Below are 60,948 nucleotides of genomic sequence, written 5' to 3'. Positions count from 1 at the left end.
TTCTCTAAAATCTCACATTTCTTTAAGCCTTTATTATTGGTATAGATATGGACCCCAACCTCTGGCTGTTTACACTCCCCCATTCAGAGCGCACTGCACCTGCTCAGTGGTATCCTTGACCCTAGCACCAGGAAGGTACTATCCCAGCTTGGAGTCACACCCGCTGCAGCTGCAGAAACACCTCTGCTCCCCTAAATTAGAGAATCCTCAATCACTGCTGCCTATCCCATCCTTCCTCCTGGTCTCCTGTACAGCTGAGCCAGCTGTGGTGATTTCCAGAGGAACATTCACGCTCATCAGTATTCAGAACTGGCTGGAGAGTGAGATGCACTCAGGGATCTCCTTCCTACCTGCCTGCTCCTCACAGTGGGTAAATAGTCCCTCCTCTGCCTGCATTTCTTTAAGCTGTGGGGTGATCACATCCAGAAATGGGCTATCCCCATTGGCTCCCAGCTTCACGGATGCAGCGCAGCCACACCAGCTGCTCCAGTGCGTGGAGCTTCAGCTCCTGCAGCTGGCGATGCTTCCTGCACATGTGGTTGTCCAGGATACAAGATGTGCCCTGGAGCATATGGAACGAGTGAAACACTTGAAAAGATCACTGCTCCCTTTGAATGTAAACACTTTCCTTTTCCAGCACTGTTTGTGAGGTACAAACAGTAAAGGCTGATTTACAAGTAAACATATCCAAGTAATAGTTAATTGTGCACAGAAAAAGTGTTTGTAAATGTAGATGGAGAAAAGAATCAGAAACTGACTGATCATATGGTTAATCTGAAACAAAGGCGTATATATTTTCTGCTGATAGTGATTAATTAACACTGCAGTCTGATATCATGCATTGTCATTTATTTGTTTGTTATTTAAGAACACGAGCTGTCTCTTCCGTTAAAAGAGATAAAACATACCGGTCTTAATATGAGGTCACGGCTCAGTGTGAAATAGTGAATAATAATTCATTCTAGTGTTGGATAACGTCACGGCACTCCTGTTGATTTATGGCACTGCTTTGAATAACAGCAGTGGTAAGGTTGGCAAGGCCAGTGACTCTCGGCATGTGTCTAAAGTTCCATTGGCAAGTATTGATTTGCACAGAACACAATGCTATGTATTTGCCACTTACGCTAAAACCCTTCAGTTTAGTTTTTGAAACCAGTAATTTATTGGTGCTTCAACATAGAGTAGCAAAGATTGAGGGCAAAGTGTCACACTCTCCGTATGTTGAATTCTTGAAGCCGCTGTGTTTCCCAGAGGAGTGATTAGAAAACAGTCACCTCCAGATACACTCAAGCATCTCCTTGTATAACATTAATGGGGGCAGGCAAACCAATTTCCTGATAATGCCTTCTGCCAGGAAATGAAGGATGGCACAGGAGGTTCTAAGGAAAGAGAGAGGGAGAACACTGGGAAGGAAAGAAAAGTAATGATGTGGTATGTAATAATTTAATGGTCTATTGTCATCTGTGGCTCAGTTGGTAGCACTCATAACTCAGAGACAGAAAGCTGTGGGTCCAATTTCAGAACTCGCACACAAAACATCAAGGCTGACATTCAACTGCAGTACACAGGGGAAAGTTGCATTGTTGGTAGATACCATCTTCCAAATGAGATATTAAACCCTATTTGTCCCCTCCAAAGAATCCCGACAGTGCAGAAGGAGACCATTTGGCCCATCAAGTCTGCACTGACTCTCTGAAAGAGCATTTTACCCAGCTCTTCCTCCCACGCCATCCCTACAACCCCATGTATTTAGCATAGCCAATCCACCTCACCTGCATCTTTGGACTGCGGGAGGAAACCGGAGCATCCGGAGGAACCCCACGTCGACACAGGGAGAACATGCAAACGGAGTCACCTGAGGCCGGAATTGAACCCGGATCCCTGGCACTGTGAGGCAGCAGTGCAAATCACTGTGCCACTGAGGTGAAAGTAAAGGTCCAATGGCATCCAAAGGTGAGTTATCTGCTGTGCCCCAGCAAATCTTTATCCCTCAGTCAAAACAGATTATCTGTTCATTGTCACATTGTGGTGTGGGGGTTTACTGTTTACAAATTGGCTGACACAGTTCCTTACAGTACACCTCAGAAAAAGCATATAATTGATTGTCAGGTTCTTTGTGCCGTCCTCTGAGATTGAAAGGCTCTATATAAATGCAAATCTTTCTTTTAAAAATTAGATTATTTATGTTTTACTACTGTGCTTTCAAACTCAACATTCTGATTGAACTCTGTATTGTGCATTGTCGCTGCCATTCTGGATGGCTAGTGCATGAGGTATCAAAAGGAGGCTGCTTAAATTACAAAGGTGATTTATTGAACAGACGCGAGTAAAACTGTCTACAGGCACAACAACTACAACACAGATCTTCTTCACTCTTGACTCCCGAGCTCAAATTGAGGGTCCCTCGCACCCTCGGACCCTGACGCACTTTCTCCCCATTGGCCAAGATTGACATATTTCAGTGTAGTAGGCCCCAGGCAAGCCATGTTACCCATGAACAACTGCTCCTTAAAGGGGCCATGTTACCATATCCTCCCCCCCCCCCCCCCCACACCCCTCCCCCAAGTCCTTCAATATTCTGTATGTAACAGGATAATAACAGATAATTCTTTATAACAAGGGCTGAGGGGGGTGTGATATGGTACAGTCTTTTATAAAGTCAGTCCATCAGGTGACTTCTGAGGCCTGGTGGATGCCTCAGTTCTCTGACAGGTTCTTCCATTAGTGGGGAAGTGGTGACATTAGCATAAGATAGTTGTTCAGAAAGAATGTTCCCGATGGGGTGGGGGGAGGGGGAGGGGGTGGTGGTGTCCAGAACTAGGGGTTATAGTTTGAGGATAAGGGGTAAACCTTTTAGAACTGAGGCGAGGAGAAATTTCTTCACCCAGAAAGTGAGAAAGAATTCACTACCACAGGAAATAGTTGAGGCCAAAACATTGTGTGATTTCAAGAAGAAATTAGATACAGCTCTTGGGGCTAAAGGGATCAAGGGATATGGGGGAAAGTGGGATCAGGATATTGAATTTGATGATCAGCCATGATCATAATGAATGTCAGAGCAGGCTCAAAGGGCCGAATGGCCTGCTCCTACTTCTAGTTTCTATGTTTAGAAATCTCAGAAGGTTTGTTGGTGCAGACAAGTTCTCCAGCTTCCTCTGAGGTAGCTCGAGGGGCCTCTTCTAAAACAATCAGTTCCCTCAATTCAGTCGCTGATGAAGAAACAATAGAAGTAATCACTGATCCTCTTGTTTTGCTGTCGGGGCTGCAGCTTCTCCCCTTCCTATGTGGACCACGTGCTTCTCTCCCTCGCAGGTCCACCAAATAAGATACAGGCCCAGATCTCACTACGATTCTCCCAGGCAACCACAGTGGTCAAACCTGAAATTCCTGACATAAACTAGATGGTCTCCTTTGAAAGATCCGTCAGCTTTGGTTGAGTCATGAGATTTATTTTGCGTAGTTTGCCTCACCCCCACTCTCCGCACCAAATAGCTGGTTTAAAAAAAACAGGCGCCAAAAATGTTTTTTTGATGTGGCCAGTCGGTTCACTTCGAAAGAACAGAATCTTTCTCATCCCCTCATTAAAACTCCTGTGTGTTGAAAGGCTATTAGGACAGATATTAGTTTGGATTGAAAGAAATTCAAATGAATCACAGAAACAGGTGAATGACAAAATAAGTCAGAACTAGGATGTAACCCTGCATTAACTCTTGTACCTGTCTATTTTCCATTTACAGGCAGCTATCTAATCTATTAGCCTCAGCCATTCCTTGCACCCAGTATGGTCCACATTCTAAGCTGGGGCGTAACCAGGTTCTAACGTTAGGCAGAGCAGAGAACAGAGCAGAGAATGATTCATGCAGGGCAGAGCAGAGAAACACACTGAGCAGACTGCCAACTTTAGAACCTGGCTAAGGCAAGCAAGACTATTTTCAGGGGATTATAGACACACCCTTGAACTTGATAACAAACCTCCAGTGTGGAGTGAAAAGATCAGTAGATCCAACCCAAATTTCCAGGGACCAGATGAAAACATTCAGACTGATAAATATTTTGACCGTATAGATAGTGCGCAGGACAGCTCAGAATTTTATTTTTCTTTCCTAGTCAGGCATGGATAAAAAATGAAGTTGGAAAAATATCAATGCATCCATGTCATATTTGCTAAATTATGAGCCACATTCCAACATTTTTTTGGAATTCTGGACTAAGCCTGTGCCATCTTGGATACTTGAACGTGGGAGCAGAATAGGCCATTCAGCCCATCGAGATTTGTTCCGCCAATCAATACGATCTGGCTGATTGGACACTTTTTACACGCGCTTTCCCAATAACCCGCTACATTATTGTTAAGGTGATCTCTGGTTACAACAGATGTGTTATCTGGTAGTACGATAGAGATGTAGGCACCCAGAAAACTGAAGAGGTTTACCAGAATGCTGCCTGGATTAGAGGGTATGAACTATAAGGAGAGGTTGGACAAACTAGGGTTATTTTCTCTGGTGCGGCGGAAGCTGAGGGGAGACGTGATAGAAGTCTATAAAATTATGAGAGGCATAGATAGGGTTGACGGTCCTTTTCCCAGAGTTAAATGTCAAATACTAGGGGGCCTGAACTTAAGGTGAGAGGGGGAAAGTTCAAAGGAGATGTGAGGGCAAGTTTTTTTACACAGAGAGTGGTAGGTGTCTGGAACACGCTGCCAGGGATGGTGATGCAGGCAGATGCGATAGGGGCATTTAAATAAGCACATGAATATGCAAGGTATAGAAAGATATAGACCAAGGGCAGGCAGATGGGATTTGTTTAATTTGGTGTCATGTTCAGCACAACATGATGGGCTGAAGGGCCTGTTCCTGTGTTGTACTGTTCTATGTCCATGTTCTAAGACAGCTCTCAACTGACATAAGATTGATTGTTAGGTGATAATCCAATCCAATCATCAGGTGAAACGAGATCAGACCAGAGTTCTTCACTCTGGGGTAAATGCACTGGGTAGCGTTGTATGGAATTGTCTATGGTTAATTCCGACCTATAATCATATGGGTGAGTTACCAAGCAGTGAAGATTTTGTTTTTTCACTCTCCTCTTGGAGACAGAGTGCACAGCTGCCATGCAACTTAGGCAAGGTCAGAGAGCAATCAATCCAAACTGTAGACGGTAGATTGGAATGACAGAGTGCCCTGAGAGCCGAACTCAACCATCTGGTTAGAAGCAGCTGTCTTGCTGGCTAACTTGTAAGCAACATGATTCGGAGTTATGTTTGTACTATTGCGATAGTGAGGTGATATAGAACTCCATTAACCATCTTTGGTTATACAAGATATATAATTTTCAACTCTAGCAGATAATACTATGAGGAGATGGTTAGTCAGATGGAACAGCAATTGATAGCTCTCTAATTTCTTTATGTTAACTGTATCCAGTAACTTTTCCATCGTAGCTGATCTCAGCAGCAGTTCGTCATTTTGATGTAAGCTGGTCTTGTGACTAACTAGTAATAGGTCCTTCAGAGTGAGCGCTGAGAATATGTGTCTGAACAACATGGCATTTTATAGGTTATTTGTCTTTCAGACTCAAAGGGACACAGGAGATTTGTGACATTTTTATGGTAGTGAAATGTGGGTAGTAGGAGAAAGTTATATTGATCAGACATGAAGAGCTGCACATAAAGGCAACCTTGGAAGGTTATATCTGTCAAAGGGATACAGACCAGGGTGATGAAAAGTAGCAGCTTTACAAAGGCTAGAAGTTCCCCAATTTCTGTAACTGTCCTCAATCTAAAGATTTGACTACTAAATCAATTAGGATGTGTGAAACTGAAGTTGTTGGTAAAGGATATGAAGGAAGTGTTGTTGAAATAAAATATGTAAAAGAGTAGATGCTCCAAATACATTCCAGTCTTGATAATCCACAGGCTCAAATCATAGAATCCCTACAGTGCAGAAAGAGGCCATTCAGCCCATCAAGTTTCACTGACCACAATCCCACCCAGGCCCTATCCCCATAACCCCATGCATTTACCCTAGCGAGTCTCCCTGACACTAAGGGGCAATTTAGCATGGCCAATCCACCTAACCCGCTCATCTTTGGATACTAAGGGGAAATTTTAGCATGGCCAATCAACCTAACCTGCACATCTTTGGACTGTGGGAGGAAACCCATGCAGACAAGAGAACATACAAACTCCACACACACTGACCCAAGGCCAGAATCGAACCTGGGTCCCTGGCTTTGTGAGGCAGCAGTGCTAACCACTGTGCTACCATGCCACCCTGTGTTTATAGGTGTTACTTCTCTGGTGTACTTGCAGGGTTTTGCCTACATGTATCTATCCCTACCTTTAATTATTGCCAATAATAGTCATATGCTTAATTGATTTGAAAATCTACTTGTAATGGTGTGAACCCTATTATTGTAAGGAGTAACTTATTAGAACATCCTTCATCTAACACTAATGCAGTTTGGGAAAATTGCAGCAAATGCATACGACATAGATTTCTGATATCAATTCTGTGCTCCCAGTTGTTGCTCCAAGACTTTGCTGTTGAATTTGATTCAGAACTTCTACCCTGGATGTAGGTGATGCTAACATATATAATACTCATGTAAAAACTTAATTTTTGTGGCCAATTTTTCAGACTAAAAAGTATGTATTTTGCCCAGGTAATGATTTTGAGGCGTTGACACGCATGCTTGATTTGGGCCAAATGAAATCCAAAAAAGACCATTGCAATGGCATAAAAGTAAAAAGAAGAAATAATTAACATGAATTATCTAACATTATTTATCCAGTGTATTACAATATATACATAATGAATTAACTATAAAACTTCATATTGCAATCCTTTGAGCTCACTCTAATCACTATCTGAATTATTGAACAATTCATCCCAATAGCCTGGTTGTATAACATCACCACATGGATCTTCCTCATCTACTGTGCTATTATTAGTCTGCTCTTAGTGAATGCTACAACTTTTATTTTAAATTGAACTGCGTACTTATTCTTTTTTGAAAGCACCATTATAGATCACGCAGTACACATCAGTCTTGTTAATTGGCTGGAGGATTGCCACTAGAATTGACAGAAGGAAAATCTAAAGGTTCCCGTTGTGCCTTTAAATTAGTGAACCGTACTAATTACTGGTAAGTAATTAATAATCACAACACGGTTCAATCCCTGAAAAACTAAGGTTAACTTTTAATCAAAGTATATGAAATGATGTGGGTTTTGTTAGACTAAAGGTTGTGAGGTTGACTTCTACACAAATATATATGGAGTGTTAAATAGACTAAATCCGCTTTACCTCAGTATTGCACTTTCCATAATCTGCTTATATGAAACATCCACCTCTAGCTCTTCATTTTAATTTTCATGTTGTTATAAACTGCACATTCAAAAGCCCTGCCATAGCGTAATATCGCCTTGTGTGGCTTTGTTGGATAATACTTCTGGGAAGCATCTTGGGAGGTTTTATACTGTGTTAAAGGTGTTATGTAAAAGCAAGTTGTGGTTTTGAGCTATAAAGCTAACTCTGATTTGTGATCTATATTCAAATATCTGATCTCACCCAGAGAGATGTGGATGGCAAAGAAAAAGAGATCTCTCACTCACCTGACGAAGGAGCAGCGCTCTGAAAGATAGTGGCGTTTGCTACCAAATAAACCTGTTGGACTTTAACCTGGTGTTGTTGGACACCTTACAAAGAAAGAGAAAGCAGATCTAAAAATTCTTCAAACTCTGGCCCTAGGCTAAATGAAAATCAGTCTTTAGTTGAAAACTGAATCATTATTCAATGACTATTCCACTTTACCCTATTGTGTCATTGAACCATTCTGATTACGTATGGAGTGCAATGACTCTTATCCTGCTGTTAATGAAGGGCTGATTCAGCATCGACTCAATGGCATCTATAGAAAAGTATCTGAGCCTTTTAGAAACAATAGCATTGTTTTAGTTTATGCGTGAACAACTTTTAAAGTAACATTTAAAACAAATAAAAAGCTACAATGTTACTCAAGAGGTGCCAACATAAATTGATGCGAGACCGCTCTATAATACACTATGCCAGAAATAGAGCAGTGGAACAACTGATTCCATGAGCCTGAATCAGAAAGCTAGTCATCCAAGGCGTCTATTGCGTGCAACCATTTATACAGGAAGCCCAAAGATGTCATTCAGGGATGGAATATGTTAGTTAAAATGATTAGCTTCTGCAAACAACTTAGTTAAGTAAATCATAATTTACACCATCCAGAGGGCCAGGATTATCGTATTTCCCCAGACCAAAGGTGAATGAAGGTGGGTTGGGGAACATGAGAGAATGAAGGAGTAAGGGGAGCAGAGGCAATGGTAGGGGTTGACTTGTACAGTCCTCCTTGCTCAATACCAGATTTCTTGATCAGAGTGCCTGACTACAAGGGATCCTCTGGGAGGCCACTGGCAAGCTGGGTGGCCTTCTGAGGACATGAGAAAGCTATGCTGCCTGCATTTAATCCCTGAACCACCATCAAATTGTGTTGGTCTCTGGGATAATGGGTGTCAAATGGCTCATTAATGAGCCTAATTAACATGCTGCCTGTGATCGATATTCCTATTTCAGCCCCTTCCACCCACTGACTTAATTGGGGGAGGTTTTGCCACTGCCAAGAGACTGAAGTGGTACTTCTCCCATGATGTTCTAGCCACCATGTTCGCCACCATGATGGCCCACATTAAATCTAGCCCAGGGTTTTCAGAACTCAATGTTTAAAGACTCCCTTGATGTTGCAGTTTCTGGGTTCCTGTAGTGCATTTGTTATTTGATGATTTTCTTTTTGGGAGGTGCTATAATACACACCAAAACAAATGAGAAATGGATATAAGCCACAAGTTTTAATTTAGGGTTTTAATTCTCTACACCTAAGAAACGGGAGCACATGATTAATCCTTCCATTTGCCAAAGCTATTAGGCAGGCTGAATCCAAGATGTTCCAGAGAAATGAGCAGCTCTAATCTTCCTTAACCTTGTTGTCCCTCCAAATGCGGTAGTTAAGAGCAGAAGCCAAAGTCAACCAGGCGATGTAAGGAACCATTAGATAAGCAGCTGTTCTGTTGATGGGATACCAGATCACAGTCGTAGCTACTGCTGTGCCATAAATGCAGAGTATATCAGCAAAAGCCTGCAACAACAACAAAATGGTCAAGAAAGTGGCTGTAGCAATATAATGCATTGCTTTGAGACCAAACTATTCTTTGTAACTTAGTTCCAGATGTAAAATTACATGGGATGATATAACACAACAAGGACAAACAGTTCACAAGTGCCACACACTGTTCTGTTGAACTATCTTGTCTGCTGTCAAGTTCCACGAAACTATTCCACCATCTCCAATCTACCAAGTGGATATACCATCCATTCGGAGTAGCGACGGAAAACATGAGAGAGACAGAGGATTTTAATGAAGTGTCTTGACACAAAGCCTGCAATCCAATATTATCACTGGTCCACTTTCAAAGTTGAGAACATCAAGAACAATAGTTTTTTTTTAAAGGAGTAGATGAACTGGCCACCATTATTTAAGCACATTTGTTTTATTCTTAGACTGCCAATAACGCTTTCTAACAAGGTTTTATTATTTTTAAAAATCTGTGTGCATCCTTGTACCTCAGGAAACAAAGCAGTTTTTTTCAAATCTGAAGAAAATTTCATGAAAACAGTTTGTTAATATTACGATCGTTAGGTGTACAGGGACAGTATTTTGTGCAGCTTGAACCTTGGTACTTGCAGCATGTATGTTTTCCATCTCTCTCAGAATGTGTAGTTGAAAAGCTGAAGCCAGTAATGGTGGTACAGGCCTCTGTTCTGACAGGCACTTGTTCTAACAGTGGATTCACTATAACATTATACCCAGTTATCCATGTGCGTCTCCGTCTGACAATTAGCTGAGTTCAGGTAAACTACTTTGGTTTTTAACTCTTGTTCAATTTGGTGGGAGGGTTGATGGTGAGGGCTATGACAATTTGACAGTTCTAATTTGTGATTAAAACAATACAACAACATAGACTGCCCTTAATTTTAATTGCCTCATAGTCAATGTGCCTACAATTTTAAAAATGGTGGTGACTTGCAAGCTACCCTTGATAGGGGCAGAGGTGTGAGGATGAAAGACCAGCCACCAATTCAATGCAAGCTTCTGAGTAAGTAAAATATGGAGGAGCATCTCAGAATTTATCTGATAGTAGCTCAATCACACAGACTAGGAAGATTCTCTAATCTCTGCTGTTAATTGATGAGAGTAGTGGGTGCTCCAATCACCCTCAGTTAAACCCAAACTAGTTCATCTTAGGGACACAATGATGCTCCCAGCTATCAAATATCCTACCAACACTGACAAAGCTCTGCAATACATTCAGATCTGAGCAAGGTATCAGTGTTGGAAAAGTGTCTGTGGTGTTAAGAAAAAAAAGGTAGTTTTAAGGAATTTATATTTGTATTGTGAACATTAGAAATAAGGTATAGTTTTAAGTGTGTTTAATTTGTTTCCATGGAAGGAAGGGTAAAACCTGTAGTTAGATTCATGCTGGACAAAGGCGTTTGTATGTGTGTGTGTTGGCTAAGTTCCAACTATGTTTCTATTGTGCTTAGGAGAAGGTTACGATATGAAGAGTAAATAAGTGAGAAGAAGTAGGAGGGCATTGTTTAGCAAATGGAGGCCCTTTAAAGGTAGGAAGGATTTTTGCTCTTGGTTTAGCCGAATTTGCTGGCAATTTAAGAAGGACACCAGGGAGTGAACATCTCTCAACTCAAGAAGAAAGACTGACCAGGGTGAGAGCTGCAAAGAGGCAGGCTTCCCAAAGAACCAGTTATAGTTCAGATAACCAGGGAAATTGAGACAGACAGAATGTCTTAACATGACTGAAGTTAAGAGAATAGAGAACAGGTTATTGTTCAGAACAATTCAAGGACAAGTAAACAAAATATTTTGAGTTAGAGATTATTGCAATAATCAGATTTAAAGTAGGAAAACAGACTTCAGAGGTAAATCAAAGTTTGATACCATTTTAATATAGAGTCTGGGAATCAAGAGTTCAAGCAAATGTGAGCAGTTTGTATTGCAGTCAAGACAAAGAAATCCTATTAATCACTGTTAAAGGTGGAACAGAAGCTTTGTTTAAAAGAATCATGTGGAAAAACTGGACTAGATTTCAGAATGCAAATTGCTAATGGAAAGCATTATTGTGAAAGAAGATTTTAAAAGGTGTTTTTCAGAATGGTGTTTGGAAACTCTCATGAGACAATCATCTGGGGGATTCTGAGGAGAAATGCATAGATGTTCACCTGAGGTTCAGAGTGGAGAGTGTATTTGACTACAGCTATTTTGTGTGTTTAAAAGGGATTTTGTGTTATTGAGACCATTGTAACTTAAGATATTGAGTGTCTTTAAGACAGAGATAGGTTCCTGATTAATAAGGGGATCAGGGATTGTGGGGAAAAGGCAGGCGAATGGGAATGAGAAAAATATCAGCCATGATTGAATGGTGGAGCAGACTTGCTGGGCCGAGTGGCCTAATTCTGCTCCTATGTCTTATGGTCTTAATCTCAGTAATCTGTGTGTAATTGTTAAGCTAAGGGGGGAGTAAAGGAGCATTGTGTTATATTCCAATTTTTTCATGCTTAATAAATGTTTTTTTCCTTGTTGTTAAAACTAATTAGGTGCTGTGAGACTGTTCCTTCACGTTTTATGAAAATGTAAAAGCTGCGGTCTTTTGAGCCTTGTTCCATTCTGGAATCTTCCTGTCAGTTAACACATCAACTGAGATTGTAACACTGGGTTAACCCTGGCAGGAAGTCAATACCTTCCGAAAAGGAAGAAAGCTAACAAGGAAAACTGGTTAAATAGTTGCTAGTATTACAGTGCTCACTAAGCAATCACTTCTTCCTTACAGCATCTATATACATACCAATCCCATTTTGTGTGCCCCAAAGAAAATAGGAGTCCATGTCCAGTTGAGAATAAGTTGTGTTCCGTATAAACCAAGCGGGATCAATGCTTTATCAGTGAATCCACCCAATTCCTTCCACACCAGGTAAGAGCCATAGCTGAGAACAATAGAACACAATAAAATTGGTCCAAAATAAGAGTGGTGGTACATGACAATGATCAGGATCATGAATGATTTTGAACAATTAGGTTGTCATCTGCTCGGTTACAACATAATGCGCCACATTACAACCCAGTTAGAAACTGCAGAAATGAGGGCCATGATTCTCCCAAAAAAAAAGTCAAATTCGTGGGAAACCTGTTGTAAATCTCGCTGTTTTTTTTCAGTGTGACTTCAGATAAGAATCTCCCACATTCTGTACGCTGCACTGGTCACAATTGTGAATATCATTAAAAGCTCGGGGGGGCGGGACCTATTCAAGCCGGAGTCTGATAATTCCGGAACTCTGCACATGCGCAATGCCCCTGAACTGTCAGCTTGGAGTTTGCTGGCCAGCTCAATCGCTCGCCAGCCCAGGACCCTCGCAGTGCTGCTCCTCCACCCACCACCCCCCCCTCCCCCGCCTGGGAGGCAGATCTGCCTTCCCCTCCCCCCAGCCCACTCTGATTGTCGACTTCCCTCCAGATCACATTGATCGCAATGGCAGAGAGGCAGTGGGACCTCCCACCCCCACCGATCACCCCCAGGCCCCGCCCTATGGGCAGTGCCAAGGTGCGGCATGGGCACTTTGCACCTTGGGCAGTGCCCATGCCCACGGGGCATCACCCTCCCACCGCCCAACCCCCTGGGGGGCCCCGATTGCCCCCCTTCACTCCAGCAGGATTGTCCTGCTAGTTCCCCAAATGTGGGGAGCTAGTCTGAACCCCGCTGGAGTGAAATACTGCTGTCGGGTTGGGAGATCCTAGTGGGCCTGAAGAATTCAGTCCCGGGCCCACTAATCACATTAAAATAAGATCAAAAACAGGTTCAAAATAGTTACTTGGTGTTCCCGCCAGTTTCCAGAGCGGCTCAGATGCGCACTATATCCAGCGCTGGAAGATGTGCGCGCGGCGGGAACACATGCGCAAATTCCGTGAATCGGCCGACGTGCGATTCTCCCTGTCTGCAGTGCTAAAAAATTAGCACAACGGGCTGGGAGAATTGCCCCCGAGGAGTGGGGGGGGAAGAGGAGGATAATGTCCATTAGACAGGTCTGCCAAACAGCATGTTAGCTGTGCCTCGTGTTGATTGGATTGTCATGCAGTCCAATATTATTTTCCCCAAGGAAAAAGGGCCTATGATTGAATCATTCTACTGTCAGTCAGGACTCCCTGTATCCAATCTGGTGGAACAGCCTTCAAAAGGATGGATACATTCGCCTTGAGGTCGGAGTCAAAGGGGAAGGGGTTTCATTAGTGTGCATCATTTAACTGACAATTCAGTGGCAGCGTATTGCCTTATTGTTAAGACGCTCTTTGGTCTGCCCAAAACCTGTTGGTCTTCCAGTACAAAGAGTTGTTCTGACCGAATGTTGCAGACTGGCCCATTAAATAAGCCCCAGACTACGTGCTGAGGGACGCACTAAAGTTTGGGGTAGCTGCTGCAGAAGTGCAAATGGAAAAGGTCGCTGTCTAAAGCCTTTCAACCACAGTGAACCGAGGGGAGCAGAACACCCTTAGGCTGAATGACTCACTGAATGGATACAGTGAATATTATCTATATCTCAGTTGTACGGCAGCACCTCGGAGTGCAACTTGTTCTATGTAGACAACCTTTAAATACCTTTGCATCATTTGTAAGAACCATTTTGAAATATTTGTGACGTGTCTTTGACTGGATTGATGCACCTCAGAGTACAACATGATGTATGTAAAGGACTTGACTGTTACTGCAATGTGTGTGATGACCTTTTTGGAATGTTGTGTAATGTTCTTTCAGATAGTCTATGAATAAAATCTATTTTTTGCAAAAATCAAATTGAAAGAAACACTGTACAATTCTGTGAAGATTACTGGTAGGTCAGAAGACTGGTCAGATTTTAAGAACCAGCAAAGAATAACGAAAAAATTAAGAGGGAGAAATCAAGAGTATGAGAAAAAGGAGTTTTTACAAGCATAAGTGAAAAAGTAACTGAAATGAGCGATCCTTTAGACAGTGAGTCTGGAGAATTAATAATGGAAAACAAAGAGATGACAAAGTGTTAAACAGGTATCCTGGGCAGGAATGTTACGGACTCGCTTGTTGCAAAACTGTAAAATCCCACCCGAGGTCAACGGATCTTCCCATTGTCCGCCCCTCACCTGCTCTGATTCCAGTGATGGGCAGGGCGGTAAAATTCCAGTATTTATGTCTGTCTGCACTGTAGAAGACTTAGCAAACTTTCCGAAGATACTTGAAAATGAAGAGGAGAAAGGAAGGAAGGAACTTAAGACAATCATTATGACCAGAGTAAAGGTGCTGAGGAAACTATTAGACCAAAAGGCTCATGAGTCCCCAGGATCAGATGACCTGCATCCTAGAATCTTACAAGAAGTGGCTACAGAGAAAGCAGAGGTATCAGTAACAATATTTCAAAATTCCTTAGATTCTGGAAGGATCTCAGCAGATTGGAAAATGGCAAAAGTAATATCTTTATTCAAGAAAGGAGGGAGAAAGAAAGCAGGAGACAATAAACTAGTTAATCTAACAGATGTCATTGGGAAATTGCTAGAATCTATTATCAAAAGAGGTTATAGCAGAATACATAGAAAATCATATTTGAATCAGGCAGAGTCAACATTGTTTTATGAAAACCTTTAACTAATTTATTACAGTTTGTTAAGGAAGTAACAAACAAGGTGGGTTAAGGGACATACCTGAAGATATGCTGTGCTTGGATTTCCAAAAGGCCTTTAATAAGGTATCACATCAAAGGCTCTTATACAGAATAAGAGCACATGGTGTAGGGGAAAACACATTAGCACAGATAAAAGACTGCTAAAAGGAATCTGAAATTAGGGATAAATTGGTCTTTTTCAGGTTGGCAAAATGTACCTGGTGAAGTGACACAAGGATCAGTGGTGGAGCTGCAACTATTCATGATCTGTATCAATGACATGGATGAAGGGAAGTACGGCAGCTAAATTTGCCAATAATCATAGAATCATAGAAACCCTACAGTGCAGAAAGAGGCCATTTGGCCCATCGAGTCTGCACCGACCACAATCCCACCCAGGCCCTACCATATCCCTACATATTTTACCTGCTAATCCCTCTAATCTACGCATCTCAGGACACTAATGGCCAATCAACCTAACCCGCACATCTTTGGACTGTGGGAGGAAACCAGAGTACCCGGAGGAAATCCACGCAGACACGAGGAGAATGTGCAAACTCCAGACAGACAGTGACCCGAGCCGGGAATCGAACCCAGGTCCCTGGAGCTGTGAAGCAGCAGTGTTAACCACTGTGCTACTGTGCCGCCCAAGATAGGTAGGAAATTAAGTTGTCAAGAGGAGGTATGGAGTCTCTAAAGGGATATCGATAGGTTAAGTGAGTAAAATTTGGCAGATAGAGTATAAAGTGGGAAAATATAAACGTGACCACTTTAATAGGAAGAATAGAAAAGGAGCATAGTATTTAAATGGAGAGAGATTGGTGGCAGAGAGGGATCTGGGTGTCCTGGTGCATGAATCACAAGAGTCAGTATGCAGGTATGGAAGGCAAATGGAATTTTGGTGTTTATTGCAATAAAAGTATATGAATATAAAAGGAGGCAAGTTTTACTGTAGCTGTACAGGGCATTGGTGAGTAATGTGTACCGTTTTGGTCTCCTTAATTTGAAAAAGGATATCATTGCAGTTCATAGAAAGTTCACCTGACTCATTCCTGGGATAAAAGGTTGTACAGGTTAGGTGTAATTACCCACTGGAGTTAAGAAGAATGAAAGGTAATCTTACTGAAACATACAAGGTCCTGAGGGGACTTGGCAGGGTGTTTCCTCTTGTGGAGGAGATGAGAAATAGGGGACATGCTTTAAAAATAAGAGACACCCTCTCAAGATGGAAATTAGGACAATTTTTTTCTGAGGGTCATAAGTCTGTGGAAATTTCCTCTCCTGAAAACACTGAAGGCTGGGTCATGGGATTTAATCATGGCTGAGATAGACAGATTTTCGTTGGGCAAAGGGGTCAAAGGGTGTAGGGGTGGGGGGGAAGACAGAAAAGTGAAATTCAGACCATGATCAGATCAGCCATGACCTCTGAATAGCAGAGTAGACCCAAAGCGCTAAATAACCAACTCCTGTTCCTATTTCCTTTCAATGAATGCTCACCAATTGTACAACTTCTCAGATCAATATTACTAAGAAATGAAAAATGTTCCAAGGACTTCCCATCCATGTATACAATACTGAAACCAATACAATTACAGGACTTGTAGGGTTTAACTGACTGGTGCAAACCAATGCAAGATTCAGTGCTAACCTAAAAATTCAATACATCAAAACAATTTCATGTATATTGATAACTTTACAGCCAGACACTTTTGCTGATCCTCAGAGTACATGTTTAGTGTTAGAATTTGAAATTGAAGTATCCTTCAAGTATATAATTCTACCATTGCTAATGGATTAGTCATTTTACATAGCAGAATGGAAAAAATACATCTCTTCTTCGGTGCTTATTTGTTTCCACGTATTCCTCCGTTCCCAGGAACAAGATGACTTGGGCCTCAGAATTGGACATAATGTAGGCTGCAATTAAATGCTGTGAAGCAAGTGACCTAAGCAATTTTAGCATTTCCTCATCTCCATGGGCCATAAAATCTGCTTCTCTAAAATACTCTATCTGCCAACCTGTGTGAGCGTCAAGGAGCCAACACTCTTAAAAATGAATAATCTGGGAAATGGTACAGGATCATCATTGTCTGAAATAGAAAGCAGTTTCTGACTCTTTCAGAAAGGAAGAAAGAATTTGGATTTTTATAGGGCCTTTGACAACTTCAGGATATCCCAAAGCATTTCACAGATAGTGAAGTCCTTTGGAATTGCAATCAAGTTGTTCTGCAAGGAAATGTTAAAGATTCTAATCCTTTTCTTTTAAACCTTTCTATGGCCTCACCCCTCTATTTCTGTAACCTCTACCAGCCCCTACAACCCTTCCAGGATACCTGCACTCCTCCAATTCTGGCTTCTTGCTCAATTCTGATTTTAACCACTTTGCCCTAACCTCTGTAATTCCTTTCTTAAACCTCTTCACCTCTCTCCCTTCCATTAAAGATGCTCCTCAAGACCTACCTCTTTGATCAATCTTGAAGTTTCATCTGCCCTAATATCTCATGTGGCTCAGTGTCACATTTTGACTGATCATACCCCTGTGGAGCTCCTTGGGATGTTTTATTATTTTAAAGGTTCTACAGAAATGTGCTACAGACACTGCACACAACAAAGCCCCACAAGCAGCAATGTGACAATGACCAGATAATCTGGTGTTAGGTGTTCACCAAGGGTGAATATTGGCCAGCAAACCCAGAGTACTCCACTGTGCTTCTTTGAAATAGTGCCTTGAAATCTCTTGCGTCCTCCTGAGAGAGAAGACTCATACAAAAGATGGAAAGAGTTTAAAAGGCTATGGTGAATGGGCAGGTAAGTGGAGTCGAGGCCAAGATTAGATCAGCCGTGATTGCATCGAATGGCGGAGCAGGCTCGAGGGGCTGAATTGCCTACTCCTGCTCCTAGTTCTGGATGATCTGCTCAAGTCTCTGAAGAGGAGCTTGAACCCATAACTTTGTGACTGAGGCGCAAGGATATTACCATTTAGCTAAGGCAGCTAAGGGTTCTTTTCACAAATCAATTAGATTGGGAAGAAGAATCACGTGTTTGGACTGTTTCATAATATTTCCTAGTTTGCATGTGTGCGTATGATGTGCACAATGTGAGAGATTGTGGTCAGAGATCACCAACAAGAATGCAATCTTGTAAGTTTGACTCTGAACTGTACCGAAAGGTCAGTAGTTTAAAGTTAGTGTCCTGGAGTTCCCTCAGTGAGTGCAATCTGTAAATTAGACACCAGGTGGCCTCCTATTTTGCTAATGAAAGTTAAATTCAAGTACTCCCACAATCTCATTAGAATATGTCTGCACTTAAAGCAGGACCATAATTCAGCCTCTCGAGCCTGCTCTGCCATTCATTACAATCATGGCTGGTCTCATCTCGGCCTCAACTCCACTTTCCTGACCGTTTATCATAACTCTTCAATCCTTTACCAGTTAAAAATCTGCCCTCCTCTTCCTTAAATTTACTCAAAGCCCCGGCAGCCACAACACTCTGGGATAGTGAATTCCACAGATATATCAGCATTAACACACCATACATTTTCATACTACAATAAGAAACTGGGGTGGCACAGTGACAAGCACTGCTGCCTCGCAGCTGGGTTCTATTCCCGGCTTGGGTGACTGTGCGGAGTTGGCACGTTCTCTCCGTGCCTGCTTGGGTTTCCTCCTGTTTACTCTCAAAGATGTGCAGGTTAGGTTGATTGGCCATGCTAAATTGCCCCTTGGTGTCCCAGGATGCATAGGTTAGAGGGATTAGCGGGGTAAATATGTGGAGTGACAGGGATAGAGCCTGGGTGGGATTGTTGTCGATGCAGACTCGATGGGCTGAATGGCCTCCCTCTGCATTGTAGGGTTTCTATGAAATGCGAGTTTCAACTCAGTTAACTATCATTCATGAACATCAGATGCAGCAACAGGCAATAGGAGAAACTTCTCAATTTTTAAACAGAACTTATTTTATAAAAGAGTATTGGAAGCAACAGTAGATACAATACAGAATTGAATAGTTACCTACCCCATACCTGTGTATAACGTTGTCCACACAGGACCAAACATCCAGTTAGGTGGGCACCAAGACGGCTTTTTGAGAGTTGCATACCAGCCAGTGATTTCTTTCTGGGTTGTACGATGAGCAAAAATTCCTCCTGCATTTGGCAATAGAGTGAAACCAAACGCGTATACCCAAGTTGATGGCATATTGCTAGTTTAAACGGGACAAACGTATTCACAGGTGATATCCTTGACAGACGAGACATAAAGGCAAGATTAAACATCAGATGAATTAACATTAATGCTTAATCAAAATTATTTTGTTAATATTTTGCACCCATAGTCTTCTATTCTTAAGGGAAGAATCTGATTATTGGTATGTGCTTTGCCTATTGTCCCAATTTAGCAAATGGAATGACGTTTAAATGCAGAATTTAAATGCGAGGTTATTACATCCAATGATACCTTCCACAGGATTCAGAACATCACGAATATATTTTGTAACTATGTTCCATTTTAATAATCCAATATTATTTGCAACAATATAGCACATTTTCATTGAAAAAAGAACTAGCTGAAAGGTCAGTTTCTGAATATTTTCACCAATTATTATTACTTGGAAAAGCAATAATGTTGATTTTCTTCCACTTATGCTCATATATCACAACTGTTGAATTGATGTTGTTGCTAATACAAATATACGTCCATTATCTAGCTATGGTTCACATAGCAAAGAGCCCACAACAATAATCTAACCACATGTATTAAAACAGTTCAAAGGGTGCCTTCCAATAACTTTGTTGATAAATGTTCCTTCTGTGAGGAACTGAGCCACACGTACAAGGAAGACACCAATTTTGATCTCTGTTCCATCTTTAGTTAACCGATCTCAAAAGTGGAAACTGAAGTTCTCCAGTTGTCCTCTCTGCTTGGCTAAAGGAAATATGGGAAAATAAATCCAGTTGCCTAGTAGCCAAGGTTGAAGGCATATCAGTCTGCAGTAGGGCAAGGGAAGGGATGCACAAGAGGCCAGAGTTGGAGGAATGCAAGAGTTTTCAGTAGCTTGAAGAGCTGGTGAAGATTACAGAGTAAGAAGTTTAACAACATCAGGTTAAAGTCCAACAGGTTTATTTGGTAGCAAAAGCCACACAAGCTTTCGGATGTAAATTGAGTCTGTGTCTTTATATGCCTTGTTTGTGAACAGAATTCCCACTCACCTGAAGAAGGGGCTTGGAGCTCCAAAAGCTTGTGTGGCTTTTGCTACCAAATAAACCTGCTGGACTTTAACCTGGTGTTGTTAAACTTCTTACTGTGTTTACCCCAGTCCAACGCCGGCATCTCCACATGAAGATTAGAGTCAGGAGGGGTGAGGGTGCAAAGAGATTTAAATGCAAAGATGGGCTTTGGAGAACCAGAGGCCACTGTAAGTCAGCAAGGACTGGGTGATGGGTGAATAGGACTTGGTGTGGATGGACAGCAAAGTTTTGGATAGACTGTACACAATACTTTAGGTGAGGTCTCACCAAGGTTCTAAATAATTGCAGCAAGATATCTTTACTCTTGTAACCAAACCCTCTCGGGATGAAGGCCAACCTGCCATTTGTCTTTCTAATTACTTGCTGCACTGCATGCTAACTCTTAATGACTCGAGAACAAGGATACCCAGGTCCCTTTAGATACCCACACTTCCCAACCCCTCACCATTCAAGAAATGTTATGTGGTGAATTTTCCCATTCTGCCCGCCACGGGAATTGTAGTGGGAGACAGGCGGACCATGGAAAGATCCATTGACCTCAGGCAGGATTTTCCAGTTTCGGGGTGAGTGCAGCCAGAAAATCCCACCCTATGCCTTTCTGTTTTTTTCTACCCAAGTGAATAACTTCACACTTATTCACATTGCACGCAAGAAACAATATTTTTCACTGTATGCTAATACATGTGACAATAATAAATCAAATCAAAATGTTCTAGCCCATTCACTAAGCCTGTCCAAGTTCTCTTGAAGCCTCCTTCCATCTTCCTCAAAACTTACATTGGTGTCAAGACCAAATTTGAAAAGATTGCGATTGGTCCCCAATTCGAATCACTGATATAGATTGTGGACAGTTGTGGACCTAGCACTGATCCTTGCGGTATAATCTGAAGAACCTTCATATTGGAACTGACCTTTAGCAAGGTGCTGAAGTCTTCAGAAGAGAAGAATACTGTTTAGCAAAGGAAATAAGTACAGTCTTTACCTTGGCAAATACAGCTATAATAGTAAGTCACAACAGTATGACTGATACATATATTTACTCTTAATAGGACTCAAAACTATTAAGAGCCTTTGTCATTTCTAGAAGTCTTAGAGTCATAGAGGTTTACACTTGGAAACAGGCCCTTCAGTCCATCTTGTCCATGCCTCCCTTTTTAAAAAAACTATTAAGCTAGTCCCAATTGCCTGCGTTTGGCCCATATCCCTCTATACCCATTTTACCCATGTAACTGTCTAAATGCTTTTTAAAAAACAAAATTGTACCCGCCTCTACTACTACCTCTGGCAGCTTGTTTCAGACACTCACCACCCTCTGCGTGAAAAAATTGCCCCTCTGATCACTTTTGTATCTTTCCCCTCTCACCTTAAACTTATGCCCTCTAGTTTTAGTCTTCCCTACCTTTGGGAAAAGATGTTGACTATCTACCTTATCTATGCCCCTCACTATTTTATAGACCTCTATAAAGTCACCCCTAAGCCTCCTACGCTCCAGGGATAAAAGTCCCAGTCTATCCAGCCTCTCCTTATAACTCAAACCATCAAGTCACAGTAGCACCCTAGTAAGTCTTTTCTGCACTCTTTCTAGTTTAATAATGTCCTTGAAAGTTGACACAACTTTCAATGGGAAATGTTCACATTACTCTGACATTGCGAGGCCAGGGAATTGCTAACTAACCTCTCCGCTATAGGTCCCTGTAGAAGGGAATTTCAATCAGCTCATTGGATTCACAGGCAAAATATAGTTTTCTAGGAGACAGGATAGCGAAAAGGGGTTAAATAATTCTTTATATCAAGTTAGTATGAACAGTTTGCTCATATGCGAATGTAGTAACAGTATTAAAACAAATGAATATGATTTTAAAGTATATATATCAAAGTATTGAATGTATTTTAATATATTGTTCACTTTGGCCAGGAACAAGACACCACAATGTGTAATGGTTTAGGTCAGAAGGTTAGAACCATGGGGTGAATATCCCTTAGGTAGCAGAAAAAGGAATTAGAAATATTGCATATGTGGAACAAACGTTGTAACTTTATGAATAGTGGCATTCATTGTCTAGGGATAGAATGGATACGTACCTAGAGCCCAAGGTTTACGCATCTATTCATCTGGCAATGTGCTGGTGGGAAAGTTAATGTTGGCTTATGGAGAGCGTCTGTGGGTGCCTAGCAACCAGGAAGTTAAATTTGCCAAAATAGAGGGCGATATCCGTATTAAACGGACGAGTAAAAAGCATTATGCCGAGTGGCAAATTGTGAATGGCCAGAGGAATTGAGAAGGTGTGTATTGATGTATGATTGCTAAACTGAAAATCAATTCTAAGCTAATGAGAGGTGTAATTTACAGGTAAGAAAAAACTATAATCATTCTGTATTTTAGCTGAGTGCCTCAGATCTTTGGAGAGGTTTTTACAACTCTGAAGCTGAGCTGCTTAACCCTTTGATGGTCTCTGGAACGGCCGTACGTTTATGTTTTGTTTGTCCTGTATGATTTTTGTGTTTTTAAATACATTTTGTTACATCTTTTGAACAGAGACTTTGCCTCTTGTGAGTTTTTGAATAGAATCTAAGCTTTTAGACATAAATTGGCCACTTTTGAAAGGTCCCCACAACACTCAAATCACTGATATAGATTGTGGACAGTTATGGACCTAGCACTGACCCTTCCGGTATAATCTGAGAAACCTTCATATCAGAACCGACCTTTAGCAAGGTGCTGAAATCTTCAGAAGAGAAGAATACTGTTGAGAAGGGAAAGAAATAGTCTTTACCTTAGGAAATACAGCTATAATAGTAAGTCACAACAGTATGAGTGATATGTATATATTTACTCTTAATAGGACTCAAAACTATCAAGTGCCTTTGTCATTTCTAAAAGTTGATACATGTGAAATGTTCACGTTGCTCTGATATTGCGAGGCAGGGATTTGCTAACTTACCTCTCCAATATAGGTCCCTATTCAGTGGCTAAAGTGCTGCTCGTTGAATGCTGTGGCCCAGGCTACACACACTTATCAGTGTGATAGAGAAGGGTAAAGAATATATCTAGCCAAACCAATCAAACTGAATCAGTTAAATAGTATTTTGAATTGATTACTTAAGTTAGAGCAAACAGCAGAAGTTGCAATTAAACTATGTTACCCAAACAGGGAACGTGCAGCTCATGATGACCAATCACATCACTCTGTAAAAAGCGATGTAACATCATAAATTGCACAATTTTCAGTCAATACATAACTGAGTTAGTGCGAATTAAATGAACATTTTAAGCCATTGATACAATGACACACAGAGGAATTCCCAGTAACAGGTATAGTATTTTAAATGTGTTAATCTAAGTGAAAAAGTATCATGCACATCTTTAATCGAAACCTTTTAGAGAACAGGAGGCCACGATTTGCTGAAAGAGCTATTAACTCAATCACACTCCCCAGCTCTTCACCCATGGTCCTGCAATTTTTCTCACTTCAAGTATTTATCCAATTCTCTTTTGAAAGTCCCTCTTGAATCTGCTTTTGCCACCTTTTCAAGCAATATATTCCAGATCCGAACTCGCTCAGAAAACAATAACCCTCTGATGCTTTTGCCGATTACCTTAAACCTGTGTTCAACTCTTCTGCTATTGGAAGCAATTTCTGCCAAACCCTGCATATGTAATTAATTCCATTTTTTGAATGAGCGCATTATGTGATACATTATCAGCCACCTTTTGAAAGCTCATTTACGCAGCATCAACCACCCCACTCTGATCACCCTTCTCCATCAATCAGCTGAGTCAAACAAAAACAGAAAATTCTGGAAAATCTCAGCAGGTCTGACAGCATCTGTGGCGAGGGAATAGAGCCAATGTTTCCAATCTGGATGTCCAGGCTCTGACAAAGGGTCATCCAGACTCGAAACATTGACTCTATTCTCTCTCCACAGATGCTGTCAGACCTGCTGAGATTTTCCAGCAGTTTCTGTTTTTGTTTCATATTCCAGCTTCCGCAGTTTTTTGCCTTTATCATAAAGTCAAACATGATTTGCTTTTAACAAATTTGTGCTTGCTTTCATTTATTAACCCAGTTATTTTTGTTGCACATTAATGTCTCTAAATGTTGCCCACTGTCAGAGTTAGGCCAACAGGCCTGTAGCTGCCAGGTTTACCCCGCTCCCCTTTTCTGAACATGGGTGTAACATTTGCAAACCTTTCGTCCTCTGAGGATGTTTGGAAGATAGTGGCCAGAACCTCAGCAATTTCCACCTTTACTTCCCTCAGCAACCAGGTGACTTTTCTACAAACATTGTGGTTTCTTGAATTCAAAAACAAACGTCTGTAATTGTTTGTTATGCTTTCAATAAAGCTGCAGTATTTGCTTGAATAGCTAATTACACAGGCTTCAATCTTTGTGATTTCAGCAGGGGGACATGAAGCATGGTTTGGATTCATCCTTCCAGCGCACACACTGTCGTTGTGATCTTCCTTCTTACATCTGTCACTCAAATTAATCCTGCGTTATGCCACCAAACAGAATTGTTGCAGTTCAGTCACAGATCATTCAGAGAAACATTATGCAACTTTGTGACTTGCACAATTTTCTGAATTTTCAGTTAATTATGTAACTGAGTTACTGTGCAGTGGGTCTCCTGCCCCTCACTGAAAGCCTTCTTGTTATCCCTGATGGAAGGCAAATAAAATGATACCCAGCATGAGTGCAGTAAGCCATGGAGGTAGGTAATGTCTTGGTTCTATGTCCACTGGTGAGATCATTATACATGGTACAAGTCATTCAGCTCAACAGGTCTGTGCTGGTGTTTATTTTGTGTGTGTAAACATAGGGAGGATCTGATTCAGATTTCTTTTTAAATTACAAAGGTTAAATGATAAGAGTGAATAAACTATTTCTAACGACGGATCTGGTATAACTAGGGGAATCCATTAAAATGAGCAAGGAATAGTTACAATAAGACATGGAACATATGTTAAAAACCTGTCCCTTGTGTAATTTTTAAAATTTCTTTAAGGAATTAGGGAAGGTGACACACTTCCAGGACAGGTATTCCAGCTTCCAGAACAGGTGTTCCAGCTGTGAAATCCTGTACTAGAAATGTATTCAATAGCAGAATTAGAAATGTTACCAAAACCACTCAGCCTGAAATAATTCACACTGTTATAACACTGATTTCTGACTTATTCCACCAAACCACAGAAGTATTCCCAAACATGTAAGTTCTCTGTCCCACAGGTGGAAGTGGCTCCAGTTCAGACAGTGCAGGGGACTTTCCTTGTGTAAGTTATAGGAGTCCAAACAAATCTCTTATGAAACAGCCCATGTTGACCAATCACAGTTCACTCTGAGAAAAGTTATGCAATTTCAACAATTGGGCAAAGGTCCAAAATGCCCAACTGATCCAAAAGATCAATTAATTCCCCACATAGCGCGAATTAGGGAACATTTTGACCCTCTGTTACTCACTGGGGAAGTGGGGGGAACTCTGTGGTCCACTTACACAAACTGATTAAATTACTAAGAGTAGAATAAGACGTGATGTGTTGAAGCAGGTGAATAAAGGGCTAAAAGCAGGATTTGTGTCAGCGCTCTTACCGGAGATGTGAAACACTCCACCTTCCTGTCCTGCACCCTGCTGCTAAGATCTTCCTCCTGTCTCCGCAACTCCAGTTGTGGGCTCTTATCCCGCACCGAGTCCCTGCCTCACAGCAGCTGTCAATCACCCTGGTAAGCCCCGCCCCATCCAGCTGTCAATCAACCTATCCCCGCTCCGCCCCATCCAGCTGTCAATCACCATGGTCAGCTCCGCCCCATCCAGCTGTCAGTCACCATGGTCAGCTCCGCCCCCTCCAGCTGTCAGTCACCCTGGTAAGCTCCGCCCCGTCCAGCTGTCAATCACCATGACCCCATCCCGCCCCCTCCAGCTGTCAATCACCATGGTCAGCTCCGCCCCCTCCATCGATCAAGCACCCTTGCTCCGAATGGAGCGGTTTCCAGGATCCACTTCCTCCGGAAGTGAGGACGCAAAGTGTTACAATTAACATTGTCCCCAGTGCCAAAGGCAGCCTCACTGCTGGGAGGGAAGGGGAAAGCAATCTTATTCAGTGCTTTTTTGTTTGGTAAAAGTTGTCGATGTTAAAAGTTTGCTTATGTGTGTTTATTCAGTTCCTGTTTTTATGGAATCTGATTAAACGTTAAAATAATTGGTGATGAAAGGAAAAATTAGAATTGTTAACCAGTAATCTGGAAAATACAAAGACATGTCTATTTGGTTAGATACTGAGTGTATTCTGTCCATTACTCAATTGGTGAGAAAGGTGTAATGGAGCAAATTTTAAAAATAACAGATGAATAAAAACTGTACAACAGTTATTTTGGGAGACTTTAATGATCTAAAATAAAACTGGGTTAGTAATCGTGTAAAAGCTAGAGAGAGGAAGAAGAGTTTTTGAATTGTGTTCAGAAGAAATTTCTAGATCAGCGAGGAAGGAGGGACATTACTGGATCTGGCTCTGGGTCAAATGGATCAAGTATCAGGGAATATTGAGAGAACTTTGATCATGGTATAAGGTTTAGCGTAGTTGTGGACAAGGAACAATGCCGAGTAAAAATACTTAATTAGGAAAGATCAACTTCAGTGAGGTGAGAATGGATTTGTTCCAGGTAAATTGGAGCCAAAGTATGGCAGTGACAAAAGAAATAAGAGAAGCGGCGAGAGAGTATGAGAAGAGACTGAAAGCTGACACAAAATATGGAAAGGTTGGGGTGGGTTCTGGGGATAGAGTGGGGTGAGGGGGTGGGGGAGTACAGGAATGGAGTATGGAAAGCTGGGGGGTGTGGGGATGGAGTATGGAATGGTGGTAGTAGTACACTGATAAGGTTACTGGACCAGTAATCCAGAGGCCTGGATTAATGCTCTGGAGACAGGAATTCAAATCCCACCATGACAGCTGGGGGAATTTAAAATTCCATCAAATAGTAAGTTATTCAAAACGACCATGAAACTAGTTGTTTTTTTGTAAACATCCATCTGGCTCACTAATGCCTTTCAGGGGAGGAAATATGCCATCCTCACCTGGTGTGGCCTACACTCGATGTCAGGGCTACAGGGGTGTCTCTGAGCTGCTCTCTGAAATTGTGTGGCAAGCACTCAGTTATATCAAACCACTACAGGAAATGCGGGTGTCCCTGCTGGACTGCTGAAGGTCCACTACACCTTCCTAAGGGCAATTAAAATGGGAAATAAATACTGACCCAGCCAGCAACTCGCATCTCAAGAAAGAAAAATATATCTATTATAAAAGAAGGGGCTGATTAGGGATTTAAAAAAGGGAATTCATACATGGTGGTAGAGACCCCATATGAGTACTTTATATCTGTCTTTACGAAAAGAAGATGCCCCAAAATCATAGTGAAGGAGGTGGTGGTTGAGATACTGGATGAGCTAAAATTAATAAGGAGGCATTAGAAAGGCTGGCTATACTTCACGTTGATAAGTTACCAGGAACGGATGAACATCCGAGCATGTTGAGGGATGCAAGATTGAAAATTGCAGAGTAACTGACCAGTCTTCCAATCATCCTTACATACAAGAATGGTACCATAGGACTGGACAATGGCAAATGATACACCCCTGTTCAAAAGTGTAAGGATAAACAACAACAAATTAATCTCAGTGGTGGGGTGTGAAGTAATAATAAATAATAGTAATTAAAATAGTAATTATTAATTGTGTGCAATAAGAAAAAAAACCTTATTATTTCCAATTCTTTGATAATTGGTTCTCAATGGTGAAAACCGCTGGAAAATATTTATTTATAGGAGGGGTCTACATGAAATTTGGCATTTTCATGAAAGGGGTTGGCGGGATGTTAACGTTTGGGAACTTCTGCAAGTCTTGAAATGTTTTGAGAACTGTGTGTGTCTAGGAACTGAGTTGCAGCGACCTTGGCTTTCCTGTGTGCTCAGGAGTGTGACACTGCTGGTTAGTTACGGGCAGAAACGTGTTGTTGGTGTGTCTGTGTGAACAGATGTGTTTGTCTGGGGGCAGTCTGTCTGTCTGACAGACTGTCTGCTTGAGAATTGAGGACAAGGACAGGGTCTGCAGGATCCTCACCTCCTCCCCCAGTCTCTGCTGAGAGAGGGGGCTCCCTGTCCCCGGGTGTGGGTGCAGAGAGGAGGCTCCCTGTGCCCGGGTGTGGGTGCAGAGAGGGGGCTCCCTGTCCCCGGGCGTGGGTGCAGAGAGGAGGCTCCCTGTGCCCGGGTGTGGGTGCAGAGAGGAGGCTCCCTGTCCCCGGGTGTGGGTGCAGAGAGGGGGCTCCCTGTCCCCGGGTGTGGGTGCAGAGAGGGGGCTGCCTGTCCCCGGGTGTGGGTGCAGAGAGGGGGCTCCCTGTCCCCGGGTGTGGGTGCAGAGAGGGGGCTCCCTGTCCCCGGGTGTGGGTGCAGAGAGGGGGCTCCCTGTCCCCGGGTGTGGGTGCAGAGAGGGGGCTCCCTGTCCCCGGGTGTGGGTGCAGAGAGGGGGCTCCCTGTCCCCGGGTGTGGGTGCAGAGAGGGGGCTCCCTGTCCCCGGGTGTGGGTGCAGAGAGGGGGCTCCCTGTCCCCGGGTGTGGGTGCAGAGAGGGGGCTCCCTGTCCCGGTGTGGGTGCAGAGAGGGGGCTCCCTGTCCCCCCGGCACCATGAACCTGGCTGTGCCGGGCTGCAGGCTGACACACTGGCTCCAAGCCCGGGCTCTGAAGGCCGCTGGCTGCAAGCAGCTTTCCGCCCTGCGCTGCCGGCACACACCCCCCGGCCCTGCCCCGGACATCGGGCAGCTCTTAGCGGAGAGCAGTGAAGCTCCCCGGGTGCGAGAGCCGAGCAGGAGGAGGCCTCCCCGGGACAGCTCCCTGCTCCTGTTCCCCGGCCAGGGCAGCCAGTTTGTGGGGATGGGCAAAGGCCTCCAGAAATACCACAAGGCCAGGCAGATCTTCGCAGCAGCCCAGCAGGTCCTGGGCTATGACCTGCTGTCTCTGTGTGTGAATGGGCCGCAGGAAGAGTTAAATAAAACTATTCACTGCCAGCCGGCAGTCTTTGTCATGTCCTTGGCTGCAGTGGAAAGGCTCCAACATCAAAACCCTGAAGTAAGTACAACCTGTGTTAGTCTTTTTCAAATCCCTGTTCTGCTTTGCCCTAAACTACTACTTGCACCTTTCAAACAAACCAGGATTTTCACAGTAACTTCGTTGCAGTGTTAATGTAAGCCTCCTTGTGACATTAATAAATAAACATTAACCAATAAGAACATAAGAAATAGAAGTAGGAGTAGGCCATCTAGCCCCTCGAGCCTGCCCCGCCATTCAATCAGATCATGACTGATCTGAAGTGGATCAGTTCCACTTACCCGCCTGATCCCCATAACCCCTAATTCCCTTACCGATCAGGAATCCATCTATCCGTGATTTAAACATATTCAACGAGGTAGCCTCCACCACTTCAGTGGGCAGAGAATTCCAGAGATTCACCACCCTCTGAGAGAAGAAGTTCCTCCTCAACTCTGTCCTAAATTGACCCCCCTTTATTTTGAGGCTGTGCCCTCTAGTTCTAGTTTCCTTTCTAAGTGGAAAGAATCTCTCCATCTCTACCCTATCCAGCCCCTTCATTATCTTATAGGTCTCTATAAGATCCCCCCTCAGCCTTCTAAATTCCAATGAGTACAAACCCAATCTGCTCAGTCTCTCCTCATAATCAACACCCCTCATCTCTGGTATCAACCTGGTGAAACTTCTCTGCACTCCCTCCAAGGCCAATATATCCTTCCGCAAATAAGGGGACCAATACTGCACACAGTATTCCAGCTGCGGCCTCACCAATGCACCAATAACACACTTATTTCTAATCCAGAGAAACACAGCACCCTTGTTTTCCACTCTCAATGTAACATTTGCAGGAAGGCATCCACCAGAAACTGAACTGGACCAGACATATAAATACAAGAGCAGGTCAGAGGCTGGGAATTTCTGCAGAGTAACTCGACTCCTGACTCCCCAAAACCTCTCCACCATCTACAAGGCACAAGTCAGGAGTGTGCTGGAATACTCCCCACTTGCCTGGATGTGTGCAGTTCCAACCACATCAAGAAACACAAACATTCCCTCTCTCCACTACTGATACACAGCAACGGCAGTGTGCACAATTCACAAGATGCACTGCAGCAACTCACCAAGCCTTTGAAAGCACCTTCCTAAACCTCTAACACGTAGAAGGACAAGAGTAGCTGATGCATGGGAACACTTCCACTTGTAAATTTCCCTCCAAACCATCCTGACTTGGGACTATATCGCCGTTACTTGATTATTACTTAGTCCTAACAACATGTATGTACACCACGTAGAAGAGCAGTAGTTCACAAAAGCTTTTTCAAGAACAATTGGAGCAACAAATGCTGGCCTTGCCGGTGACACTCACAGCCCATGTATAAATTTAAGGTAGTAATCATGTTATAGTGGGTGATCTCAGCACTGCCTCTCTCAACCCCCTCCACTGTCTGATCTGTTACGCTGTTTTTTCTGACTTCAAGTTTTGGATGAGCAGAAATAGCCTCCAGTTAAATGTTAGGAAGACTGAAGCCATTATCTTTGGTGCCCACCACAAGCTCTATTTCCAAGCAATCAACTTCATCCCTTTCCCTGCCCACTGTCTGAGGCTGAACCACATCATTTACAAATGCCAATCTGCTTAATCTGGAGCCAAACCTCTGATTTGCTCCATCACCAAGGTTGTCTGCTTCAACCTCTGTATTAACCTAGAAAATTCTAGTTTCCAGGCTAGTTTACGTGATGCACTGAATGGTAAAGGTAGTTTTCATTAGCCTTGCTACATACATGTATGATCAATAATCCAAACTGCATTCTAATGCTGCCCATCAGAAAGCACTAGCTGCTCATTGAGACTAAACCCCTTGATCAATCTCCAGTGTGTCTTTGATGCTCTGCCCACTGGGTTTATTACCTTTAGTTGCTGTGAGCTTTTTTGGCCATTTGATTCAGGTTGCGCCCTGTGATCAATGGGGAATACTCCCATATCTTGTTCTAACTCGGAGCTGGTGACCAGACACCGGGTCCCATTGCTTTCATTCAGCTTAAATCCACCCACTCTTGCGGGTCAACAGGCTACCCAGAAATTTTCCAGAGTATCTTCCCTTCCCACAGGCGTTGGATGATAAACCTCAAGGGATCTGCAGCTCAGTCATTCCCGGGGCTCTGAGGACTTGTCCGGCTCCTCACCTGAAGTGTTTTGGCTGCATGTATGTTACTTCTGGACACAGCAACTCCTCCCCATTCCAAAGCTCTCGACTATCCAGTCACAGATTCCCGCTCTCCTGTCCTCACTGCTCCTCCAGTCACAGATTCTCTCTGTCTCACACTTGCTGCTTCTCCAGATTCCCTCTCTCTCACACTTGCTGCTTCTCCAGATTCCCTCTCTCTCACACTTGCTGCTTCTCCAGATTCTCTCTGTCTCACACTTGCTGCTTCTCCAGACACAGCTGCACTTTTCCCTCTGCTCTTTTGTTCTTTTGCAGTTTGCATTTGCTGCTGAACCTTGTCCTTCAGTTGAGTTTGCTGTTATTTGCAGCCTGCTTATTTCAACACATTCCAGATAGCTGTGCAGCCACACACCTCAGTGTGTTTTACTACATAAAGGTACAATATAAATAAAAGTTGTTATGGATGTACAGTAATAGGATTCAGGTCAGGAGCAGGCATATTACATGCAGAATATGCGAGATTGTGGTCTTCTTCCTTCCTCCCCAATTGGGATATATTTTCCTATGGTGGTGTGAATATGTGCATGGGTGACATTGGGATTTTAAAAATGCCACTCAGTATTCAGTCTATCCCTCTTCCTACATTATGTTATTCTGGCTGAGATCAGCAGCTCACTGTCTTCAGATGAAGAGGAATGTTTGGCCTCCCCTGGTCCTAGCTGCAGCTCTCTGATTTGTTGCCCAGGCAGCCAGCAGAGTCCCTACCTGGTATAATCCCACATGCTTCCTCAAGTGTTTGGTTGAAGTGGCTGTTCTTCATGTACGAGTCTAGATTGTGAGTACCACCCAGGCTACTTGATTGTGACGAATATCAGAGCTAAGCCTGACCAGCCACACTCATGCCACAAGTTTGCCTTTCAGCAAAGATTATTGGAGATCCATCAAAAGCATGAACTCCAGCTCATAGTCTGAATCACTATGGCCAGTTGTAATATTTCAATCTTCACTGAGATTGTTAATCAAGCACAGAACTGGAGATTAATCCTGGGTCATTGATGATCCGTCCATATGACTCAGTGCTACTTAAACAAGCAGAGAATAGTTTGGGTTGAGTTCTGACTGTGGAGGGAGGGATTGTTTCTGGTTAATTTTAGTGATGGTGTGCCTGAGATCTTCCACGTCTGGTGGACATTGGAGGGACAGGAGTGCATCAAAATATTAATTTACTTTTATTTATTTCCTTTCGTTTTGCTGTAATTTACAGTTTATTGCTAAAAAAAAGAGACATGACAAAGCTTTTCATCTTGCATTCATCAGGACATTTTGCAAGAATATTGATAAAAGGGGTAAAGTGACAGCTATTTGGTGGTTCATTCCCCAGAGCATTGCCTCGAGCATTCAGGGTCAAACTGCCTGGTGTAAATTTCAAACGGTGCTTGGCAGTTATCTGTCAGTCACCATCAACTGGTGCATTCTCCATGGCAGCCCCTCTACCAATCTTGCCAATCAATCAGCATTATCTTATCGTAAAGTATGAATTGTTGTTTTCCCCTTATACTGGCATTCTTGCAAGATGCCCTGATGAGTGCAAGGCAGAAAGCTTCGACATGTGGCACACTGGTTACCACTGCTGCCTCACAACACCAGGGACCCGAGTTCAATTCCAGCCTTGGGTGACAGTGGAGTTTGCACATTCTCTCCATGTCTGCTCCGGTTTCCTCCCACAGTCCAAAGATGTGCAGGTTAGATGGATTAGCCATGGTAAATATGCGGGGTTACAGGGATAGGGCAAGGCATAGGACCTGGGTCAGATACATCTATCTGAGATTGGCCAAATGGCCTCCTTTTGCACTGTAGGGATTCTATGGTTCTATGTCTCTTTTTGAGCAATACTCAAAGTTCTGTCCTACCAAACGATTATTTCTATTTTATTATTTGTGCCCTTATTTAAAGCAAATACTTGTTAACTTTTGCCACTGACAGCGATTGCCATCCTGCTTTGCAATATGTAAGAAATAGTCATTAATTTTGGACTGTGTAGCTATCCAGCTCGCACTAAACCATCTACTGTGGAGGCTTGTTTTTAATGTTGCTAAGTGATTCCCACTCTCTTGCTTTGTGTGTGTGTAGGCCATCGAGAAGTGTGTTGGAGCTGCGGGATTCAGTGTGGGAGAGTTTGCTGCCCTGGTCTTTGCAGGAGCAATGGACTTTGTTGAAGGTGAGGATAAGAAAGATAGAATGAAAACTCTCCTCGTGGTGCATTTCTAAAGAGAGGGTCTGCCACACGATTCTTCTCGGTATGTTTTATAAATACGATCTAATACAGCAAACATTGTAAATATATATGAAAATGGATAAGTTGGAGACACATAGCAGGCCCTTCAACACCAGCACAAGGGATAATTCAGAGGTGTGTTGGGGGGGTGGTGAGGATTCTGTGTGCCTGATCTTTGCCTACATCTTTTATATAGTGCCTTATCAAAGTTTCTGAAAACTTACATAAACCACAACAATTACATTTTAAATCATAGAAATCATAGAAACCCTACAGTGCAGAAGGAGGCCATTCGGCCCATCGAGTCTGCACCGACCACAATCCCACGCAGGCCCTACCCCCACATATTTACCTGCTAATTCCTCTAACCTACGCATCTCAGGACTCGAAGGGGCAATTTTTTTTAACCTGGCCAATCAACCTAACCCGCACATCTTTGGACTGTGGGAGGAAACCGGAGCACCCGGAGGAAACCCACGCAGACGCAAGGAGAATGTGCAAACTCCACACAGACAGTGACCCAAACCGGGAATCGAACCCAGGTCCCTGGAGCTGTGAAGCAGCAGTGCTAACCACTGTGCTACCGTGCCACCCTTTTTGTTTATTAACTCTAAATTTTGTTTATTAACTCTAAATTTCTTCAAAGATTTCTAAGGTTGGTGAAACTAAACCCGTTTTTTCAGAAGTCTGCACTAACTAGCTCTGTTCAGCTCTCATTTCTACAAGTGGCCAGTAATTTTATTCTATGTTATAGACTCTAGTGGTTTACTGAATTACCCTATGATAATGGGCAGAATTCTCTATTTTTGAGACTAAGTGCGGCGATGGGTGGATCTGGCGGTGCCTTTCCCGCTGGCCAGAGTTGAAGGATCCCACACCGGATTCTGCCCTTGTAACCTCATTAATAATGCACAAGTGAGTTCCTGCCTGATCTCCTGGCAGGCCAGCAGCTGATTTGTTCATCCCCCCTCAGCTGGTAGGTTTGAAGGTCTTGGCATCATATTCAAACACCAGTCCAGCGCATTCATATCACCCTCCCTAGCCCACCTGTCTCCACCAGACTGTGCAGGATGTCAGCAACCCAGAGGCAAAAGGCTAGCAGCCTCAAGAAGAAGGTGTATACATTGATTCTGCCACTCTCTCCGAGCACATCACCTGCAATGTGCCAATGCCACACTTGGACCTCTACCCACTGCATCTGGAATCCTTGTGTATCCCCTTCCAGTAAATGATGCAGTATCCCTTGGACCCCCTTGTTTGTGAGCGTCTCATGCAGCCTTGTCGGGGTCCAGCTTCCTGCCCCTCAGTCTTCCCTTTGTCTTCCATTGTCTGTCATCTTCATCCACCTCTTTGCCCCTCTGCCTGCCATTGTGCCCTCTCGCCCTTCCACCCCCTACCCTTGCACAGCCCCCCCTTTCACATTGTCCCCATCAGCTCTCTGCCACCCACTTCATCCCCCACCCCCAGGCCAAACTGCGGATCATTGGAGTGAAGGGTCCATGGGTCCCACAGCACAGTGCTGTCCATAAAGACCAGCTTGGCATGGAGCCAAGTGGAGCTGGTGGGCACGAACTGGTCTGCCTCAGCAGAGTGGTGTTCAGTGCAACAGGAGTGGCGTAACGCAATGGCAGGTGGTCTGTGTTGCACTCACTTCGAAGTCTCGAGTGAACTGAGCTCCACCCTGTGCACATTGCTCTTTTTCATACAGGTTTGACACTGACGTGAGTTCCTGTTGGCGTGACGCAAGATTGCAAGGTCTGACAAGGGTTAGACAATCAGCTGTTTTAATGAACGTTCGTGAAATGCAAATGAATACAAATGGTGTTCAGGCCACAGGCAGCGGGAGAACTGGATTGGCACAGTGGCACAATAGTTAGCACTGCTGCCTCGCAGCAACAGGGACCCGGGTTTGATTCCTGGCTTGGGTCACTGTCTGTGTGGAGTTTGCACATTCTCCCCGTGTGGGTTTCCTCCGGGTGCTCTGGTTTCCTCCCACAGACTGAAAGATGTGCTGGTTAGGTGCATTGGCCATGCTAAATTCTCCCTCAGTGTACCTGAACAGGCGCTGGAGTGTGGCGACTAGAGGATTTTCACAGCAACTTCATTGCAATGTTAATGTAAGCCGACTTGTGACACTAATAAATAAACTTTAAAAGCTTTTAAACTTTAAACCTACCAGCCATTAACTGCCATTGGGAGAATTGCAAACTTTTTTTTGCCAGCGGTGTTTCTGACTTTTCAGCTTCTGCTGGATTCTCCACTACCGCCCAGCACTGGGCGGGATGGGAAAATTGTCAGCCATGCCTCAGTTGGTAACACTCTCAATTCTAAGTCAGAAGGTTGTGGTGTAAGTCTTTCCAGCACCAAAATCAAAGCCTCCACTCCAGTGCTGTACTGAGGGAGTGCTGCACTGTCAGAGGTGTCTTCTTTTAGCATGAGACCCTAACCTGTCTGCCCTCTCAGTTAAATTAAAAGATCCCATAACACTATTGCAAAGATGAGCAGAGAATTATTCCTTAATCAATATCACAAAAGTAGATTATCATCAATTGTTGTTTGTGGGAGCTTGCTGTGCGCCAAATTGGCTGCTGCATTTCCGACATTATGACAGTGACTGCACTTCAAAAAGCACCTCATTGGCTGTATACTGCTTTGCGCCTTCCTGTTCTTGTTAAAGGTGCTCTATAAATGCAAGTCATTTTATTTCCGATCTTATTGTTGTCATTTTATTTTGAAGAGACAAATTAGATTTGCCACATATAGTCCAATGTTTTGGCTTCATGGTAGCGTGTTCACCTCTGAGGTTGTCAGCTCAAGGCCTGCCTCAGCAATTGAGCAAACAATCCAGGCTGACCCCTCCCAATGCAGTACTGGGATAATGGTTTAACCGCAGAGGTGCCACCTTCCCTTTCAGATGGGTGTGAATAAATTCTATTACACTAATCAAGGATGAAGGGGCTCTGGCAGTGTTTTAGCTAATATTTGTCCCTCCAGCAATGTTTTAATTCTGCAATTATATAATTGCTGTTTCGGAGACCTTTTTGTGCAGAAATTGGCTCTTGCATTTCCCAACATTGCAGCAGTAACTACACCATACCAAGTCCTTCACAACTGTGATATGCTCTGTGGGTCCGGAGTTCATGAGAGACACTATGTAGACTCAAGGTTAGAATTTTGGAGCATAATTGTTAGATCACGCACCATTGTTCGCCGAGGTACATCAGGATCTTTGGTACAAACTATTATCTCCATGTGATTTGGCAACATTTGGTTTGAGTAATCTTAATATGACCAGTTCTCTTTCAGTAATAGTCTCCACAACTTGTTTTACACCCATTTCTGATGGTTCAGCTCCTTTAAAATCTGAGCCAATGATTTATTTAATATCCTGCAAAATAGCCTTGCTTGGATTTTGACTGTTGTCATGACTAGTACAGGCACATCATATTATGAACTTCCAGTTTAAAAATTGGACACAAGCAAGCCGTTAAGATGGCTTTTGGATCATGACTGTATCAAGTCTACCCTCCATGTGAGGATAACTCACAGCCATCTGTAGAATTCACACTTCCTGTTGTTTAAGAATGGGCCATCCACTAAACACTGTGGAGTTTCCAGATTGCCTGTCTCCATGTTTCATACCACAGAAAAGGAAAGATGGAAACTCAGTGGCCACTATCAACTTTCCATTGTATCACAATGACCCCCTCCCCCATCCAAACTGGACTGGTGAGCCTCAGAAGTGTTAACTCAGTGGTCATGTGTTTTAAACTGGTTTCAGGACTGCACCCATATTAGTGCAGGACCCAGCAGATCCATCTGAACTGTCAGTCATTATCAAGTCTGAGAACCAGACTCTGAAACTATCTGCAAATCATCAAGTAGACAAAGTAGTGAAACTGTCCCTGTTTCCAAGTTCACCCAAAAACCAGCCTCCTAAATATTTAAGTACAAGGAATCTCACAACTTGGGCCGGCACGGTGGCACAGTGGTTAGCATTGCTGCCTCGTAGCGCCAGAGACCCGGGTTCAATTCCCGACTTGGGTCACTGTCTGTGCGGAGTCTGCATGTTCTCCCCGTGTCTGCGTGGGCTTCCTGAGGGTGCTCCGGTTTCCTTCCACAGTCCGAAAGAAGTGCTGGTTAGGTGCTTTGGTCATGCTAAATTCTCCCTCAGTGTACCCAAATAGGCGCTGGAAGTGGAGACTAGAGGATTTTCACAGTAATTTCATTGCAGTGTTAATGTCAGCCTACTTGTGACACTAATAAATAAACTTTAAGATGTATAGGATAGGGGGATTAGTGGGGTAAATAAGTGGGGTGATGGGGATCGGGTCTGGATGAGATGCTCTGTTAGAGAGTCGGTGCAGACTCGATGGGCCGAGTGGCCTGCTTCTGCACTGTAGGGATTCGATGATACCTGCTTTGACCCCTTTGCTTTACAAGGCTGTCATTTCAACTTTAAATCATCAAGAAAGCCCAAGCCTGCACTTGGGAGATTGGAAATTTTAAATCCAAGACTGAATTAACTGTAATCTGTAAAAGGACACTATCTTTATCTGTATCCAATCTTTGCATGTGTGCATGCATGAAACTGAGTGCGTCATGCTGCATTAATTTGGGATAAGCGTGTGAGAATAAATAACCTTTGTCTTTAAATTCACGGCAACTTGCTGCTGAATTGTGTAATTGGAATATAGACTCCAGGGTTAAAAAAAGCCACACTCCTTTGCGTGTAAAACATACTGATTATAGGCAATAAAAGAGTACATAAATCCTGTCCGTGACACTATTTTAAGATTATAATAATGGCATTTCTCACTGGCACTCCCTTTTAATCTTTCCAATCTCCCTTTTTCTATCTTCATTTATTTGGGGTCCTCACTTCCATTTTTGTATTTTTTTGCTGCTCCTTTCGATAGTTGAAATACCTCTTCTACGACTCCTGATGCGTTTAGATCCACTTTACAAAGGTCTTCTGTGTTCAAGATTGATTAAATGTAGTTTTGAAATCAGCCAGATAACATCCTTGAAATGAAAATGAAAGATTACAGAGATTAAACAGTATTCACCGATGCTATTTTCCACAACAGCTCTGTATGCAGTGAAAGTTCGTGCAGAGGCAATGCAGGAGGCATCAGAATCCATTCCCAGCGGCATGTTATCTGTGGTGGGGAAGGCAGAATCCAGATTCAAGCATGCTTGCCTGGAAGCTCAAGAACATTGCAAGTCATTGGGACTGGAGAACCCTGTGTGTGAAATGGCTAACTATCTCTTTCCCAATGGGCGTGTGATTGCCGGACATTTACAGGTGAGCCATAGAAAGATGGGAAATTCTTTCTTGTTGAGGAATCTCATGGAAATTAAATTGATTCGATACTGAATCCATGCCCCAAAAGGCCCTTTCTCTTCCAATGCCAGTGTAGGTTTAAGACTAAACATTTATCAGTTACACTCCATGAATGGTGCAAGGGCGGGACACTTCCTGCTTACTGAGTGGACCAGCGTTACTAATCTAGCAGAGGAACAATGACCGTCCCAATCAGGGAGGCAGTAGGCCTGGACATGAGTTCAAACCCCATCACGGCAGCTGGGCAAAACTAAAATTTAATTAATTAATAACAATTGTTGCAAAAACTCATCTGGTTCACTAATGCCCTTCCATCAGAGAAGGAAATCTGCCAATCTTAACTGGCCTGGCCTTTACATGACTCCCAAGTTCACAGCAATGTGGTTGATTCTTAACTACCCTCTAAAATGACCAAAACAAGAACTCATTTGTATCAAACTGCCACAGGAAACGGCACTGGGCGTGTACCTACAGTGAGTGGGTGTCCACCACATGGACTAAAGCAGTTCATGAAAGTAGCTCACTGCCCATCCCCAACTGAGAAGGTGGTAATGTGTACTGGCCTTGCCAGTAAAGCCACATCCACAAATTAAAGTAAACAAGTGCAACCACATGTTTATCCGGCAATAAGGACACTCCAGTAGCAAGCAATAAAAGAACTAACTTCCCAGAATAAATCAAAGTAAAGGTTTAATAAAGAAACTTCATTGCACCACCACTTGGGCCACACCCTGGGCCACAAAAGCTCCCCCCAATCACCATCTGCTTTCTATTTATACCGGGTTAGCTGACCCTCGCATCATGTTACCATTGGTTATATTATAACACACATGGGAGCAAAATTATTTCATACCCTCCAAGGAAATGCAAAAATGGTGTTAGTCAAGGCACCATTGTTTGTAAAAGCATTATCATAGAAACCCTACAGTGCAGAAGGAGGCCATTCGGCCCATCGAGTCTGCACCGACCACAATCCCACCCAGGCCCTACCCCCACATATTTACCTGCTAATCCCTCTAACCTACGCATCTCTAAGGGGCAATTTTTAACCTGGCCAATCAACCTAACCCGCACATCTTTGGACTGCGGGAGGAAACTGGAGCACCCGGAGGAAACCCACGCAGACATGAGGAGAATGTGCAAACTCCACACAGACAGTTTATCGTACAAATTTCCACTGTGATGACCATAAAAAGATAAATTTAAAAATACGTTGGCAAAATCAAAAAGGCTTAATAATGTTTTGTTCTTGTCAAGTGTATTAGTCTTGTTCAAAGGGAGGCCTAGATTTTCATGGAATTGAACTGAGTCGAGACCTGATTCTGGGATTCCCACCCTCCCCCATTCCTGTTTCTGGTAAATTCTTGCTGGCGTGGGATAAGGATGCGGGCAGTTAGCCTGCATGCAGAATGCCCACCCTTACTGGCTTCATTGCATGGGTGGGCAGCTTAAAACCCTCTCAATTTTTGTGAGTCGGCCCCCCATCCTTGAAAACGCACGGTGAACCACAGGGAAATTTAGTCTGAAGAGGAGAACCAAAAAATAGTCACCTGAATTCTTTCATTGATGGGCTTTGAAATAAAAAAACTTTGTTCTTTCAGTTTTAATAGTTAGATACTGTATTATATGTTCCATGTGTTTTTACTGCAGTGATTGCTTAGAGAGCTATGTCCTGCAAAAGTATGTTGATTATTGTATTGACCTGCATTGTGTAGATGTTGAGATATGTGAGAACACTTTTCCCATCGTGCATTCAAAACTGAAGAAAACATTGCTTGGGAACTTTACTGTTATGATTTGAAGTGTGTTAAATGTCCACAGCCCTTTAAACTTCAAAACTAAAATCTGCTCCAGGACTACAGTGATTGGCGTGCCATCTGGTTTAGCTTAAAAAATAGCAACCTGCTTTTGCATTTTTACTAGTGTTAATTATTTCCATTTAGAAAGGTTTCGGACAGCTGTGGTCATTATGAATGCTTCGCTGAGTTTCAAAGCTACAGAAAACTTATATCAACAGAGACTGCACAGATAGTTTGACTGTTAAAAGGTTATCAAGGGGACTGGAGGAGGTTACAGTGATGGAGGAGGATTGCAAGGGTTGGAGGAAGTTACAGAGATGGGGAGAGTTGTCGGGGCTGGAGGAAGTTACAGAGACATGGAGGAGTGTAGGGGCTGGGCAGGGTAAGGAAATGTGGGGGGGATTATTTGAAAACTTTGAAAATTTAAAATGGAGAGGTTGTTAAATTGGAAGCCAACATTATAAGCTAACATTAAGAAGGGAATTCCAAAGGATGAATGCATTCTGCTCTGCGGAATTCTTTTCCTTCCTGTTTCCTGGCCTTCTACTCTAATTCTGGTGCACCCTGGGAATGCTGGGGAGCAGAGGGAGGAGAGCAAAGTCTCAGTCTTGGCACATTGCGATTTGTATTGTCGCAGATTGCAGAATCATGGTTGCACTTATCTATTCAAAGCATAGGGCTCTGTTACACACAGCTTGACAGAGCAACAACAATAGTTGCACTTGGAAAGTTCCTCATTTACTGCTCTGGGATGACCTGAGGCCATGACGGGCGCTAGGGAAATGCACATTTCTCCTTTATATAGCCAAGCAGGACACCTGCCACATTGCAAAGAAACCCAGGGAGAAGTCAAGAACATAAGAAATAGGAGCAGGAGTAGGCCATCTAGCCCCTCGAGCCTGCCCCGCCATTCAATAAGATCATGGCTGATCTGATAGTGGTTCAGTTCCACTTATCCGCCCGCTCCCCATAACCCTTAATTCCCTTATTGATCAGAAATCTATCTACCTGTGACTTAAACATATTTAACGAGGTAGCCTCCACTGCTTCAATGGGCAGAGAATTCCAGAGATTCACTACCCTCTGAGAGAAGAAGTTCCTCCTCAACTCTGTTCTAAACTGACTGCCCCTTATTTTGAGACTGTGTCCTCTAGTTCTTGTTTCCTTTCTAAGTGGAAAGAATCTCTCTGCCTCTACCCTGTCTAGCCCCTTCATTATCTTATATGCCTCTATAAGATCTCCCCTCAGCCTTCTAAACTCCAATCTCTCCTCATAAGCTAACCCCCTCATCTCCAGTATCAACCTGGTGAACCTTCTCTGTACTCCCCCCAAGGCCAATATATCCTTCCGCAAATAAGGGGACCAAAATTGCACACACTACTCTAGTTGCGGCCTCACCAGTACCTTGTACAATTGCAGCAAGACCTCCCTGCTTTTATACTCCATCCCCTTCACGATAAAGGCCAACATTCCATTTGCCTTCTTGATCACCTGCAAACTGAGTTTTTGTGATTCATGCACAAGGACCCCCAGGTCCCTCTGCACAGTAGCATGTTGTAATTTTTCAACATTTAAATAATAGTCCATTTTACTATTATTCCTTCCAAAGTGGATAACCTCACACTTGTCAACGTTATACTCCATCTGCCAGATCCTCGCCCACTCACTTAGCCTATCCAAATCTCTCTGCAGACTTTCCACATCCTCCACGCAATTCGCTTTCCCACTCATCTTTGTGTCATCCGAAACTTTGTTACCCTACACTCGGTCCCAAGTCAACAAACGCTGTTGCCTCTGATTGAAGAGCGGGTTTGACATTTTGTGAATGGATTCTTAGAATGAGTATGTTTTTTCAGTGTAAAGTGTGTTTGAGTGAACGTCTATTAGGTTATTAGAAGTTTCAGACAGGCCAGGAGTGATCAGGTAGGCAGTGTGAATTGCATTTTAGGAGTCACTCTGCCTTCAAACCCACTGGCTGGGGAGCTTAAAATGTGGCCCACTCAGGACCTAGAGAGGACCATACCATTTTAGCCCTCTGTTTCTAAGTGTAGAATAATTGTTCCTGTATTTTACCAGGATGACCAGATATCTTCAGAGTCAAAATCAGTAGTTCCTTTCCTGATGCTACTGCTCTTCATCTGTTCAGTTTCATTGTTCACTCACAACACACAATAGAGCTGAATTATACATTTAATGTGACCTTGTGTTTGTAAGGAGCAGGCAGAGCTGACTACTCCCATGTTCACTCTGTGGCCAGCGCTGAGTTAGCTGAGCTTGGCCATGGTGAGAGAAAGAGGAACATTAGGCTCAGCTCCTGGCTTTGATGGCTGTCCAGTATCTGCCAGTGGAAAGCACACGTTTTCCCACAGAGAAGATTTTCCAGTATTGCTGAAGTTAACATATGTTTGTACGGCTTGCCATATTTTACAGCCCTGCCCCAGCTGCAATTGGGCTATAAAATTCCACCCTATGTTCTTTGTAAAATTTAAAAAGAGTAATGGACCTAAAACTAACCGTGGACAGTAGATAAAGAAAAGATTGTGCTTGGCTCTGATTGCCCATTTCTGCTCTTCTGCTGCACAACTTCATACATCCATGTACCAGTTTGAGGGGATTGGTGGATGACCTCACTGGATTTAAATGCACTGCCTAAAAGTGTGTAGATGGGTGCTTACTATCATATAAACATATTGCATGGGAGGAGTCCGCTCAGCCAGCAAGCCTGTGCTGTCTCTTTGAAAGAGCAGTCATGCTGAGTCCCACACGCATCCCTGATTCCATAACCTTGTAAATTCCTCATCTTCAAGCACTTGTCCAACTTCCTGAAATCAGCGTCTCCATCTTTTCCAGTACAGCATTCCAGATCCTGACAATTCTCTGAATAAAAACATTTCTCCTCAGCTCCCCTTCAGATCCTATTCCAATGATTTGAAATCTATGACCTCTCGTCGATTCACTGGAGATAATTATGTTTTTCTCTGGGCACCCCATCAAAACCTCTCATTGTGGAAACCTATGTTACGTCACCTCCTAGCTTTCTCTATTCCAAGGAAAACACTTCTCATTTTTCCAACCTCTCCTCAGAACTGAATTTCCTCAACCTGGTAAACCTCTGCTACATCCCTATCTAATGTCTTTCCATCTGAATGAAATGTGATGCCGAGAATTGTCCACAATGCTCCAGCTAAGGCCTAACCACTGGCTTAGAAAGTTCTAGCATGATCTATATGCTTTTGTGTTCTATTCTTCTGTTTATGATCCTCAAACTTGCCCTACCACCTTTAAGGATTTGTGTATATGGACATCAAGGTTACTCTTCTCATCTGCACATTTCAAAGCTGTGTCATTTATTGAATTCCTATGCTTCTCCCCATTTCACCATCCTGAAGTCTATCTTTATCATGCTTTACCATGCTGTGAGATTTTGTATCATTTTTGTATAATGTTGGTCTGTATATCCAAGTCTAAGGACAGAGTTTTACAGCCCCTCCCACAGATAAGATTTTCCAGTACCACTGAAGTTAACATTTGTTTGTATGGCTTGTCACGTTTTACTGCCCTATCCCTGCCGCGATTGGACCATACAATTCCACCCTATGTTCTTTGTAAAAATTAAAAAGAGTAATGGACCTAAAACTAACCCTTGGGAAATATAATTGCAAACTATCTCTAAGTCTGCAAAGCAACCAGTCACCTCTATCCTGTGCTCCCTGACCCAATCCACATCCACCACTTTCCCCTTAATCCTTCCACCTTCTTAACAATCATGTAGCACCTTGTTGAGTACCTTTGAAAGTCCACATATATAACATCGACTACACAATCCTGATCAACCTTCTCTTGTTATTTCACAAAATAATTCACTAAAGTTAGTCATACATGATTTGTCTTTTATAAATCCAGGCTATACTTGATAAACCATGCCTGCACAAATCCGTGATAATTTCCAATAACTTCCCATCACCAATATTTGGCTGACTGGCCTGTGAGCCTTTGGTTTTTCCTTTGCCCTTTTCTTGAATGGTGATTTAACAATAGTAATGCTCCACTCCTTTGGCACCATACTGTAGCTAAAAAGGATTGAAAGATTGTAACCATTGGCTCTGCTGTTTCTATCTTTGCTATTTTCAACAACCTGGCCTAGCCCATCCAGACCAGCTGACCTACCAACTTCCAATAATATTAATCTTTGAAATCATCAACATTTTGACTGTTATAACAACTATAGTCTGAAAGTACTCTGCAGTGACAACATTCAAAAACTACTTTCATTTTGACACAGGCTCTCAAATATTTGCAGCAGAATTCCCGGAAGTTTCACTTTCTGCGGGTGAAACTGCTGCCGGTCAGCGGTGCTTTTCACACGAGCCTTATGGCATCAGCAAGTCAGCCGCTCCAAGAAGTCTTGAAGAGCATCAGCATTGAGAAACCACTGATATCTGTCTACTCCAACGTGAACGCCAAAAAATATATGAACAGCAAGCACATTCAGCAACTCTTAGTGAAACAGCTGGTATCGCCTGTAAAATGGGAACAAACTATGCACGCTATGTACGAACGAGAACAGGGGACTGACTTTCCAGACACTTATGAGGTAGGTCCGGGGAAGCACCTTGGGACCATATTGAAAAACTGCAACCTGAAGGCTTGGCGATTCTACAAACATATAGATGTGAAAATAAAGGATGAGACCGAGGAAGAATGACATAGTTTCGACACCTTTGTGCAGAAAGATTGGTGAAAGAACCATTTGTTCTCCGTTCATTTCAGATTTCTGCCAGATCTGCTAAAGTGTTATCAGGGTGAAACCAATTTGCACAACTCGAATTGATAGATGTTCCTTTCCACGCTATCTTTAATAAGTTTAAGTTGCTTAATGACTTTGTTTTAAAAATGCATTGGGGCGAAGTGTCAAGATGTGGACTATTCTGAAGGTATTTTACCTTCAGAAGATATCTGAAGAACTATAGTCCACTAGGAATTGTCAGTCTGATAATGAGGAGGACTCAGTAAGAAGTTTAACAATACCAGGTTCTCCACATCATGACTACCATCGACACCGCAAGACTTTAACCTGGTGTTGTTAAACTTCTTACTGTGTTTACCCCCAGTTCAACGCCGGCATCTCCACATCATGAGGAGGACTGGCAGGATATAACATCCCCCCCCCCCCAGAACAAGAAAATGCTTGGATGGAAACTCTCTAATTTGAGGGAGTGTCTTTAATGTGCAGACTGGTCACTGTAATGTTTCTTTAACTATAAAAATGATGTGTCACACCACCCTGTGATACTTCTTGTATGAAGGAAATTTTCAGATACAAATTGCTCTCCATGCCAAGAGAATTTGCCTAGTCTACAAAACGAGCCGTGATTACAAAGCTATTTGGATTCCTTTTGAGAGAATTAACTTTGATATCTAAATAGTTTGCTTTTTTCCCCCCCTTTATTTCCCACAAAACGAAGCACGTGCACAATCAGTCACCATTTCACTCATGCCAACTGCCCAATCCTGTGTAGATAGACAAAAGTTGGTCATCTTAATTGCGTGGCAATAGTTAACCATTGGGGATTATGGACTATATCTTTGTACATCATTAATGAATGAATTTCCCACTGTACCCTATCAGATATTCAAACACTCGTGTAGATCTGCCATGAATGGACATGGTGATCTTCTTGTGAAATGTGAAAGCAGGGGTTGACATAATATTGGAGAGCTGTTCATCTGTAATGTATAATTTAGCTGCTGATCAATATTTTAATAGGTTCATTTTACAGGCAACACGTTTTGTATTCAGAACTGCAACCTTTTAACATTGTTTAGTGTGACAGTGCAGAAGATCATTATTTAATTGCAGTTCACCTGACCTGCTCCTGATCACTGGTGGTGTGATCCACTTTCTAATTGCCTATAAAAATAACACTCCAGAAATTAATTTGGTGTGTGAAGATGATAAAGCAACATATAAATGCAGCTGCTGGTTGTTATCTTTTTCCCTCTGCTATTCCAGTGTATACAGACAAACCCGTGATAAAGGCACAGGGAGAGTGACTAGGCTATCTAAATGTCTCTTGCTAAAACACACTTCACAGCGAGCGGCACTGAACCAACTTGCCAGAATGAGTATGATACTGTGCATCAGACTCGGATAGGAAAGGCTGAACAGTCTCCTTCTGCATTCTATGGTGATATTGGCTGGGATTCTCCCCCCATGGCAGGTATTCTGGTGACCTGTCCAGCGAGCAATGCAAACAGCCATTGATTTTGACGGAACAGGAACGTTCCACCTCTGCCGCCACAAATTCCACCGCGGGGCAGGGGAGACTAGAAAAGCTTTATCGTTGTCTCTGTCATAGAAATCTGACACCTGCTAATTACAATATTAGCAGGTGTATACAATTGGATACTATCAGTGGAAGTCCCAAATTGTGACTCGTGTCAGAAACCAGCATTGCAACATTCCTGTGATGCACTCTGAGGACATGATGAGCATTTTTTGTTTACAATTCATCTGACAAGTTGGATCTGACTTGTGAGTGCTTGATGCTAACACAACTTGACTGCCTGTAAGCATTCTATGCACAAGGGTGATGGATAAATCAGAACACCAGCCATGCAGACCTGCTCACACATAACATCAAGCAGAACAGCTGAGGACCTCCGAGACTATGGATGGAAACCTTAGGTGGAGACTTTTCATAAAGTGGGGAATAAAAGGCATTTCAGAAATCATGGGTGGAATTCTCCCCCAAAAATTCTAAGTGCCGAATTTGTGTAAAAACTGGAGCGGGACTTTCAAAATGAATCTCCCACACTCTGTGCATTACCGCGAGCCCTAGCGTGAATCATGCTGAAAATCCACGGGCGGGGCCTATTCCCGCTGGAGAGGCTGGCAGTATAACGCTGAGCGGGCCACTGTGCATGCACCGGTCTGTCAGTGCCTAGAACGGCGCATGCACAGTAGCCCCGCATCACTGGCCTTGTGACACCCCCCGCAAACCTGATCGCTGCCCCCCCCCCAGACTTATCCGGGCCACCCCCACCACGCCCCTGGCCCGCCTCAACCAATCCCCTCCCCCAACCCCCATGGGCAGCCCCAATCGCTGTCCACCCTCCCTCTGTCAACGATCTCAAATGCAGAGTGGCAATGGGACCCCCCACCACCACTGATCGCACCCAGGGGGCATCCCCCTTACCTCCCCGACCTCCAGGCGGAGCCTCCATGGCCCCCCTTCACTCTGCAGGGCCGGGCCTCCAGTGGGCAGCTCTTGTACACCCTGCTGGAGTGAAACACTCCCTGTTGGGAGGGGGCGAGATTCTAGCAGGCCCAGAGACAGTCTCTGGGCCCGCTAATAAGATGTAAATACTGATTTAAATAATTTATTCAGCTTTGCGCTGATTTTTGGCGCGGAGCTGATGACGCTGGAAATCCGGCAGCTGGAGATGCGCGGAGGCCATAGCGCCCAGCGGGAAGCCCGCTACACAATCTCCGCTAGAGCAGCGCAGCGGGCTGAGAGAATCGCTCCCCCTCCGCCCCCCCATATTAGAGTGTCTCAAATTACAAAAGCAGATTCACTCAATAATTTTCCAGGAAATCCCTCCTTGAAATAGGAAAACGGCAAGAAAGTTTTAAAGCGTTTTTTCAATAATGTTTTTATTGACAATTTTCAACTTTATATTCAGTGCAATGCGCAACAAATTCCCAGGATTCAGCACAATCATCGTTTCACATATATACGTGGAGAAGAACAGCAAAGATCAATACAAATAATTCAAAAAATCAGACATCATAATCCCCACTGTTGTGGGCTGTGCCTCTTTGTTTATGGATATTGAAAGGATAACAGAAAGAGTGTGGGTAACAGGACAACAGGATAAGGTCATAAAAACAGCACTATTGTGCACCACCTTTCACAGGGCAACAAAATAGAAACTCAACGACCTATCAACTGTGCTTGGACATGCACCACCACACACCTCCCCCACACTCCCATCAACCAGAAGCGCCAATGGCAATGAAAAGAAGTCCAGTCCACTCCAGGATATTCAGTTTGTCTGCACCACCCTGGGATGAGCACAGGATTTCTTAGACCTAGAATAATGAACAAAAAAACAAAGAAAAACACAACACCAATCGTCCAAATGGGGGGCTTTCCTCACCTAAAATGAGAACTTACCAATCTCTTCTACATCTATCCATCCACCCACCACCCTGCTGTGGCACTACTCATCTTTACTATAACCAGGATAAAGAGTACTACAAAAGAATGTACTCCTCTGTGCCATTGCAAGGATTATAGCACGCAAAACAAACCAACCAAACATGTATCGCATGATTCCCCCCCCAAGACACAACCCACTCGGAGCACTCCCCAACAAACAAAAAGGATTGCCCCCGGCCAGAGACCCCCACACCAGCCAGAGCGCACCAGCAGAAGAGCCATCAGCAAGGACACAAAACACAACATCACATCATTCAGAACAAAGTTCAGGATTCAGGATGAACCGTAGGACCACAAGCCATCCACAGGCCGAAACCATGACTGAATCGCCAAAGAACATCCAGGAAACAAGATGGCCAGCCCCCCCTCCAATGAGATTGTGAAAACATGACAGTCAGCCCTCGAAATCAGCTGGGTATCTCACCGCAGCTCCTCCTCCTCCCGGGATGACTCGCTCATGGGCAGTCCTCATCCAGCCATGTCCCCTTGACTTAAATAGGATGTTGGACGTACCATGCAGCAGGATTTCCAAGGATCGAAGGTGAGCCATCACCAAGGAAACCTCTCTCTCGACTGAAAGGACCATCCTTTCTGAAGCATTTGTTCTATGTAGGATATCTCACAGTTCGTCATGGTGAACACTCATAATCAGTGCCAGGGAGCAGAATACATCTTCCACACTTTCATTCATAAAAGCGGTCTTCATCTAGGCGCCAATAGCACCACCCCAGAATGGACCTGCTCACCAGCGATGTTGCCATGGCAAACCAGACCCCACCCAAATCATCTCCGACTGTATCACACAAACAAGGATTTCTTCAACTTAATTCGATAAAAATAGTGAACCAGGATCTTCCACTATTGTATGGATCAACTAATTAAAGGTTGTGCATCAGGATTAAAAGATGAGTGGTGCCAGAGCTCACAAAAACTCAACCACTCCACATCATGTGACCCCCTTAAAGTGTTTTTTAAAAATGCATTTGCAATGTTTTAATTGGGGGCAATTAATGAATAAGACTTATTCTGTGAGGGACAGTAGAAAGATATCAGAATATAAAACCATAAAACAAGCAACAACAAAAAAATCCACAATTGTGACTTAAGTTGCTGAGACACAAAGATCATTTGGACCAGAGTAATACACGATGCTTTGTTTTTTGTTGAGTTTACAGCTTTAGTTTACAAGTGACTGTTCCCTGGTTTGTTCCTGTATTTTATATGCAATGCTGTGAGTATACATGATAGTTTCACCTGAACATAATTATCTGACAGCATGGTATTTGGGTGGCATGGTGGCACAGTGGTTAGCACTGCTGCCTCACAGCTCCAGGGACCCGGGTTTGATTCCCGGCTTGGGTCACTGTCTGTTTGGAGTTTGCACATTCTCCCTGTGTCTGCGTGGCCTTCCTCTGGGTGCTCCGGGGTTTCCTCCCACAATCCAAAGATATGCGGGTTAGGTGGATTGGCCATGATAAATTGCCTGTTAGTGTTAGGGGGATTAACAGGGTAAATGCATGGGGTCACAGGGATAGGGCCTGAGTGGGATTGTTGTCAGTGCAGGCTCAATGGGCTGAATGGCCTCCTTCTGCACTCATGATTCACTGCCTTTTAAAGTAGCACTGTGTTGTAGGAATGTTGTTCCTCATCTCCAACACTTAAAATTGTGCAAATAGGATAGATATGAGACCTGTGACAGTGTCCCATTAAATCTCATGAGTACATGTTCATGCTCCTGGGAGACACAGGTTTGCTTATAGAAACTGTCTTTTACCGTAAACATGATTTAGAAGTATTGAGAGGAAGGTTGAATTTTAATGGTAATGTTCTGTATTCATACGTTCCACACTGTCTACTCTCTGAAGTACCTCAGGTCATCTCTCATTTTCTACCTTTCAAAGCAGAACGATCCCAAGTTTCTCCCCTGTTTCTTCATAACTCAACCGTCTGACCTAGGGATCAGCCTGGTGGCTACTGCCCTGCTGCAATTTCCTCAACTGCTGACCGGAGAAGGTGTCATGCATATTTCCCCTATTTTGAGGGAAAGACAATGACATTGTTTAAAAATGTTTTAACTACTGTTCCACATGTGTTTCACACACTGTTTACTGTGGGGTGGCACGGTAGCATAATGATCAGCACTGTTGCCTCACAGTGGCAGGGACCCAGGTTCGATTCCCAGCTAGGATCACTGTCTGTCCGGAATCTGCATGTTCTCCCCGTGTCTGCTTGGGTTTCCTCCGGATGCTCCGGTTTCCTCCCATAGTCCAAAAGACGTGCTGGTTAGGTGCATCGGCCATGCTAAATTCTTCCTCAGTGTACCCAAACAGGCGCCGGTGTGTGACAACTAGTGGATTTTCACAGTAACTTCATTGCAGTGTTAATGTAAGCCGACTTGTACACTAATAAATTAAAAAATCCTTTAAACACAAGGGGATCAATAAGAACAAAAAAGATTGTAGAGGTAAGATATTTTTTGAATCCCGCGGTAACTTTGGATGGAACACAAGTCTTGGATGGGGTCTTTTTGATTTAATTGTAAAGTGGTGAACTTGCAAATCCGAGTACATGCAGCATTATCAACGAAGAACAAATAATATTACAGCACAAGAACAGGTCCTTTGGCCCTCCAAGCCTGCACCGACCATGCTGCCCGACTGAACTAAAACCCCCCCCACTCTTCCGGGGACCATATTCCTACCCTATTCATGTATTTGTCAAGACGCCCCTTAAAACTCACACTTTTGTCATATTTATCATATGTCTGTCCTGCTGATTACGGAGTGTGTGCATTTTATTAGAAGGTTGACACGTTCCCTAATACATTGTTTTGTTGAAAAAGGTAAAGGTAGTGACCCATCCTATTTGCACAATATGCTGTGACAGAACATTAAAATTTCATTGGAAATGCTAGTTTGACTGAATAGAACTAAGTTAGCAGCTGTTGCAAGTGAATTTGATACTGGGAGACCTGGTGACAGTTACAGTGGATTATTAATATTATACACCTTTAAATGCCAAGGCTCGCAGTTCAAAATATGTTCGGTATTAAAATGTAAAAATGAGAACTTTCTAACAGCATGCTCCAAAACTTATTTTTTGCACTGCAATAAAAAATCGCAAAAAGAAATCTGTTGAAAAGGGCAACACCGGCTGAAGAAATCTGTTAAAAAGCGACCACTGCAGTGAATTCATAGGCAAGAGACAGCTATTAGAATTAAACTAAAAAGGCAATACATGAGGAAAAGTGAAACTAAAAGTGGAATTGGGAGAAATTCCCGGGGGAGTAGGAAGCTTTTGGGGAGGGCCCTCTCTCTCCGCCCCCTCTCTCTCTAATGGAAATCTTGAGTTGTGTTTGCCGTGTAATTTTCACAAGGAACCAGACAGATAGAGTAGAATCATAGAATCCCTACAGTGCAGAAAGAGGCCATTCAGCCCATCGAGTCTGCACTGGCCACATTCCCACCCAGGTCCTATTCCCGTAGCCCCACAGTAGACGGATGAAGAGATATAAAAACTGTTAACCATCATTCAACCCCAAGACATTCATCCCCAACCTTTAGGGATTGGAGTTGGAAAGCAGGACAATTGGTAACAGCATCATCACAATATGGTGACAGGTGCTGAGGGAAGTCAAGTCAATGGGACATCACCAAAAGCAGCCAGGAAGGGGGACATCCTGTGCAACTATCCAAGAGATTATATGAATGAACAAATACCAGACACTGTGCAACAGTGTGGAACAGGATAAGATCCCAGAAAATACAGCAGTGAGAAAACAGAGGGAACAGGTTAGACAAAGATGCCATTTGCAGTTCAGAGAGATTATATTTGAATACCTTGCTGAGAAAAGTTGATAATTGTGTATGTCGTAAAGGTAATCCTGGGATCTGAGAAGCTAGCGAAGAATGTGGGAGGCCAATTAAGTGTGGGTTTTGGTTCCATTGGGAATGCTTGGGACATAAGTATGAAAGGCATCGTTGATTTGGACTATGACTTTGGGACAGGACAATCACCCGTGGTCAGAGCGTCACACACTGTATACTTTGTGCAGGGACCAAGGTTTCAGGTCTGAGTGGCACAAACACATCTAATCATAACAAGGAGACATGATTATGAGTGTATTTACATTGGTGAACATTATACACAAGTGAATCACACCCATGCCCACACTGTGCAACTTGATCTTCTTGACTTTCCTCACTCTGCCACTATGTCTTGGTGCATCCTCGACATCCACAGTGGAGGTGGAGGTGGCCTGCTGACTGCTACGCCCTGTGGTCAGTGATGACCTTGGTGGGAGTCCTCCGGACAGCCGAGAGCTGGGGGCCCCAGCCTGCTTTCGGGTCCTGCTGTGTGGCAGTGCCACCCTCCTCGACCCTGTGGAGGTATAGCTGAGGGATCACAGGAAGAGGAGATTGGGAGTGGCCTGACACTGCCAGAGTCACCAGGGTGGATGGCGCCACACGAGGTGGTTATGTCCTAAGGACATAACTGCTAGACTGGGCCTGCAGCAGGTGGTGATGGAAGCAACGAGAGGAGAACCTACTTGACCTCATCCTCACCAATTTCCTCACCGCAAATGCATCTGTCCATGACAGTATCGTTCGCAGTGATCACTGCACAGTCCTTGTGGAGACAGAATCCCGTCTTCACATGAGGATACCATCCATCATGCTGTGTGGCGCTACTGCTTTGCTAAATGAGATAGATTTTGAACAGATCTATAAACTCAATACTGGCCATCCATGAGGTCCTGTGGGCCATGAGCAACAACATTCTTGTTCTCAATCACAATCTGTATTCTCATGGCCCAGCGTAACCTCCACTCTACCATTACCACCAAGGGGATCAATCCTGTTTTAATGAACTGTGCAGGAGGGCATGCCAGGAGCAATACCAGGCACACCTAAAAATGAGGTGTCAACTTGGTCAAGTTATAACACATGACTACTTGCATGCCAAACAGCATAACAGCAAGCAAAAGATAAGGCTGAAACATTTGCAGCCACCTTCAGCTACAAGCGCCAAGTCGATGATCCATCTCAGCCTCCTCCTGAGTTCCCCAGCATCACAGATGCCAGTCTGCAGCTAATTTGATTCACTCCACATGATATTAAGAAACAGCTGAAGGTACTGGATACTGCAAAGGCTCTGGGCCCTGACAAAATTCCAGCAATAGTACTGAAGACTTATGCTCCAGAACTTGTCGCACCCCTAACCAAGCTGTTCCAGTACAGCTACAACACTGACATCTACCCAGTGTTGTGGAAAATTGCCTAGGTATGTCCTGCACACAAGAAACAGGACAAATCCAACCCGGCCAATTACTGCCCCATCAGTCTACTCTTAATCATCAGTGGAATGATGAAAGGGTCATCAATAGTGCTATCAAGGGGCACTTACTCAGTTATAACCTGCTTACTGATGAACAGTTTGGGTAAGACCAGGATCACTCAGTTCCTGATATCATTACAGACTTAATCCAAACATGGAGTCATACCTAGCAGAAAGGAAGATGGTTGTGATTGTTGTAGGTTAATCACCTCATTCCCAGGATTTCTCTGCAGGAGTCCCTCAGGGTTGTGTCCTAGGCTCAACCATCTTCAGCTATTTCATCAATGACCTTCCCTCCATCATAAAGTCAGATGAATGATGTTTGCTTATGATTGCAAAATGTTCAGTACCATCAACAACATCTCAGATACTGAAACCGCCCTGTCTTTATGCAGCAAGACCAGAGCAATGTTCAGGCTTAGGCTAATAAAAAACACCTAACATTTATGCCACATAAGTGCCAGGCAATGATTAGATCCAACAAGAGAGAATCAAACCATCTCCCCTTGACATTTGACAACATTTCCATCACTGAATCCCTGACTCTCAACATCCAGGCATTACCATTGGCTGAAACTGAACTGTACTCGCCATGTCAATGCTGTGGTTAAAGGAGCAGATCAGAAACTGGTAATTCTGAGGCAAGTAACTCACAACCTGACTCCCCAAAACCTGTCTACTATCTACAAGGCACAGGTCAGCATTCTAATGAATACTCTCCATTTCCCTGGATGGGCATGACTTGGACAACTGTCAAGCAGCTTGACACCATCCATGAAAGAGCAGTCCGCTTGATTAGCACCTACCCACCGACATTCACTCCCCCCACCAGCGATACGCAGTGGCAGCAATATATACTACCTACAAGATGCATAACAGCAACTCACCAAGGTTCCTTTGACAGCATCTTTCAAACCCGTGTTTTTTACCACCTAGAAGGACCAGGGCACCACCTGCAAGTTACCCTCCAAGTTACACGACATCCTAATTTGGAACTACATTGTTGTTCTTTCACAGATACTGAGTCAAAATCCTGGAACTGCCTTCCTAACGATATTGAGGATATAGCTACACCAAATGGACTTCAGTCATTCAAGAAGATGGTTCTTAAAGGCAAGATTGTCTTCTTAAAGGCAATTGGGGATAAGAAGCCAAAGCTGGCCTTGCCAGCGCCACCCACATGCCATGAAAGAATTTTTAAATAGGTGTGAATATTTTGCATCTTGCTCTCAGAGAGTCTCAGCCAGGGGGCCTTGTCCCCATGGTAACAAAGGCATCCAGGATTTTGCATGGCAGAACTTGGAACACACCACATGTCTCTCTTCACCACCCCATTCTACCCTGAATTAAAGACACAGTTCTTATAAAATCTTGCCTTCATAACAATTGTTCAGGCCTTCATCAGCTAGAATATTGTGTTCAATTCTGTGCATTACCATTCAGGAAGTCTGTAAGGAATTTCGATAATTTGCAGAAGATATTTATTGGAATGGTACCAGGGATAAGGAGGATCTTCAGGAGTGTGAATGGAAAAGCTGAGGGTTTTTCTCCTTCCAACAGAGAAGGTTTAAAAGAGATTTGAAAGAGATGTTCAAAATCATGAAAGGTTTTGACAAGAGTACCTGAGAGGAAACTGTTACCTGTGATGGAACAGCTGGTAACCAGAGGACACAGATTTAAGGTGATAGGTAAAAGAAAGAGATGTGAATAAAGGAAACATTGTTTTATGCAGTGACTTGTTATGATCAAAAATGTACTGTCTGAGAGAGTAGACAGATTCAATGGTAATGTTCAGAAGTGAGTTGGATAAATGCTGAAAAGGAAACAAATGATAGAGTTATGGGGAAAGAACAGGGAACTTATCGAATAGTTCTACCAAAAGCTAAAGTAAAGTAAAGTTTATTTATTAGTCACAAGTCGGCTTACATCAACACTACAATGAAGTTACTGTGAAAATCCCCTAGTCGCCATACTCCGGTGCCTGTTCGGCTACACTGAGGGAGAATTTAGCATGGTCAAAGCACCTAACCAGCACATCTTTGGAGTGTGGGAGGAAACTGGAGCACCTGGAAGAAACCCACGCAGACACAGGGGGAACATGGAAACTCCGCACAGACAATGACCGAAGCTGGCAATCAAACCCAGGTTCCTGGCGCTGTGAGGCAGCAGTGCTAACCACTGTGCCACCATGCCCCTGGCACAGGCACAAGGGATTGAATGGCCTCCTCCGTGTTGTATCATTCTATGATTCTAAGGGAAGAATAAACAGCCTGTACCTGAGCTAGAATAGCACCAATATTTTTGCAGAACAGATATAGAGAGCAGTGGGAGAGAATTTAAATCAATGCAGCAGGTATGATAGAATAGCTTTGAAGGGTTGTTAAAGCTTCAGGGAGAGAAGCAGAAGGCTTAGCTGAACTTAATGATAAAATTAACAAGGGGAAAGGGAATGGAACAGGCTACGAGTCAATAAGTAATAAAACCACTATTGTAGAAGAGGAAGAAGCCATAAAAGTAAATGAGAGCCAGGAAAACCAGCCAGATCAATGAGCCGGAAAATTGAAGTTAGCATGCACAACCATTCCAAACAAAATTGAGAATTTTAAACATGATTAATTACAGAGAATATAATTTAGTGACTGTAATAGATTTAAGCTTGGATAGAATTAGATACTTAATATTGCTGGTTATAGAATTTGCTGGAGAGACAGAGTGGGGAATAAGGAGGTGGGGGCGCAGTTCACTACTGGATTCTATCACAGTGCTATAGATAACACCTATGTCCTGGGTAGGGGCAGGGACATGGTCACATTAAGACAGCATCTATAGGGCAGCATCAGGCAAGAAGAGTGGTGATGTACATTGCAAGCTACCAAACCATGCAGTGAGACAGATGTGGATATCTGCAACAATTCTGAGTGTATATTCAATGAGACATGTTTGAAGGCTGTATAGCAAAACCTGAGAGTTCAAATTCTAATTCTCCAAAGTGTAATTACAGAAAGCTGAAGCCACAAAACATCCAATAGAAATTTAGGTTTTATGAATAGGGGCATAAGAGTAAAGATTAAATAAATAATGAATTTACACGGAAGGCAAACTTTGGAGTGCTTTGTGCAATGTCAGATATCTCATTATAGAAACATAAAAACTAGAAGCAGGAGCAGAATTAGGCCATTTGGCCCAGCGAGTCTACTCTGTCATTTGATCATGGTTGATATGCTCCTCATCCCCATTTTCCTGCCCTCTCCCCATAACCCTTCAACCCATTACCGAATAAAAATCTGTCCAACTCCTCCTTAAATTTACTCATTGTCCCAGCATCCACTGCACTTTGGGGTAGCAAATTCCACAGATTCACAACCCTTTGGGAGAAGCAGTTTCTCCTCAACTCTGTTTTAAATTTGCTACCCCTTATCCTAAGACTATGACCTCTCGTCCTTGAATGCCCCACAAGAGGAAGCATCCGCTCCACATCTACTTTCAGCCCTTTGAAGCTGATCCGCCATTCACTTTGATCATGGCTGATCATCAAAATCAATCTCCTGATCCCACCTTCCCCCAAAGATTAGGGAGGGGTCACCCAGATAGAACATTAAAACCATTCAGAACATTTAGTTTAGGTTCATGGAGATGTTGTCAGCCTCTAGTATTATGAACAGCAACTTGAGATATTTTGACTATTTCCACGAGAACAGAGAGGATTGAGGTGAGATTTAATAGAGGTTTGTAAAATCGTGATAAGACTTTGTTACAGTGAATAAATAACGATACTTTTTTTGGCAATCTGTGTCAAGGGATCATACATTTGAAATTATTTGTGGAAGAAGGAAGAGAAAGGGGTTAAATTGCAATTCTTTGTGCAGAATCATAGAGTGTGGAATGCTTTGCCATAGGGAATGGGTGAGGTAGATCCCATTGCATCTGTTAAGGCAGAATTGATTATTTTTAAACTCTTTCACAGGGTGTGGTTATCAATGGTCTGCACTTTATTGCCTATCCCTATTTGCCCTTGAGAAGGTGGTGGTGACTCGCCTTCTTGAACCACTGCATTCCCTGTGGTTTGAAAAACATTTAAAGCTGAGACTATGGTGGAAGAGCCAGGCAATGTAGCTATCTTTGGATTGCTCTAGCAAGGTAACAACAACATGGATAGAATAGCCTCCTCTGCTGTGAACCTCTATGGTTCAAATTCCTACAAGATAGTGAGCAGTCTACCAAGCTAGAGAAATTCATATTGAGGAGAGGTTAGAAGCAAGCAGAAGTGACCCATGGGCGGTTATCCATGTAGGGGGTAAATTATGTGCTGGGATTTAATGTAGGGATACGAGGATTGAGTGAGAAATTAAAAGCAGGGGATACAAAGTAATGTTTTTGATGTAGTCCTAAACTGGGTGCTAGGCAGGGGATTTACCAAAACAAAATCGAGAGTGTTAATGTGTGGATTGCGCCATTGTATGGGAACAATGATGATCCTTCCATCAATATCTGGCAATGAAAGTATCTGAGAAACAAAATATGTAGAGGAGAGGTATGCTTCCCCTTAATCAACTAGGAGAAAAGAGAGTAGTTGGGTTTGGGGGGTTCTGGCAGTGTGGAAGGAATGGGATTCCAGATGAGACAGTAGTACAGCAGGTTATCAATTGGTTGGTTTTATAATCCTGCAAAACGTTAAAGGCATAATTATTATATATTTGGGGTTGTTATGTGTTTGTGCGGCCACTTTAAGAGTCTAGTCACGTGTATAGTTCATGACGCACAGACTGCCTCACAGGGTTTGCCTCAGTCTAATCAAACCTTTGTACAGTTAACAGAGATTCAATAAACCTGCTTTATTGTTTGCATCCAACCCCATGCGCTACAACTCCACATTCTTTTGTCCTGAGGGTACAGTACAGAAACAATAACCTTATCAGCATCCATAATAAAGGAAAAATATCATTCCACTGAGTTGTCACGTAATCTTGTTATTATTCCTATATAAACCATGGTTCAATTTACAGGTATTAATAGAGGTTTTGGTGACCTTTGCAGATGTAATATATACTTCACCTGTAATGTAGGGTATTTTAAACAATTATAGTTTCTCTTAGTTGAAGAATGCTGTTGACCTCAGGGTTGTGGACTGTGGTTGGATGTATTTCAGGAGACATCATCAAATGTCCTTCAATCTCTAATTGTCTCACCCAGTCAAATGGATTCTTTCCTCTCTTTGATACTTTTGTAACCAATAAATGAAATTAATAAAGAAAAATGGGAGAAGAGACTTTTTTAATCCCCTTATGATTTTTCTCCGAGGCTGCTCACATTGTGCCCAGGAGATTAATCTTAAATTCCTGGGGACTCCAAGACATGCCTAGGTGATTGCCAAGCTGAGCTTGTCTATCATGAGTGTAGCAGTACCAGCTGCCCTCTGATCTGATTTCCCTTCTCTTTCCCCAGCCCCTTTTAGACTTTATTTAACTTCCCTTAAATGTTGCGCTAATCTTATCTTCAATATCCACTTGTGGTAATGCATTTTAAATTTATTAACAACTGCCTACATGGAAAACAATCTCCCTCTTTTATATTTGTACAACTAATCCTAAACTCCTCAAGTCAGACATTCTTTACGATGATTTATTGATCAGTGGAAATAATTTTGTGCTATTAACCTTAAACGATTTTAAAAACTTGAACACGTCTATTGATCCTCTTTTAACTACACTGCTCTGATAAATACCATGAATACTTAATATTTCACATCTGTCATTATAATCCTCATCATCTCTTCCCTGGATTCATTTTGGTGAATCGTACTTGCACCTTTATCCCTTCTGCAATATCTTTTTTATAATGGGATTCCAAAATCTCACACTATTATTGGCGGAATTCTCCCATCTTCCTCACTCTCCATGGCAGGCTGGGTGACAGGAGGGAGCGGAGAATCTCACAGGAGTCAGAAACCAGCCAGTTTAAAAACGGGCTGCAATTCTCTCAGTGGTGGGTTAATGGCGGGCTGGTCTTTCCACTCTCTGCTCATGTGAACACAATTTGCATCCATGTGCATCTCATGAATGCTCATTAAAACAGCTGCTTACTGGAATCTCCCCACGCCTTCCAATCTTGCATCACTCCGACAGGAAATCACATCAAGCTCAAAGCCACTTGAATATGAATGGCACGCACAAGATCTCATTCGATTGACGCTTCAAAGTGAGTGCAACATACATAGCATACCGACCATAGTGCTGCACTGCTCCTGCTGAGCTCGATGTCACACTGCTGGGGCATAGCGGTTCGCATCCTCTGGCTCCATGCCAACGTTGCCTGGATGGACAGCAGTCTGCTGTGGGACTCATGGACCCACCGCCACTTGAGCCGATTCGAAGTTCGACTAGGGATGGCGTTCGAGGTGATGGTTGTTCTGATGAAGCCGTGGGAAAGGAGGGCTGTGCAAGTGCAGGGGGAAGGGCAACCTCAAAGGACCCAACGGGGAAGGAGGGCTCCAGATCAGCTAAAAAGGAGAGAGACCTTATAGCCCAGGAAGCAACTGAAAGCCAATCCTATCCTTCAGCGCTGTTAAAATTATAGACGGAACTCAATAGATTCACTGCAAAGTATCAATATTGGCAGAGTATAGGGTAGGAATGTAGCCCTGGAGAATGAAGGCAATAGTGAAGGGCGCACAGCTGCTTCATATCTGGCATCCCATCAATGAAGGGCAGT

The 60,948-nt window shown here is 43.2% G+C and overlaps 2 protein-coding genes across 18 annotated transcripts; one reads left to right on the top strand and one right to left on the bottom strand.

The window, feature by feature from the left end:
- Window positions 1-7,939: 7,939 nt before the first annotated feature.
- Window positions 7,940-25,774, bottom strand: LOC144498612 (translocator protein-like). Of its 17 annotated transcripts, none has more exons than XM_078219976.1 (7): window positions 25,614-25,745; window positions 22,968-23,073; window positions 22,732-22,769; window positions 20,937-20,974; window positions 18,795-19,018; window positions 11,945-12,083; window positions 8,855-9,162 (listed from the first exon to the last, which is right to left on the bottom strand). In XM_078219976.1, exons 5-7 carry the CDS (start codon window positions 18,974-18,976, stop codon window positions 8,992-8,994), a joined length of 492 nt encoding a protein of 163 aa, XP_078076102.1. In that variant the 5' UTR covers window positions 18,977-19,018; window positions 20,937-20,974; window positions 22,732-22,769; window positions 22,968-23,073; window positions 25,614-25,745; the 3' UTR covers window positions 8,855-8,991. The 17 variants fall into 17 exon arrangements, with proteins under 17 accessions (XP_078076101.1, XP_078076099.1, XP_078076102.1 ...); XM_078219986.1 differs by having other exon boundaries at window positions 18,795-18,985; XM_078219980.1 differs by lacking the exon at window positions 22,968-23,073 and having other exon boundaries at window positions 20,803-20,974; window positions 25,614-25,752.
- A 2,231-nt stretch (window positions 25,775-28,005) lies between these two features.
- mcat (malonyl CoA:ACP acyltransferase (mitochondrial)) lies at window positions 28,006-46,653 on the top strand. The gene is made up of 4 exons (XM_078219971.1): window positions 28,006-29,134; window positions 33,388-33,475; window positions 38,623-38,840; window positions 44,961-46,653. Exons 1-4 carry the CDS (start codon window positions 28,694-28,696, stop codon window positions 45,381-45,383), a joined length of 1,170 nt encoding a protein of 389 aa, XP_078076097.1. The 5' UTR covers window positions 28,006-28,693; the 3' UTR covers window positions 45,384-46,653.
- The last annotated feature ends 14,295 nt before the right edge of the window (window positions 46,654-60,948 follow it).

Source organism: Mustelus asterias, chromosome 9 (assembly GCF_964213995.1).
Source record: "Mustelus asterias chromosome 9, sMusAst1.hap1.1, whole genome shotgun sequence".
Classification (NCBI taxonomy): domain Eukaryota; kingdom Metazoa; phylum Chordata; class Chondrichthyes; order Carcharhiniformes; family Triakidae; genus Mustelus; species Mustelus asterias.
Note: the sequence above shows the minus strand (reverse complement) of the source record. Positions and strands in the feature narration are given on the sequence as shown.

Bases quoted from the DNA above. Each gene is read 5' to 3' on its own strand.
- LOC144498612 (XM_078219975.1), bottom strand. From the start codon at position 18,976: ATGCCATCAACTTGGGTATACGCGTTTGGTTTCACTCTATTGCCAAAT. The intron at 12,084-18,794 runs GTAGGTAACTAT...TATTGTTCTCAG, and splicing joins ACGTTATACACAGGTATGGG to CTATGGCTCTTACCTGGTGT. The intron at 9,163-11,944 runs GTATGTATATAG...TTGTTGTTGCAG, and splicing joins GGGCACACAAAATGGGATTG to GCTTTTGCTGATATACTCTG.
- mcat (XM_078219971.1), top strand. From the start codon at position 28,694: ATGAACCTGGCTGTGCCGGGCTGCAGGCTGACACACTGGCTCCAAGCC. The intron at 33,476-38,622 runs GTGAGGATAAGA...TTTCCACAACAG, and splicing joins AGCAATGGACTTTGTTGAAG to CTCTGTATGCAGTGAAAGTT. The intron at 38,841-44,960 runs GTGAGCCATAGA...ATTTTGACACAG, and splicing joins TGATTGCCGGACATTTACAG to GCTCTCAAATATTTGCAGCA.